The sequence below is a fragment of the Oryx dammah genome, unplaced genomic scaffold, assembly GCF_014754425.2.
Source record: "Oryx dammah isolate SB20612 unplaced genomic scaffold, SCBI_Odam_1.1 HiC_scaffold_29, whole genome shotgun sequence".
Classification (NCBI taxonomy): domain Eukaryota; kingdom Metazoa; phylum Chordata; class Mammalia; order Artiodactyla; family Bovidae; genus Oryx; species Oryx dammah.
In genome coordinates this window covers 39,445,643-39,517,731 of record NW_024070213.1, presented here as the reverse complement: position 1 = coordinate 39,517,731, position 72,089 = coordinate 39,445,643, and positions in this window count along the sequence as shown.

Sequence of the window (72,089 nt, the reverse complement as noted above, 5' to 3'; positions counted from 1 at the left end):
ATACTTAGGAATATATCTACCTAAAGAAACTAAAACCTATATATAGAAAACTATAAAACACTGATGAAAGAAATCAAAGAGGACACTAATAGATGGAGAAATATACCATGCTCATGGATCGGAAGAATCAATATAGTGAAAATGAGTATACTACCCAAAGCAATTTACAAATTCAATGCAATCCCTATCAAGCTTCCAGCGATATTTTTCACAGAACTAGAACAAATAATTTCAAGATTTGTATGGAAATACAAAAAACCACGATTAGCCAAAGCAATCTTGAGAAAGAAGACTGGAACTGGAGGAATCAACCTGCCTGACTTCAGGCTCTACTACAAAGCCACAGTCATCAAGACAGTATGGTATTGGCACAAAGACAGAAATATAGATCAATGGAACAAAATAGAAAGCCCAGAGATAAATCCACACACAAATTACTTTATTTTAATTGGAGGCTAATTACTTTACAATATTGTAGTGGTTTTTGTTATACATTGACATGAATCAGCCATGGATGTACATGTGTCCCTCATCCTGAAACCCTCTCATCTCTCTCCCCATCCCATCCCTCTGGGTTGTCCCAGTGCACTGGCTTTGAGTGCCCTGTTTCATGCATCAAACTTGTACTGGTGATCTATTTCACATATGGTAATATACATGTTTCAATGCTATTCTCTCAAATCATCCTACCCTCATCTTCTCCCACAGAGTCCAAAAGTCTTGTCTTTATATCTGTGTCTCTTTTGCCATCTCACATATATGGTCATCATTACCATCTTTCTAAATTCCATATATTTGTGTTAATATACTGTATTGGTGTTTTTCTTTCTGACTTACTTCACTCTGTATAATAGGCTCCAGTTTCATCCACCTCATCAGAACTGATTCAATTGTGTTCTTTTTAATAGCTGAGTAATATTCTATTGTGTATATGTATCACAGCTTTCTCACACATTTGTCTGCCAAATGGACATCTAGGTTGCTTCCATGTCCTAGTTATTGTAAACAGTGCTGTGATAAACATTGGGGAACATGTGTCTCTTTCAATTCTGGTTTCCTCAGTGTGTATGCCCAGCAGTGGGTTTGCTGGGTTGTATTGGCAGTTCTACTTCCAGTTTTTTCAGGAATTGCCACACTGTTCTCTATAGTGGCTGTAGTACTTTGCCTTCCCACCAACAGTGTAAGAGGGTTCACTTTTCTCCGCATCCTCTCCAGCATTTATTGCTTGTAGACTTTCTGACAGGCATGAGATGGTACCTCATTGTGGTTTTGATTTGCATTTCTCTAATAATGAGTGATGTTGAGCATCTTTTCCTGTGTTTGTTAGCCATCTGTGTGTCTTCTTTCGAGAAATGTTTGTTTAGTTCTTTGGCCCATTTTTTGATTGGATCATTTATTTTTCTGGTATTGAGCTGAATGAGCTGTCTGTATATTTTTGAGATTAATTCTTTGTCAGTTGCTTCGTTTGCTATTATTTTCTACCATTCTGAAGGCTGTCTTTTCACCTTGCTTATAGTTTCCTTTGTTGTGTAAAAGCTTTTAAGTTTATTTTTGCTTGTTATTTCCATTATTCTTGGAGGTGGGTCATAGAGGATCCTGCTGTGATTTATGTCAGAGAGTGTTTTGCCTATGTTTTCCTCTAGGAGTTTTATACTTTCTGGTCTTACATTTAGATCTTTAATCCATTTTGAATTTATTTTTATGTATGGTGTTAGAAAGTGTTCTAGTTTCGTTCTTTTACAGGTGGTTGACCAGTTTCTCCAGCACCACTTGCTAAAGAGATTGTCTTTTCCCCATTGTATATTCTTGCCTCCTTTGTCAAAGATAACATGTCCATAGGTGCATTGATTTATCTCTGGGATTTCTATTTTGTTCCATTGATCTATATTTCTGTCTTTTTGCCAGTACCATACTGTCTTTAAAAAAATTAATTGGAGGCTAATTACTTTACAATATTGTGGTGGTTTTTGCCATACATTCACACAAATCAGCCATGGGTCATACTGTCTTGATGACTGTAACTTTGTAGTAGAGTCTGAAGTCAGGCAGGTTGATCCCTCCAGTTCCATTCTTATTTCTCAAGATTGCTTTGGCTATTCAAGGTTTTTTGTGCTTCTATACAAATATTAAAATTATTTGTTCTAGTTATGTGAAAAATACTGTTGGTAGCTTGATAGGGATTGCATGGAATCTATAGATTGCTTTGGGTAATATACTCATTTTCACTATATTGATTCTTCCGATCCATGAACATGGTATATTTCTCCATCTATTTGTGTCATCTTTGATTTCTTTCATCAGTGTTTTACAGTTTTCTGTATATAGGTCTTTTGTTTCTTTAGGTAGATTTATTCCTAAGTATTTTATTCTTTTTGTTGTAATGGTGAATGGAATTGTTTCCTTAATTTCTCTTTCTGTTTTCTCATTGTTTGTGTATAAGAATGTATGGGATTTCTGTGTATTAATTTTATATCCTGCAACTTTCTTATGTTCATTAATAAGCTCTAGTAATTTTTTCTTGGTGTCTTTAGGGTTTTCTATGTAAAGGATCATGTCATCTGCAAACAGTGAGAGTTTTACTTCTTTTCCAATCTGGATTCCTTTTATTTCTTTTTTTCCTCTGACTGCTGTAGCTAAAACTTCCAAAACTACGTTGAATAGTAGTGGTGAGAGTGGGCACCCTTGTCTTGTTCCTGACTTTAGGGGAAATGCTTTCAGTTTTTCACCATTGAGGATAATGTTTGCTGTGGGTTTATCATATATAGCTTTTATTATGTTGAAGTATGTTCCTTCTATGCCTGCTTTCTGAGGGTTTTTTTTATTATCATAAATGGATGTTGAATTTTGTCAAAGGCTTTCTCTGTATCTATTGAGATAATCATATGGTTTTTATCTTTCAATTTGTTAATGTGGTGTATCACATTGATTGACTTGTGAATATTGAAGAATCCTTGCATCCCTGGGATAAAGCCCACTTGGTCATGATGTATGATCTTTTTAATATGTTGTTGGATTCTGTTTGCTAGAACTTTGTTGATGATTTTTGCATCCATGTTCATCAGTGATATTGGCCTGTAGTTTTCTTTTTTGTGGCATCTTTGTCTGGTTTTGGTATTAGGGTGATGGTGGCCTCATAGAATGAATTTGGCACCTTACCTTCCTCTGCAATTTTCTGGAAGAGTAGGATAGGTGTTAGTTCTTCTCTAAATTTTTGGTGGAATTCACCTGTGAAGCCATCTGGCCCTGGGCTTTTGTTTGTTGGATGATTTTTTTATTACAGTTTCGATTTCTATGCTTGATGGGTCTGTTACGATTTTCTATTTCTTCCTGGTTCAGTTTTGGAACATTATACTTTTCTAAGAATTCGTCCATTTCTTTGAAGTTGTCCATTTTATTGGTGTATAGTTGCTGATAGTAGTCTCTTATAATCCTTTGTATTTCTGTGTTGTCTGTTGTGATTTCTCCATTTTCATTTCTAATTTTGGTGACTTGATTCTTCTCCGAGTCTGGCTAACGTTTTGTCACTTTTATTTATCTTCTGAAAGAACCAGCTTTTAGTCTTGTTGACTTTTGCTATAGTCGCCTTTATTTCTTTTTCACTTATTTCTGCCCTAATTTTAAAGATTTCTTTCCTTCTACTAATCCTGGGGTTCTCCATTTCTTCTTTTTCTAGTTGCTTTAGGTGTAAAGTTAGGTTATTTATTTGAATCTTCTCTTATTTCTAGAGGTAAGCTTGTATTGCTATGAACCTTCCCCTTAGCACTGCTTTTACGGAATCCCATAGGTTTTCAGTTGTCATGTTTTCATTTGTTTCTATGCTTATTTTGGTTTCTTTTTTGATTTATTCTGTGATTTTCTTGGTTATTATGAAGCGTGTTGCTTAGCATCCATATGTTTGTATTTTTAACAGTTTTTTCCATGTAGTTGACATCTAATCTTACCATACTGTGATCAGAAAAGATGCTTGAAATAATTTCAAAAAATTTTTTTCAATTTATCAAGGCTAGATTTATGGCCCAGGCTGTAATCTATCCTGGATAATGTTCCATGTGCACTTGAGAAAAAGGTGAAATTCATTTTTGGCAGGTGAAATGTCCTATAGATATCAGTTAGGTCTAACTGGTCCATTGCATAATTTAAAGTTTGTGTTTCCTTGCTAATATTCTGTTTGGTTGATTTATCCATAGGTGTGAGTGGGGTATTAAAGTCTCCCACTATTATTGTGTTACTGTTAATTTCCCCTTTCATACTTGTTAGCATTTGCCTTACATATTGTGGTGCTCCTATGTTGCGTGCACATAGAATTATAATTGTTTTTTTTTTTTTTTTTGGCTCCTCCTTTTATATGTTTTTGCCTTCACCTGGGCCTGCCCTATGCAAATTGGGCTTAGCCAGGAGTGCTGTTCGTTCTACCTGAAGTCTTCACTCTGGTCCTTGGACCTTCCTTTGACCTTCCTTGTTTTTTAGCCACCACCATTTTGGACTCCATTTCCCTAAGAGATGGGAAGCCCAATTCGTTGGGAATAGGGGTGTCGAGGTCTTTCTGGCTACTTCCTGCTAAAGTGGGGCAGTGAGGGGTGTTGGGCCTCCCCCTCTTGCTAGTCTCAAGCCTCAGAGTCCTTATAGCGGTGTCCATCTAAGGGTGTGATAATTTTCGTGGTCAGCTGTAGCTTTATATCTTTGTTGAACTGGCACTGCATGTTGTAGCTTGTTGACAGGTGTATTGAGTGTCCTCTTCTGTCTTCTTCCATGGCTTGACTCATGAGTAGTGAATCTAGGAGTCATGTCCTGGTACCTTGACTGCTGGTGGCAGAGGCTTAGCCTCTATGGTCTCAAAATTGGAGACTACTGCATACCCGGCTCTTCTTTTTCCATCCAAGACAAAGCTGCTTCCATCAGTGTACCAGATTTCCTCAGGATTGGTCAGAGGATCTTCTGACAACCCCTCTCAGGGTTTTGTCCAGTGGTCCAAGGTTTCTTAACCAGAGGTCTTCTGGGATCTGAGACTGGGCCACGTGAGCTTTCTGCCGAGTTTGTTTTTCTCTGTCCCGGTTTCCAGCACGATGGGCCTTCCCCTGTGCTGGGTTTCTTCGCCTTCCGCTTCTAGCATGGGAGCTTCGCTGAGTTGGGCTCCTGCTGTGCTTGGCCTCTTCCACGTGGAGGTTGTTTCAGCCTGGTTACATCTGAGTCACGGCACCATAGATGTCACACGAGTGTGTGTTCCTCAGTTCTTTGTCTCGTCACAACAAAGATTTGGAGCAATGGACATTAGAGCCCTCGGCGCGTCACAGCTCTCGGGTCTTGGACAAACCGTGTTATAGCTCTTAGGCAAATCAGTGTTATAGCTCTGTTTTATTTAGAAGATAGCAGGAGAATCCATCCTTGAAGCGTGAGGGCATGCCAACCCAAAGATTTGAAGGGAAGAGAGTGGAGGAGCACATGGGAGGGGGGAGAGAGAGAGGGAGAGAGAGAGAAAGAGCGCACGCATGGGGGAGAGGAAGAGAGAGAGAGAGCACGCACACGGGACAGAGAGAGAGAGAGAGAGCACACTCACGCGGGAGAGAGAGAGAGAGAGCACACTCACGCGGGGGAGAGAGAGAGAGAGAGCACACTCACGCAGGAGAGAGAGAGAGAGAGCACACTCACGTGGGAGAGAAAGAGAGAGCACACGCATGTGGGAGAGAAAGAGAGAGAAAGAGAGAGAGCACACACGCAGCAGAGAGAGAGAGAGAGCACACGCATGCGGGAGAGAGAGAGAGAGAGCACACTCAACGCAGGAGAGAAAAAGAGGAGATTTATAATTGTTATATCTTCTTCTTGGATTGATCCTTTGATCATTGTGTAGTATCCTTCTTCATCTTTTTTCACAGCCTTTATTTAAAAGTCTATTTTATCTGATATGAGTATTGCTACTCCTGCTTTCTTTTGGTCTTTATTTGCATGGAATATCTTTTTTCCAGCCTTTCACTTTCAGTCTGTATGTGTCCCTTGGTTTGAGGTGGGTTTCTTGTAGACAGCATATATAGGGGTCTTGTTTTTGTATCCATTCAGCCAGTCTTTGTCTTTTGGTTGGGCCATTCAACCCATTTATTTTTAAGGTAATTATTGATTAGCGTGATCCTGTTGCCACTTACTTTGTTGTTTTGTGTTCGAGTTTATAAACCTTTTCTGTGTTTCCTGTCTAGAGAAGATATCTTAGCATTTGTTGAAGAGCTGGTTTGGTGGCACTGAATTCTCTCAGCTTTTGCTTGTCTGGAAAGCTTTTGATTTCTCCTTCATATTTGAATGAGATCTTTGCTGGGTATAGTAATCTGGGTTGTAGGTTTTTATCTTTCATCACTTTAACTGGTCCCGCCATTCCCTTCTGGCCTGAAGAGTTTCTATTGAAAGATCAGCTGTTATCCTTATGGGGACCCTCTTGTGTAGTATTTGTTGCTTTCCCCTTGCTGCTTTTAATATTTGTTCTTTGTGTTTGATCTTCATTAGTTTGAAAAACATGTATCTTGGGGTGTTTTGCCTTGGGTTTATCCTGTTTGGGACTCTCTGGGTTTCTTGGACTTGGGTGGCTATTTCCTCCTCCATTTTAGGGAAGTTTTCAACTATTATCTCCTCAAGTATTTTCTCATACCCTTTCTTTTTGTCTTCTTCTGGGACTCCTATGATTTGAATGTTGGGGCATTTAACATCATTCCAGAGGTCTATGAGGTTTTCTTCAGTTCTTTTAATTCTTTTTAATTTTTTCCTCTGCCTCATTTATTTCCACCATTCTATCTCACTTATCCTCTTCTGCCTCAGTTATTCTACTGTCGGTTCCCTCCAGAGTGGTTTTGATCTCAGTAATTGCATTATTTATTATTGATTGACTCTTTTTTATTTCTTCTAGGTTCTTGTTAAACGTTTCTTGCATCTTCTCAATCCTTGTGTCTAATCTATTTATCTATAACTCCATTTTTTCCCCCCAAGATTTTGGATCATCTTTACTATTATCATTCTGAATTCCTTTTCAAGTAGACTCCCTATCTCCTCCTCTTTTGTTTGGTTTGGTGGGCATTTATCATGTTCCTTTACCTGCTGAATATTTCTCTGCCTTTTCATTTTGTTTAGATTGCTCTGTTTGCAGTGGCCTTTCTGTAGGCTGGAAGTTTGTTGTTCCTCTTTATTGCAGAGTTTGCTCCCTGTGGGTGGGGTTGGACTAATGGCTTGTCAGGTTTCTTGGTTAGGAGAGCTTGCGTTTGTATTCTGGTGGATGGAGATGGATCTTCTCTCTGGAGTGCAATGAAGTGTTCAGTAGTGAATTTTGGGGTGTCTATGGGTTTGGCATGGCTTTGGGCAGCCTGTCTTTTAATGCCCAGGGTTGTGTTCCTGTGTTGCTGGAGGATTAGCATGTTATTTCTTGCTCTGGAACTTGTTGGTTCTTGGGTGCAGCTTGGTTTCAGTTGTAGGTATGGAGGCTTTTGGCTGAGCTCTTGTCTCTTCATGTTCCCTGGAAACAGTTCTCTGGTGTTCTCAAGTTTTGGATTTAAGCCTCCTACCTCTGACTTTCAGTCTTATTCTTACAGTAGCTCAAGACTTCTCCATCCATACAGCACAGATGATAAAACATCTAGGTTAATGGTGAAAAAATTCTCCACAGTGAGGGAGACACAGAGAGGTTCACAGAGTTACATGGAGAAGAGAGGAGGGAGGAGGGAGATAGAGGTGACCAGGGGGAAAAGAAGGGGAATCAAAAGGGGGAGAGACCAATGTAGCCAGTAATCAGTTCCCTAAGTGTTCTCCACAGTCCAGAACACCCAGAGAGATTCACAGAGTTAAGTAGAGAAGAGAAGGGAGAGGGAGGAGAGAGGTGACCTGGGGGAGAAAAGGGAGAGTCAAAAGGGAAGAGAGCAATCAAGCCAGTAATCACACCCCTAAGTGAAAATGGATACTGAATATTAGATTCTTTAAAAAATTTTTTTTAAATTTTACTTTATTTTACTTTAGAATACTGTATTGGTTTTGCCATACATCAACATGAATCCACCACAGGTGTACACGTGTTCCCAGTCCTGAACCCCCTTCCCACATCCCTCCCTATACCATCTCTCTGGGTCATCCCAGTGCACCAGCCTCAAGCATCCTGTATCCTGCATCAAACCTAGACTGGAGATTCGTTTCTTATATGATATTATACATGTTTCAATGCCATTCTCCCAAATCATCCCACCCTCTCCCTCTCCCACAGAGTCCAAAAGACTGTTCTATACATCTCTGTCTCTTGCTGTCTTGCATACAATTAAAAAGAATACATTTGAATCAGTTCTAATGAGGTGGATGAAACTGGAGCTGATTATACAGAGCGAAGTAAGCCAGAAAGAAAAACACCAATACAGTATACTAACACATATATATGGAATTTAGAAAGATGGTAACGATAACCCTGAATATTAGATTCTTAAAGGTACAAAATTGATTTAAAAAAATACCAAAAAGCAAAGATTAAAAGTCCAGAGTAGAGGTTAGACTCTCAAAAATACAGTATTAAAAATACAAAACAAAATCAATCACAAAATTATAAAATATATATATATGAAATGTGCTTTACAAATATGGTCTTTTTTTCTGCAAGGTAATAGTAGGTCATAAAAATAAAAATTAAAAGAGTAATAAAGAACTTAAAAATAAGAAAAACTTAAAAATGATAATAGTAAAAATATATCTGAGAATTTCTCTGGAGCTGTTATAGGCAGTGTGGGGTCAGCTCAGTTTTAGATAGTTCCTTGTCCCAGTTTATACTTCTTCTCAAGGTTTTTTTGAACTGTGGTGTTGGAGAAGACTCTTGAGAGTCCTTTGGACTGCATGGAGATCCAACCAGTCCATCCTAAAGGAAATCAGTCCTGAATGTTCATTGGAAGGACTGATGCTGAAGCTGAAACTCCAATACTTTGGCCACCTGATGTGAAGAACTGACTCAATGGAAAAGACCTTGATGCTGGGAAAGATTGAAGGCAGGAGGAGAAGGGAAGTACAGAGGATGAGATGGTTGGATGGCATCACCGACTTGATGGACATGAATTTGAGTAAACTCTGGGAGTTGGTGATGGACAGGGAGGCCTGGCCTGTTGCAATCCATGGGGTCACAAAGAATTGGACACGACTGAGTGACTGAACTGAACTGAACTGAAGGTTTATAGGCCCCTTCCAATGCTTAGTCAATGTTAAGTACAGGGTTTTAATCTGTTGCACCTGTCACTTTTAGAGGGGGGGGGGCCCTCTTCTTTGTTTATTTTGGCTTCTTCTGTTTCCAAGTCTCTTCAGTGTTTAATTTCCACCCTGACACAAGCGGGCAAAGGTGATCACTTAGTTAGGCTCACTTGTTTAGTTGTGTTCTGGGGAGAGAGGGACACTGCAAACAAAGATCACTGGCGTGTGTGGGGAGTGTTCGCAGTGTATGGACCACAATGGGTTCGCCCCAGCTCATGGTGGCATGTGCTTTCTGGGTCTACACTGCTCAGATTCCAGGTTTCTCTGCAGGGGTCCTGTCCAAAGTGGACCCTGCGTTTCATGCACTTCCCAGGTCTAAGCTGCTCAGGTTCAGGTTCTTGCGTACTCCGCAAGGGCACAGACTCAGTTGGGTGAGCATTTTGTGCCCTTCCCAGGCCTGAGCAGCTCAGGCAACCAGGTGTTTGGGGAGTGCACTGTCCCAGGTGGGCCCTGCATCTTAATCACCTCCCTGGTCCTGGCAGCTTGGTTTCCCAGGTGTGCTGTGAGAGCACCGTCTCAGGTGTGCTGTGTGTCTCTTCTGGGGAGCTGATTTCAGGCTACAACCCTCCTGCTAATTCACTTCAGTCGTGTCCGACTCTGTGTGACCCCATAGACGGCAGCCCACCAGGCTCCCCCATCCCAGGAAGATGTAGTTAGCAACTGGGAGCCTGTTCACAGTTTGGTGGAGGATGCTGGTCTCTGAGACCAAGATTGCCCCTTGCCTTCCAGCTCTGGCTGTTGCACACCTGCCTTTCTGCCTCTAGTTGGGGGGTGGGGGTGGGAGAGGACTGTAGGAAGCTGGCTAGCTCTTCTTTGGTATTTGCTCAATCCTTTCTTCTCTGAGCGGGCCAGGCTCCACATTACGTTAAAGCCTTTTGTAGGAAAGTTCTCTCTCTCTTTTATTTTTTCTCTCTGGCTATCCCACAGTTTCTGTTGCTATCTTACATTAGCTCCCTCAGATTGTCCTCAGGGCATTCAGGACCAGTCCTTACCCTAAGCACACAGCCCACAACTCCCTGTCCAGCCTGCACTCACTGGCCACAGACATGAGCATCTGGGCTGCTTCTCTGCTGGAAGTTGCTGTTAGGCACATATTCTCTGTTTTTTTTTTTTTTTCTTTTGCTTCAGGTTGTCTTTGAAAATAAAAATCCCCCCCCACCCCCCCCCGGGAGAGAAAGTTTTGGTTTTTTGGAAACTTTCCCCCTTCTCCACCCCCCCCCCCCCCCAGGAGGGATCACTGTCCCCAACTCTCTTGTCTCTCTTTTTGTCTTTTATATTTGTCCTACCTCCTTTTGAAGAAAATGGGCTGATTTTTTTGGTGCCTGGTGTCCTTTGCCAGCGACCAGAAATTGTTTTGTGGAAGTTACTCAGCATTCAAATGATCTTTTGATAAATATTTGGGGGAGAAAGTGGTCTCCCCATCCTATTCCTCCACGATCTTGGGACTGCCCCCATGAATGTTGAGTTTTAAGCCAGGTTTTTCACTCTCCTCTTTCACTTTCATCAAGAGGCTTTTTAGTTCTTCTTCACTTTTGCCACGTGGGTGGCATCATTTGTATATCTGAGGTTATTAATATTTCTCTTGGAAATCTGGATTCCAGCTTGTGTTTCATCCAGTTCAATATTTCTCATGATGTACTCTGCATCTAAATTAAATAAGCAGGGTGACAAAATACAGCCTTGACATACTCCTTTCCTGATTTAAAACCAGTCTGTTGTTCCATGTCCAGTTCTAACTGTTGCTTCTTGACCTGCATACAGATTTCTCAGGAGGCAGGTAAGGTGGTCTGGTATTCTCATCCCTTGAAGAATTTTCCAGTTTGTTATGATCCACACAGTCAAAGCTTTTAGTATGGTCAATGAAGCAGAAGTAGATGTTTTTCTAGAACTCTCTTGCTTTTTCAATGATCAACAGATGTTGGCAATTTGATAACTGGTTCCTGCCTTTTATAAATCCAGTTTGAACATCTGAAAGTTCACAGTTCACGTACTGATGTAACCTAGCTTGGAGAATTTTGAGCATTCCTTTGCTGGCCTGTAAGATGAGTGCAATTGTGTGGTAACTTGAAAATTCTTTGGCATTGCCTTTCTTTGGGAATTGGAATGATATTGACCATTTCTAGGCCTGTGGCCACTGCTGAATTTTCCAAATTTGCTGGCATATTGAGTGCAGCACTTTCACAGCATCATCTTTCAGGATTTGAAATAGCTCAACTGAGATTCCATCACCTCCACTCACTGTGTTTGTAGTGATGCTTCCTAAGGCCCTTGACTTCACATACCAGGATGTCTGGCTCTAGGTGGGTGATCACACCATCATGGTGATCTGGGTCATGAAGATCTTTTATGCATAGTTCTTCTATGTATTCTTGCCACCTCTTCTTAATATCTTCTGCTTCTGTTAGATCCATACCATTTCTGTACTTTCTTGTGCTCATCTTTGCATGAAATGTTCCCTTGGTATCTCTAATTTTCTTGAAGATATCTGTAGTCTTTCCCATTCTATTGTTGACCCCTATTTATTTGCATTGATCACTGAGGAAGGCCTTCTTGTCTCTCCTTGCTGTTCTTTGGAAGTCTGCATTCAGATGGGTCTATCTTTCATCATCTGAGCCACAGTCAGCTCCCAATCTTTTTTGTTGACTGTATAGAGGTTCTTCATCTTTGGCTGCAAAGAATATAGTAAATCTGATTTCGGTATTGACCATGTGGTGTTGTTCATGTGTAGAGTCTTGTGTTCTTGGAAGAGGGTGTTTGCTATGACCAGTGCATTCTCTTGGCAAAATTCTATTAGCCTTTGCCCTACTTCATTTTGTACTCCAAGGCCAAACTTGCTTGTTACTCCAGATATCTCTTGACTTCCTACTTTTGCATTCCAGTCCCCTATAATGAAAAGGACATCTTTTTTGGGTGGTAATTCTAGAAGGTCTTGTAGGACTCCATAGAACTGTTCCACTTCAGCAATACTGGTTGGGGCATAGACTTAAATTACTGTGATATTGAATGGTTTGCCTTGGAAATGAACAGAGTTTATTCTGTCGTTTTTGAGATTGCACCCAAGAACTGCATTTCTGACTGTTTTGTTGATGATGATGGTTACTCCATTGCTTCTAAGGGATTCTTGCCCACAGTAGTAGATATAATGGTCATCTGAGCTAAATTGGCCCATTTCAGTCCAATTTAGTTTACTGATTCCTAAAATGTTGATGTTCACTCTTGCCATCTCCTATTTGACCACTTCCAATTTACCTTGATTCATTACCTTAACTTTCCAGTTTCCTATGCAATATTGTTCTTACAGCATCAGACTTTACTTCCATCACCAGTCACAGCAACAACTTGGCATTGTTTTTGCTTTGGCTCTGTCTCTTCATTCATTCATCCAGGTTGGATGGCCTGCTGCATTAAATGAGCAACAAGGAGGAGAGTGTGGCTGGAGCTGAGCGAGCAGGGATGAGGTCAACAAGGTGGTGGGAAAAGTTACAGGGTGGGAAAGTTAGACCCAGACCACCTGGGGTTTTGTTTGCTTTTGTGGTTTTACTTGCATAAAAATGGGAAGCCTCTGGAAGGTTTTGATCAAAGGAGGGATGTGAACTGCTGTGTGCTTCTGGCTGCTTCTATGAGAAGACTGGCTAGAGAATGCAAGTTTAGAAGGAAGGATGTATGTTAGTAGAAAGCGTGGTGACTAGAATTGGAGTGATGCTGAGAAGTGACCAGATTTTGGATATATTTTCAAGGTAGAAAAGACAATATTTAGTGACAGATAAGATATAATATTGAGAAAAAGAGGTGTCAAACATTTTGGCCTGAGCCGATGGTTGGCTTTTTCATGACCAAGAAGGAAGGGGAACAGACTTGGTAGGGACTTCTGGAGTGCAGTTTTTATGGCTGAGATGTATCTGATAATTAGGTAGAGATGCATTTCCATTGTGACTTTATTTCCAAACACCCTAAGCCCCTTACACATACTATCTAATTCTTTCTTCTAACATTTCAGGAAAAAAGGTCAGTTCAGTGCAGTCGCTCAGTCATTTCCAACTCTTTGTGACCCCATGGACTGCAGCATGGTCAGGCTTCCCTGTCCTTCACCAATTCCTGGAGCTTGCTCAAACTTATGTCCATCGAGTCAGTGAAGCCATCCAACCATCTCATCCTCTGTCATTCCCTTCTCTGCCCACCTTCAATCTTTCCCAGCATCAGGGTCTTTTCAAATGAGTCAGTTCTTCACATCAAGTAGCCAAAGTATTGGAGTTTCAGCTTCAACATCATTCTGTCCAATGAATATTCAGGACTTATTTCCTTTAGGATTGACCAATTTGATCTCTTTGCAGTCCAAGAGACTCTCGAGTCTTCTTCATACCACAGTTCCAAAGCATCAATTCTTCTGAGCTCAGCTTTCTTTATAGTCTAAATCTCACATCCACACATGGCTACTGGTAAAACCATAGCTTTGACTAGACAGACCTTTGTTAGCAAAGTAATGTCTCTATTTTTTAATATACTGTCTAGGTTAGTCATAGCTTTTCTTCCAAGGACCAGTGTCTTTTAATTTCATGGCTGCAATCACCATTTGTAGTGATTTTGGAGCTCAAGAAAACAAAGTCTGTCACTGTTTCCATTGTCTCCCCATCTATTTGCCATGAAGTGATGGGACTGGATGACATTATCTTCTTTTTTTGAAAGTTGACCTTTAAACCAGGTTTTTCACCCTCCTCTTTCACTTTCATTAAGAGGCTCTTTAGTTCTTCACTTTCTGCCATAAGGATGGTGTCATCTGTGTATCTGAAATTATTGATAGTTCTCCCGGAAATCTTGATTCCAGCTTGTGTTTTGTCCAGCCTGGGATTTTGCATGATGTGCTCTGCATATAAATTAAATAAGTAGGTTGACAATATACAGCCTTGATGTACTCCTTTTCCAATTTGGAACCAGTCTGTTGTTCCATGTCCAGTTCTCACTGTTGCTTCTTGACCTACATACAGATTTCTCAGGAGGCAGGTAAGATGGTCTGTTTTTCCCATCTCTTGAAGAATTTCCCACAGTTTGTGGAACAAATTGGACAAAAGTTTGCAGATATTATCATCAACATTTCAAAGTGTGAAAAAATTCACAGATATAAAATCATATAATTTGTATAAAGATTCAGAAATAATGTACCAATTGCAGTTTTCCCCTATATTTCATGCAACTGAGTTTTAGCAATACTTTCTGGGGATTTGTTTTTGGTAGTATAGTTTCCCCAGGAGAGTGTGTCCATCATGTTTGCCTCACTTTTATAGGGACTTCAAGCAGCATCTTTAAGAGTAACTTGAAACACTAAGGATTTGATGATAAGTTACATCTGTCTCCAATGCAGTAAGTAAGGCATTTCCAACAGGTTTTTTACTTTAGCTGCTTTTATCCCTAAGTACACTTTCTGTGATTTTCCTAGGATAGAAAATGGTGATGATAAAATCAATTTACTGAAGAACTAGAAGCGACTTGAGCCAGCAGTTGTCCATTTCTCTCATTTTATAGCTGGGGAAATGAGAATCCTCAGAGGTGAAGTAACTTGCCCGTAGTTAGCATCCCACTGGGATGGGAAGAACAGAAGAAGCAAGGCAGGGGCCTTGCAGTAGATGGGACCCTGGTGAATGGATGTTCATTAAATCTTTGCCAAATTAAAAATAATTCTCCTATGAGTTTATAGATACTTTAAAGTTTGTAATTTGTCTCATTTTCACTTAAAAAATGAAAAAAGTTGACATAGGTGTAGCATGTTTCCTTTGTGAGATAAAGAAAGCAGATTTTACCAGGATGCATTGTTTCAGGATTTTAGCTTGTAATCTATGTGAGAAATGTATGTATACATGTGAAATATAGATATATTTTCCTAGAAGCAATGTTTTAATATTTAGTAACTCAGTGTTTGCATCAGTTTTATAGAACATAACTACCACAAATAAAGAGAACTGGCTATTACAATTTTTTAAATAAAATAAAATTTCTGAGGACTTTTCTGGTAGTTCTGGTAGTGGCTAAGACTCTGCACTCCCAATGCAGGGACCTCAGGTTCAATCCCAAATCAGGAAACTAGATCCCATATGCCACGACTAAGAGCTTGCATATTGAAAATAAGACATAACACAGCCAAACAAATAAACCTTTTTTAAAAAATAAAGTTTCTGATTAAAAAAATTTTTTTATTTTTAAGAGTGCCTTCTGGGCTCAAGTCAGACTGTGCAACTCTTTGTGATTCATACAAATTTCCCTCCCTTAAGTCATCCCCCAGGTTTGTTCACACCCCTTTCATTTCCTGAAATGTCCAATTCCAGAATTTCATCCCTTTCTTTCTTCCTTATCTTCTTCCTGTGGACTCCTGCACCTGGATCCCTGACATTGCTCTGGGTACTCTCCTCTGATCCTTCCATCCCAGGGTGACTTCAGGCTCTGAACAGTCCCCATGGGGCCAACACAGGGTCTCTTATGGAAACAACTGTAAAGTGATACCATCAAGAAATGTTTGAATTGAATGGAGGAGGAGATTTCTAGAATCTTCTTACGAATCTATACTCCAAAAAAAAAAAAAAAGGAAGAAACAAATTCCATTAAGCATTCAAATGTAGAATTTAGAAAGAGAATGGAAAAGAATGAGATTGATTTACAAGGACATTCACAGGAAAGTTGAAGCAGCCCCAAAGTTGAAGATGGCAGCAGAAATTCTGAGATAATATATATTGTGTATGATCAAACAAATCACTTAACAAAATACTAAGAGTGGAAAAACAAAAACAAAAACAAAAACGTGTCTCCTGGGGCTGGGAGTTATTGACTGGTTTGAGGCCAAGGAGAAGATTTTTTGTGTGAAGGCAATTTCCTGGGATTTTCACCCTGTCAATAAATCACTCTGCAGAGAACATAATGATCCATTGAGGGGAGGGAAGATGATGATAAATGTGTCCAGCTGCCTAGATGACTAAGGAGCGCATGTAGGAAAGTTAGTTGACACTTTGCCGAGCTCTGCATTTGAACTCCGCTCAGCACAGTGTTAGGGATAGAGTAGCCTCTGGCTTACAGGCACTCAGATTGAGTTTCTGTCGTACTCACCCTCTCACGTGACTCCTCACATTCATCCCCAAAATATCCTTTTATGTTCCTTAGGAACTGTCCCTTCCCAGTTTTCCTTCTGCCTCAATTCTATCTGCCTCTTACGTCTAAGAGAACAGATGCAGAAGCTACAGTTACCACCCAAGTGAGTACTAAGTACTAATTGAGTCCCTCTCTGAAGACTTCCTAGTGAAAAGCGGAATCCTCCCTCTCCTGAAACAACTGGGCTGTTTTGGTCATTTCAGTCTCCCCTGCACAGGGGGCTCTGCTTAAATGTCAGGAAGACTGAGATACAGTAAACTTATGGACTTCACTTCTTTTTACTCTTACTCATTTCATTCTACTGACTTTTACTAAGCACCTTCTGTGGACAAGGCTGTGTGTCAGGCAATGAAACAGCTCGGCCGTTGCCATCACAACCATAGTTTTCAATTAAAAACCTCCAAAGACTGTGGGGGCAATTTTCAGTATGGTTCATGCAAACATAAGGGGAATGCCTACTATGGATACTCATAGTGCACTAAGCTGAAGATGAATTCTCACAGGTCTTGTCTACACCTATCTGCTAAGATAAACCGAGAGTCTTGTTAATGCTAATTTGAAAGATATCTCAATTTATTTTTGCTGTATATGTGTTTGTTTACTATATTTTAAATAAAAAAGATAATCTGCAGGCAAAGTGTTCTCAGCTGCTTTCAATTTGAATGAACAAACACCTATTGAGAGTCATTCCTTCATCTATTCATTCAGCTAACATTTCCTGAGCACCTCCTAAGGTGTTGTCATTGTGCCAGGCAGTGGTGCAAAAACAAATGCCCAACCAACCTGCAGGAAAAGCACAGTTCCCAGGCTAGCGAAGGCGGTAGTTGAGTGGAGGGTCGACCTCATTTAAACTTACTCATGTATGTGACCCTCGTTTCTTATCATTTCTAATGTGATAGAGGGAATTGCAGAGATTAAAGTGTGTGCAGGATGCAACGAAAGCCTGAAGAGAGAATCTGCTTCCCTCTCAATAGGAACCTATTAGATGAGAAGTAGAGTCTCTGCCTCTTAGCCTTTTATTCATGGTCCCCACATATCTAACTCCATCATCTCTTACTTTCATATGCAAAACCCTGAATAACCAGTGGCCTCATTTTTATCCAAACATGTCACACATATTTCCAATTTCATGCCTTTGCTCACTTCCTTTTCCTTTCTGAAATGCTATTTCTCTAGTCCTGATTCATTTAAATTCTACTAGGGGCAAGCTCATATGACCTTTTAATAATAAAACCCTTCCATATCAAAACTCTCCCAGCTCAGTGCCTGGCACTGGATAAGTACAATTTCACTGATGGAGAAGATTAATTTCTAGCCTGAATCAAACAGAGTGCCTGTGTCACTCATTTGGCAATTTTCTCTGCATCCCTGCATTCTGAATTATTACTTTATTTCTATATCCTGCCTTCTAACCAGACCCAAGGCAATGTCACATCAGAGATCACATAATTTATGGCTTTATTTCCTCATGCCAGCGAAGGACTTGGCACAATTGATGTTTATTTTTGTTATTATTCTTGAAGGGCATATTCTTTCAAATGTAACATGTTACTAAATTCTTTCATTTTTCAAATAGTAATGGAGTGGCTGCTATGTTCTTGGTACTGTTTTTTCTAGGGCTGAGCATAAAGGTCTACTCTTATGGAGGCTATATTCTAGTGGAGGGAGGCAGAAATAAACACGTAAATGTATAACATGTCAGGTGCCAAGTGATACTATGCAGAAAGATAGAAAGTTAAGGAAGATGGTGGCAAGGTTGGGGAGTGCTGTTTTTTATCCATCAATCTAGGAAGGTATTTGTGATAAGGTAATATTTGAGAGGTGGCAAGAATACACAGAAGAACTGTACAAAAAAGATCTTCATGGCCCAGATAATCATGATGATGTGATCACTAATCTAGAGCCAGACATCTTGGAATGTGAAGTCAAGTGGGCCTTAGAAAGCATCACTACGAGCAAAGCTAGTGGAGGAGATGGAATTCCAGTTGAGCTGTTTCAAATCCTGAAAGAGGTTGCTGTGACAGTGCTGCACTCAATATGCCAGCAAATTTGGAAAACTCAGCAGTGGCCACAGGACTGGAAAAGGTCAGTTTTCATTCCAATCCCAAAGAAAGGCAATGCCAAAGAATGCTCAAACTACCACACAATTGCACTCATCTCACACGCTAGCAAAGTAATGCTCAAAATTCTCCAAGCCAGGCTTCAGCAATACCTGAACCGTGAACTCCCTGATGTTCAAGCTGGTTTTAGAAAAGACAGAGGAACCAGAGATCAAATTGCCAACATCCGTTGGATCATGGAAAAAGCAAGAGAGTTCCAGAAAAACATCTATTTCTGCTTTATTGACTATGCCATAGCCTTTCACTGTGTGGATCACAATAAACTGTGGAAAATTCTAAAAGTGATGGGAATACCAGACCACTTGACCTGCCTCCTGAGAAATCTGTATGCAGGTCAGGAAGTAACAGTTAGAACTGGACATGGAACAACAGACTGGTTCCAAATAGGAAAAGGAGTACGTCAAGGCTGTATATTGTCACCCTGCTTATTTAACTTATATGCAGAGTACATCATGAGAAACGCTGGACTGGAAGAAACATAAGCTGGAATCAAGATTGCCGGGAGAAATATCAATCCCCTCAGATATGCAGATGACACTACTCTTATGGCAGAAAGTGAAGAGGAACTAAAAAGCCTCTTGATGAAAGTGAAAGAGGAGAGTGAAAAAGTTGGCTTAAAGCTCAACATTCGGAAAATGAAGATCATGGCATCTGGTCCCATCACTTCATGGGAAATAGATGGGGAAACAGTAGAAACAGTGTCAGACTTTATTTTTGGGGGCTCCAAAATCATGTAGATGGTGACTGCAGCCATGAAATTAAAAGACACTTACTCCTTGGAAGAAAAGTTATGACCAACCTAGATAGCATATTCAAAAGCAGAGACATTACTTTGCCAACTAAGGTCCATCTAGTCAAGGCTATGGTTTTTCCTGTGGTCATGTATGGATGTGAGAGTTGGACTGTGAAGAAGGCTGAGCACCGAAGAATTGAAGCTTTTGAACTGTGGTGTTGGAGAAGACTCTGGAGAGTCCCTTCTACTGCAAGGAGATCCAACCAGTCCATTCTGAACGAGATCAGGCCTGGGATTTCTTTGGAAGGAATGATGCTAAAGCTGAAGCTCCAGTACTTTGGCCACCTCATGTGAAGAGTTGACTCATTGGAAAAGACTCTGATGCTGGGAGGGATTGGGGGCAGGAGGAGAAGGGGACGACCGAGGATGAGATGGCTGGATGGCATCACTGACTCTATGGACGTGAGTCTGAGTGAACTCCGGGAGATGGTGATGGACAGGGAGGCCTGGCGTGCTGCGATTCATGGGGTCGCAGAGTTGGACACGACTGAACGACTGAACTGAAAATATTTGAGAAAGGTCTCGAGTAAGTGAAGACATCACATAGCTATCTGGGGGAAGAGTGTTTTAGAAGAACCTGGAACATAATGGTAATACGTAACAGTGGCAGGATATGAGGCCTCTGGGAGGACATGACTTTTACTCTGAATGAGGTGAAGCCTTTGGAGAGACTAGAGCAGAAGAGTGACATCACTTGACTAACATTGTATAAAAGGAGGTCCCTGCTTCTGTGTGGAATGTAGGTTACCAGGGGGCAATGGTGGAAGAGCAGAGAGTAGTCAGGGGGATTTTACAATGACTTGGACCTGGATAGCAGTCTGAGAAGTGGAAAGAAGTAGTTAAGTCTCTGTATTCTGGACATATTTTAAGGTAGAGCCAATGGAATTTACTGTCAGATAGTGGGAAAGTCAATTCCTAGGCAGGTTGATAAAAAGTCCTGGGGTCCCCAAGGAGAGAGGGGTCTGGAATTCTCAAGGAAGAGAAAAGGACAAATGTTTTTTTCCCCTCTACATTCCTCAGTCTTAGTCGCATAAAGCATTTTTATCTTTAAGCCTGGAACTGATGATTATACAACAAACAACTCAGTTTAAACTCTGTGAATGAGTGAGGTCACTTGGTCGTGTCTGACTCTTTGTGACCCCATGGATTGTAGCCTACAAGGCTCCTCTGTCCATGGAATTTTCCAGGCAAGAGTACTGGAGTGGGTTGCCATTTCCTTCTCCAAGGGATCTTCCCGACCCAGGGATCAAACCCAAGTCTCCTGCATTGCAGGTAGACACTTTACTATCTGAGCCACCAGGGAAGACATTAAACTCTGTACTAAGGGTTATATAACAACAATGTATCCTGCTTAAGGACAGTTGCTCCTTCCTGAGAATCTGGCTAATCCTGTTATCTTAAAATGTAAATTATAGGAGTGGGTCTAGTAAGATCTTTATAACCTCCAGACATTCTTTTAATTCATTGTAATAACTTATTATAAGGTATATAACTCCATTGCTAACACTAGCAAGGAGGTACTCTTTCTGCCCCCTTCTGATGTCTATGTCAGAAGCTTTTTCTATCCCTTTTATACTTTAATAACTCTATTACACAAAAGCTCTGAGCCATCAAGCCTCAACTCTGGCCCTAGAGGCCAAGAATACTGGCGTCTTTCATGGTTCTGCAACAATCTTTCAATAGGATATGGGTGTAAGAGAAATAGGAGTATAGATGATGGCAAATCTTTGGCCTAAGGAACTAAAATAATGAGCTTATTATTTATGGAGTTTCCAAAAGCTTGGTTTGATGATAGTAGGAATCAGGACATTTGTTCTGGACATGTTGTGTGTGAGATGCTCTTTAGATATCCATTCAGAGATGTCAGGAAGTTATTTGGGCATATAAATGTGTAGCTCAAGGAGAAATTCAAGCCAGAGATATAATTTTGTATTTGAAAGTGTATAGATGTTATTTAAAGTCAGGAGACTGAATAGGATCAAAAGAATGTTGAAAGAGAAGGAAGAATTCCAAGGATGGGACTTGGAGTACTCCAACATTTAGAGGAAACAGAAAAGAAGAAGAGCCAATAAAGGAAACTGGAAGTGGGCCATGACGTGAGAAGACAACTAAGAGGGAGTGCAGCCAAGGAGAGAAAAAGGGGCAGCACTTCTGTCAAATATTGCATAGTGCTAGTAAGTTGAGGACTTACAGTTGACCAGTAGGTTAGAAAATGGGGACATCACTGGGCACTTTGACAAGAGCTGAAATGGGCTGAAGTGATGCAGTTGGAAGACTGACAAGAGAGGATTCAGAGAGAAGAGAGGACAGGTGTGTGAGCAAAGAGAAGAGACATGAGGTACTGGCTGTAGGAACATGTGGGAGCAAGGGAGAATTTTTAGATGGGAGATATTACAGCATGACTATGTAATGATTATGCACAAGAATAACTGAGTATTGAGTAAGAATGACTGAGAGAATAATTCAGTAGAGTGAGAAAAATGGGTGGTGCAATAGAAAGAGTGGCAAATGCTGAAATGATATTTCTGAGTAGATAATAGAGGAAAAGGTCTGGTGTAAAATGGAAAAACATGGACAGTTTGCCCACAACAAAGGGAGAGAAGGCAGAGTCTACACAGGGCAAGTTGGGAGATGTATGCATATGGTTGGTTTTCGTGTTTTCTATTTTCTCAGAGAAATAGAAAGCACAGTCATCAGCTAAGAGTAATGTGGAAGGAGGAATTGGAAGTTTGAAGTGAAAGATGGAGGTGTGAAATAATTATCTATAAAATGAGACAGTGAATTGGCAAAGAAATGAGTAGGATCACATGGCAGCTCCAAGGGCTCACTTGAAGCAGGTGGTCATAAATTTAAAGTGAGATCAAATAAAATTATAATGACAGAATATGACTCACAATTTGCATCCTATATAAAAAAGAAATAACATAAATGTATCTGAGATATAAAAATAGTTGAGATAAGACATTAACAATAGGAATGGCCCTTTAAACATATTTAATTTTAAGGTAATGTACAAATCTTAATTCTATATTTTTTAACACCATGTCAAATAAATCAGTAAGCTCATTTTTAAACACTGTTAAAATAATGTAAAAACAAATTTCAGCTTTAGAACACAACCTAAGTACCAAAGTTGGTCACAGATACAGCTCTGGAAAATGGAACTGAGAAAGTAGCAGAAAGTTATCATAAGTAAACAGGTGGCAGAGCTAGGAGTCAGTTCAGAGTTGTGACAAGAGGCTTACCCAGCTGAGAGTGTGGTAACACTGAAGCCAGGGACACAGAGTGACAATTACCATGCCCAGGGCACTCACTGGTGGTCAGAGATGGACAGACCAGGGTGGTATATGGCCAGCATGTCTTCTATCAATGATCGCTGTGGTCTCAAAGCAGAATATGCTCTCACAGGCAGTAAATGGCCAGAATGAAGAGGATTTTAATGTAATAAGGTCAGGAGGAGGATGGAGAACATGGTGTCTGGGGAGAGTAGAAAATGAAAGGTGAAATGTGATCTAGAGGAAAAAAATGATTGGCATTGGTATAGCGCCATTCACTATCCCATACAATCTTCATTCTCTAAGTTCAACTTTATTTTCTATTTTGTATACTAAGTTGTTGTTGTTGTTCAGTCACTAAGTCGTGTCCAACTCTTTGTGACCTATGAACTGCAGCACACCAGGCTTCCCTGTCCTTCATTATCTCCCAGAGTTTGCTCAAACTCATGTTCATTAAGTCAGTGATGCCATCCAATCATCTCATCCTCTGTCACCCTCTTCGCCTTTTACCTTCTAATCTTTCCCAGCATCAGGGTCTTTTCCAATAAGTTGACTGTTCACATCAGGTGGCCAAAATATCAGAGCTTCAGCTTCAGCATCCATCCTTCCAATGAGTATTCAGGGTTTCTATACTAAGACATGATGCTTATCCCCCAAAATTCCATGATTGTTCTTTCTGGGATTGGCAAATGTATTACAAAGTGTTCTATACACTGCAAAATCACTTGACCTTAGATATAGCTGAGCTAGATGCAAAATGCCTTCCGGTTTACTGCTCATCTATATCAGTGCAGTGGTCTCTACACTATACTGTATATCCATAATTTAGTCCACATCCATTTGGAATGAGATGAGATATAATGAAATAATCATTTCACAGTAGTTTGGTAGACAGGTTCTAAGGTGGCCCCATGATTCCCGTCTCTTGTGACTGATGTCTTTGTGCAATTTCCTTCCATGGCATGAGAGTTTAACTTGATTTTAGCCATTAGGTTATGACAAAGCTGAGGAACTCACTCCTGTGATTACAATGTCTCCATCTTGCTAGCTGACAGATATTAGAGACGTTCTCCCTTTCATGTTTTGAAGAAGTAAGCTGCCTGCTGTGAGAAGGCCTATGAAGAGGGCCATGTAGCAAGGACCATGAGTTACAGTTCTTCTAGGAGCTGAGAGTGACCCCTAGCTGATAGCTAGCAAGAAGCCAGGGATCCTATCCTAAAGATACAAGGAGATGAATTCTGCCAAGAACTGAATGAGTTTGGAAGTGGATCAGTCTCCAGTCAAGCCTCTAGATTAGAACCCAGCCCTGGCCAACATCTTGGTTGTAGCCTTGCAGAGGATCCAGCTAAGCCAATGCCTGGACTTGTAACCTACACAACTGTGAGGTAATAAATGTAGATTGTTGTAGCCTAGGTGTGTGGTAATTTGTTACACAGTAATAAGATGACTAATAGTGGCTCAAATTCTATTTTTATTTTTTGTTGGGATGTGGGTATGTTGAGAGAAAGAGAAAGGTTTGTTTGATAATCTCTGTTTTCTGTAAGGCATCTTTTGTGTTATTTCAGTGACTAGCTTGGTTGAGGAGTGGTATGGAAGCTAATCCAGAGCAAGTTTGAGAACAGGCATTTCATCCCTCAGATGAACATAGCCACCTCCCACAAGGAGGAGAAATATTAGCTCTCTCCCTCCCTACCCCTCCATTTTCACCAAGTTATCACTCGTCATGCTGCAGATTTCTCCCCTTGTGAACCAGAAAATTCCTCAAAAAATGAGGAGACTGATATAGGAGAAGATAGATGGATGCACGGTAGATTGGGACAGATAGTCACTTCTATTAGGAAAACAAACTCAAATCACCCTGAAACAGAGGGAGGTTCCACTGCATTCATATCAAATGCAAAGGGCATCTTGTCATTATTAGGCAAGTCAGGTCTCTCCCCCTATCAACCCCACTCAGGGTCTTCATTGTCAAATATATCACATGATTGTAAAATAAAAGTAAAATAACCCAATTCTGAAGATAATTTGTGAGAATATAATGAAAACTCATACTAAATAAATTACTCACAAATAAAATTCAGTGATATTTCTTTTTGTGCAGGGAAACCACATTAGAAGACTTTGGAAATAAAGACTATAAAAAATGGATGATGGCATTAATTCTCTTAAATAATCAGATTGTAACTGGTTATTTTCCTGATTAATGTCTCTATTTATTACAAGCCAGTATACCTAGTTCAACTTGAATCTGCAAGAATCATAAAGTAAAACCCAAGTGCATATATCCTGATATCCTACTGGGATATAAATATTAACTGAACAAAGCTAGTGGAGGTGATGGAATTCCAGTGGAGCTGTTTCAAATCCTGAAAGATGATGCTGTGAAAGTGCTGCACTCAATATGCCAGCAAGTTTGGAAAACTCAGCAGTGGCCACAGGACTGGAAAAGGTCAGTTTTCATTCCAATTCCAAAGAAAGGCAATGCCAAAGAATGCTCAAACTACCGCACAATTGCACTCATCTCACATGCTAGTAAAGTAATGCTCAAAATTCTCCAAGCCAGGCTTCAGCAATATGTGAACTGTGAAATCCCTGATGTTCAAGCTGGTTTTAGAAAATGCAGAGGAACCAGAGATCAAATTGCCAACATCCGCTGGATCATGTAAAAAGCAAGAGAGTTCCAGAAAAACATCTATTTCTGCTTTATTGACTATGCCAAAGCCTTTGACTGTGTGGATCACAATAAACTGTGGGAAATTCTGAAAGAGATGGGAATACCAGACCACCTAACCTGCCTCTTGAGAAATCTGTATGTAGGTCAGGAAGCAACAGTTAGAAATGGACATGGAACAACAGACTGGTTCCAAATAGGAAAAGGAGTACATCAAGGCTGTATACTGTCACCCTGCTTATTTAACTTCTATGCAGAGTACATCATGAGAAATGCTGAACTGGAAGAAACACAAGCTGGAATCAAGATTGCCAGGAGAAATATCAATCACTTCAGATATGCAGATGACATATGACCACCCTTATGGCAGAAAGTGAAGAGGAACTAAAAAGCCTCTTGATGAAAGTGAAAGAGGAGAGTGAAAAAGTTGGCTTAAAGCTCAACATTTGGAAAACGAAGATCATGGCATCCGTTCCCTTCACTTCATGGGAAATAGATGGGGAAACAGTAGAAACAGTGTCAGACTTTATTTTTTGGGGCTCCAAAATCACTGTAGATGGAGATTGCAGCCATGAAATTAAAAGACGCTTACTCCTTGGAAGAAAAGTTATGACCAACCTAGATAGCATATTCAAAAGCAGAGACATTACTTTGCCAACTAAGGTCCATCTAGTCAAGGCTATGGTTTTTCCTGTGGTCATGTATGGATGTGAGAGTTGGACTGTGAAGAAGGCTGAGAGCTGAAGAATTGATGCTTTTGAAGTGTGGTGTTGGAGAAGACTCTTGAGAGTCCCTTGGACTGCAAGGAGATCCAACCAGTCCATTCTGAAGCAGATCAACCCTGGGATTTCTTTGGAAGGAATGATGCTAAAGCTGAAGCTCCAGTACTTGGGCACCTCATGGGAAGAGTTGACTCATTGGAAAAGACTTTGATGCTGGGAGGGATTGGGAGCAGGAGAAGAAGGGGACGACCGAGGATGAGATGGCTGGATGGTATGTATCACTGACTCGATGGACATGAGTCTGAGTGAACTCCGGGAGATGGTGATGGACAGGGAGGCCTGGCGTGCTGTGATTCATGGGGTCGCAAAAAGTCAGACACGACTGAGCGACTGAACGAAACTGAACTGATTCATAGAAGAAAACAGAATAATTAACCTTCACTGCTTAAATATCCTTTAACTCTACTGTATACATTTGAACAGAGTGATTATCCTAATCACAGTGCTTAGAGAATATTAGTTCATTTAAAAATCATTATTGACAAAGGAATTATTTCAATGCTGAATTTCTAAATTGATCTCTCCATCATGTAAAATTAACTCAGTCTGAGTGCACAAGGTTGTGAGGAGTAGAAGGAGATAATGGAGAGGCACAGGATGGACCAAATTCTACATTAGGTAACAAGGGCCACATTTCTCTGAGATACAAACTGACATATTTTTTTCTGACAAATAATAAACTACCACTCAAGCCAAAGTTTCTTAGGCTATGAAAAAACAGACAACTACAATTTATGACTAGCTTCATCTTGTGATTATTTTCCTAGGATAACAAAACCTTGAATTCTGACTTTTGACTCTTTTTCCTCCAACTATGGAAAAAACTTTGACAAATTAAAAAAATCTATGCTCTGTCAAACAAACAAAAACAACATTTCTGTGTTTAGACCCAGATGGCAGCAATAATACGGTACTAAGATACCAGAGATGATTTTGTTTCTACATTTAGTTAAGTCACTTCTCATAGCACTACTCAGCCATGGCTAGTTTGAAGGTAGTCATACGAAATATCTGGCTGGGTCCATAAGGAAAGACCTGTAGGGTAACACTCAAGGAGATGAAGCTGTGGTGGGCATAACAGAGCTATGTCCATAGCCCCATAGCTTTTTAGTAGGGATACTACTCAATAGCCAACATCACTGGTCACTTGATGTAAACTCTACTGGACCTATTTCCTTTTAGGATTCTTATAACCATGGATTTCTAAATCCACTCCTTGTTTCATCTTTTTCTTCTTTGTGATGCAATGTTGTGATTTGAAGTGTCACATAAAAAGACATGAGCTATAGGTGTTCAACAACAACAAAAAAACTGTTGGATGAACTGAATTCATTAATTTTCTTAATGTTGCAAAAAAACCTCTTAATCTATACCCTGCATCATATATTTATACAAATCCTCCTGATGTTGAAGTGTCCTGAAATTCTCTGCAACCTGAACAGTATCTAATTCAATTTACTTCTTAAACATACAGAATTTGTGTTTGCTTTATTAACTGTAAAAATATATAAAAGCAAATATTCTGTCCTGTCATGGAAGGGTGGAATTTAGGGAAGGGGAAGATAATGCAGCAGGGATTTTATTTTAATTGGTGTTTTATTTCTTAAATGTCTTGCTCTGTAGCTTTATAATATGTGGTTTAAATATAAGTGAAGAAATGAAGCATTAAAGATAATCATAGCAGGATAGATTATTCAATCACTCACTTCCCTGACTCCTAGCAAGGTAGAAAGTCAGAACAAGATGTTTGTAAGTTGAAAAAGAGACAAGATTGCAAACATAAAAATGAACCAAAACCAACGTTAGTAAAGGAAAGATTTGCATGTCTTGTAGGCTCTTAAATGACTCAAAGTCTATTTTTCCTATCTATCCCCATCCCATCTCTGCAAACACACCCAGAAGCATCTGCAGAATCTGAATTCTTTTTCCCTGGTCTCCATCTTCCATGGCCTCTTTCCCCTTACAGAACTGCTTGACTTTCAAAAGAGAAGCCAAGTGGAAAGAAACATGGCAAGAGAGGACAGAATAAACGAAGCTTAAAAAGACAGAAGTTTGAGCAGTCTACAGTATCAATGTAATCCCTGTCAAATTATCAATGGCAATTTCTGCAGAACTAGAACAAACAATTTTAAAATTTGTATGGAAACACACAAAAACCCTGAATAGCCAAAGCAGTCTTAAGAAAGGAAAACAGCTGGAAGAATCAACCTTTCTGACTTCAGACTATACTGCAGAGCTACAGTCATCATGACAGTATGGCACTGGCACAAAAGCAGAAATATACATCAATGGAATAAGATAGAAGGCACAGAGGTAAACCAACCCAGCTATGGGCACTTTATCTTTGACAAAGGAGGCAAGGATATATAATGGAGAAAAGACAGCCTCTTCAATAAATGGTGCTGGGAAACTGGACAGCTACATGTAAAAGAATGAAATTAGGATACTTCTTAACACCATACACAAAAATAAACTCAGAATGGATGAAAGAACTAAAATGTAAGGCCAGAAACTGTAAAACTCATAGAGGAAACCATAGGCAGAACACTCTGACATAAATCATTAAGATCTTCTTTGACCCACCTCCTAGAGTAATGGAAATAAAAGAAAAAATAAATAAGTGGGGCCTAATTAAACTTAAAAGCAGAGGAAAATATAAACAAGATGAAAAGACAACCCTTAGAATGGGAGAAAATAATTGCAAGTGAAAAAATTGATGAAGGATTAATCTTCAAAATTTACAAACAGCTCATGAAGCTTGATGGGCTTCCCTTGAGACTCAGTTGGTAAAGAATCTGCCTGCAATGCAGAAGACCTGGGTTCAATCACCAGGTTTGGAAGATCCCCTGAAGGGAACAGCTACCCACTCCAGTATTCTGGCCTGGAGAATTCCATGGACAAGTATCATCCATGGGGTGGCAAACAGTCAGACATGACTGAGTGACTTTCACTTTTACTCCATGAAGCTCGATACGAGAAAAACAAACAGCTCAATCAAAAAATGGGTGGAAGACCTAAACAGACATTTCTCTAAAGAAGATATACAGATGGCCAAAAAACATATTGAAAAATTTTTTTTGTGGCAAATGAGTCATCTCTTTGCTATGTCATTAAGAGGGGTTGATCAACCACGGATCAGATGCACGGGGTCATATTATCACTGCTATAAAGATGACTGTAGTTATATATTATGTACAGTTGTGCAGAGTAAATAATAATCATTGAAAAATGCCCAAGGCTTCATTAATAAAACTCAATGAAACAAAAAGGACAGGGGTTTGATCTTATACACACACATACACAGATACACACACGTGGACAAATGCTCCCTCACCTCTGATATTATTTTAAATGGCTCTACTTTTGCCCTACCCTGTTCTAGCCAAGTCAGCCTCCTTGCTGTTCTGTGTACACTTTCCTCAGGGCTCTGCCACTTGTTTTTCGTCTGAGATGTTCTTCCCCAGGTAGCCACATGGCTCATTCCCTTACTTCCTTCATATCATTGCTCGAATATTACCTTATATTCATGGTCTTTCCTAACTACTTCACAGTATGAATCAACACCTGACACACATTATGTAAATATACATAAAGAATATTTATGTTAATATTTATATAAATATTAGCAGTTCATATTTATATAAATTACTATTATATATTATTTTAACATAATATACTTATATAAATAAATGCTTAAAATTTATATAAATATTAAGTTAATATTTATATAAGCATTAATATTTATATAAGTAAATGCTTCACATATATTATATATATATGCTGCTGTGCTAAGTCACTTCAGTTGTGCCTGAAGCAGTACATGTGCAACCCCATGAACTGTAGCCAACCAGGTTCCTCAGTCCCTGGGGTTATCCAGGTAGAATACTGGAGTGGGTTACCATTCACTCTTCATTATATATATGAAATAAAAGAAAGGTGAAAGTGAAAGTCACTCAGTCACGTCCAACTCTTTGTGACCCCATGGACCATATAGTCCATTGAATTTCCCAGGCCAGAATACTGGAGTGGTAGCTGTTCCCTTCTCCTGAGGATCTTCCCAACCCAGGGATTGAACCCAGGTCTCCTGGGTTGCAAGCAGATTCTTTACCAACTGAGCTACAAGGGAAACCCAAGAATACTGAAATGGGTAGCCTATCCCACTTCAAGCGATCTTACCAACTCAGGAATTGAACTGGGGTCTTCTGCACTGCAGGCAGATTCTTTACCAACTGAACTCTAAGGGAAGAACCTATTACAAATATAAGATCATCTGAAGAAGGGAATGACTACCCACTCCAGTATTCTTGCCTGAGAATTCAATGGATAGAGGAGCCTGGTGGGCTACAGACAATGGGGTCACAAAGAGTGAAACACAGCTGAGCAACTAACACTTTAACTTTTTCAATACAACTATACATATTTACTGGCAAATTTGGCCTTGAGTACAAAATGAAGTAGGGCAAAGGAAAACATGGTTTTGCCAGGAAAGCACACTGGTCATAGCAAACACTCTCTCCCCAAAACATAAGAGAAGACTCTACACATGGATATCACAAGATAGTCACTGAAATCAGATTGATTATATTCTTTGCAGCCAAGATGGAGAAGCTCTATACAGTCCAGAAAAACAAGACCAGGAGCTGACTGTGGCTCCGATCATGAACTCCTTAAATTCAGACTTGAACTGAAGAAAGTTAAATTCAGACTTAAATTGAGGAAAGTAGGGAAAACCACTAGACCATTCAGGTATGACCTAAATCAAATCTCTTATGATTATACACTGGAAGTGACAAATAGATTCAAAGACTAGATCTGATAGACTGCCTGAGGAAGTATGGACGGAGGCTTGTGACATTGTACAGGAGGCAGTGATCGAGACCATCCCCAAGAAAAATAAATGTAAAAAGGCAAGCAAAGTGGTTGTCTGAGTAGGCCTTACAAACAACTGAGAAAAGAAGAGAAGCAAAAGGCAAATGAAAAAAGGAAAGATATACCCATTTGAATCCAGAGTTCCAAAAAATAGCAGGGAGAAGTAAGAAAGACTTCCTCAGTGATCAATGCAAAATTTTTTCCCTTATTTAAGGGAAAAAAAATAGGCTCAGAAAAACTAGAAATCTTTTCAAGAAAATTAGAGATACTAAGGAAACATTGTATGCAAAGACAGGCACAAGAAAGGACAGAAATGGTATGGAACTAACAGAAGCAGAAAGTTTTAAGAAGAGGTGGCAAGAATACACAGAGAACTACACAAAAAAGATCTTCATGACCCAGATCACCACCACGGTGTGATCACTCTCTTAGAGCCAGACATCCTGGAATGCGAAGTAAAGTGGGCCTTAGGAAGGATCACTGTGAACAAAGCTAGTGCAGGTGATCGAATCCTGGTTGAGCTATTTCAAATCCTAAAAGATGGTGCTGTGAAAGCACTGCACACGATATACCAGCAAATATGGCAAACTCAGCAGTGGCCACAGGACTGGAAAACGTCAGTTTTCATTCCAATCCCAAAGAAAGGCAATGCCAAAGAATGTTCAAACTATCGCACAATTGCACTCATTTCACACACTAGCTAAGGAATGCTCAAAATTCTCCAAGCCAGGCTTCAACAGTAAGTAAAATGTGAACTTCCAGATGTTCAAATTGGATTTAGAAAAGACAGAGGAACCAGACAGCAAATTGCCAACATCCGTTGAATAATTGAAAAAGCAAGAGAGTTTCAGAAAAACATCTACTTCTTTATTGACTACACCAAAGCCTTTGACTGTGTGGATCACAAAAAACTCAGAAATTCTTAAAGAGATGGGAATACCATACCACCCAACCTGCGTTCTGAGAAATCTGTATGCAATTCAAGAAGCAATAGTTAGAACTGGACATGGAACAACAGACTGGTTTTAAACTGTGAAAGGAGTACATCAAGGTTGTATATTCACCCTGCTTATTTAACTTATATGCAGAGCACATCATGTGAAATGCTGGGATGTGCGAAGCAGAAGCTGGAATCAATATTTCCAGGAGAAATAACAATAACCTCAGATAAGCAGATGACACCATCCTTATGGCAGAGAGCGAAGAGGAATTAAAGAGCCTCTTGATGAAAGTGAAAGAGAAGAAAAACCTGGCTTGAAACTCAACATTCAGAAAACTAAGATCATGTCATCTGGTCCCATTACTTCATGGCAAGTATTGTTTTCCCACTTCATGGGGAAACAACGGAAATAGTTAGAGACTTTTTTGGGGGGTGCTCCAATATCACCACAGTTGGTGATTGCAGCCATGAAATTAAGACACTTGCTCCTTTGAAGAAAAGCTATGACCAACCTAGACAGCATATTAAAAAGCAGAGCCATTACTTTGCCAACAAAGGTCCATCTTGTCAAAGCTATGGTTTTTCCAGTAGTCATGTATGGACGTGAGAGTTGGACTATAAAGAAAGCTGAGTGCCGAACTGTGGTACTTTTGAACTGTGGTATTGGAGAAGACTCTTGAGAGTCCCTTGGACTGCAAGGAGATGTCAATTCTAAAGGAAATCAGTCCTGAATATTCATTTGAAGGACTGATGATGAAACTGAAGCTCCAATACATTGGCCACCTGATGTGAAGAACTTACTCTTTGGAAAAGATCCTGATGCTGTGTAAGATTGAATGTGGGAGGAGAAGGAGATGACAGAGGACTATATGGTTGGATGGCATTACTGACTCAATGGACATGAGTTTGAGGAGGCTCCAGGAGTTGGTGATGGACAGGGAAGCCTGGCGTGCTGCAGTCCATGGGGTCGCAAAGAGTCGGACAAGACTGAGATACTGAACTGAAGTGATACATATAGACTTATTCCAGATGCACTTTACACATTGTCATGGAGGATTCCCAGGTGGCACTATTGGCAACAACCTGCTTGCCTATGCAGATGTGAGACCCCGGTTTGATTCCTAGGTGAGGAAGACCCCCTACGAAAGAGATAGACTACCCACTCCAGTATTCTTGCCTGGAAAATCCTCATGGACAGAGTAGCCTGGTTGGCTATTGTCCATGTTGTCGCAAAAAGTTGAGCAGGACTGAGCAACTAAGCACACACATACTCATCCCGCCTCTCCCTGCTCTGATTTGGGGAAGGGTTCTTCCTGCCTGCCAGGGGTCTGGCAATTGGGGAGTGCATGCATGGTGTGCATGGTGAACCCCGTGGTGAGCCCAGGAGGGGGATCCCCAGCCCCAGTTCCCTAGTCCTGCAGCCTGAAAGATGATGCTGTTAAAGTGTTCAATCCAATATGCCAGTAAATTTGGAAAACTCAGGAATGGCCACAGGACTGGAAATGGTCAGTTTTCACTCTAGTACCAAAGAAGGGCAATGCCAAATCATGCTCAAACTACCACATGATTGCACTCATTTCACATGCTAGCAAGGTAATGTTCAAAATTCTTCAAGCTAGTCTTCAAAAGTATGTGAAGCAAGAACTTCCAGATGTGCTAGCTGGATTTAGAAAAGGCAGAGAGGAATCAGAGATCAAACTGCCAATATCCATTGGATCATAGTAAAAGCAAGAAAGTTTCAGAAAAACATTTACTTCTGACTCATTGACCTTGATAAAGCCTTTGATGGTGTGGATTACAATAAACTGTGGAAAATTCTTAAAGAGGTGGGAATACCAGACCACCTTACCTGTCTTCTGAGAAACCTGTATGCAGATCAAGAAGCAACAGTTAGAACTGGACATGGAACAATGGACTAGTTCAAAACTGGGAAGGGAGTACATCAAGGCTGTATATTATTACACTGCTCATTTAAATTATATGTAGGGTACTTCATGTCTTCCCAACCCAGGGATTGAACCCAGGTCTCCAGCATTGCAGGTGGATTCTTTACCATCTTAGCCACCAGGGAAACCCAAAAATACTGGACTGGGTAGCCTATCCCTTCTACAGGGGATCTTCCTGACCTGGGAATTTAGAACGAGGGTCTCTTGCATTGCAAGTGGATTTTTATTTATTTTTATTTATTTATTTTTACCAGCTGAGCTACCAGGGAAGCCCTGTGAAATGCCCAGCTGGATGAATTACAAGCTGGAATCAAGATTGCCAGGAGAAATATCAACAATCTCAGATATGCAGATGATACCATCCTAATGACAGAAAGTGAAGAACTAAAGAGCTTTTTGATGAAGGTGAAAGAAGAGTGAAAAAATCCTGGCTTAAAACTCAACATTCAGAAAACTAAGATCATGGCATCCAGTTCCATCACTTCATGGCAAAGAGATGGGGAAAAGATGGAAACAGTGGCAGATCTAATTTTATTGCGCTCCCAAATATCTGTAGATGGTAACTGCAGTTAAAAAATTAAAAGACACTTGCTCCTTGGAAGAAAAGCTATGACAAACCTAGACAGTATATTTCTCAGGAGGCAGGTATGCTGCTGCTGTGTCCCTTCAGTAGTGTCCAACTCTGTGCGACCCCATAGATGGCAGCCCACCAGGCTCCCCCGTCCCTGAGATTCTCCAGGCAAGAACACTGGAGTGGGGTGCCATTGCCTTCTCCAATGCATGAAAGTGAAAAGCGAAAGTGAAGTCACTCAGTTGTGTCCGACTCTTAGCGACCCCATGGACTGCAGCCCGCCAGGCTCCTCCGCCCATGGGATTTTATGGTATTCCCATTTCTTTAAGAATTTCTCACAGTTTTTTTGTGATCCACACAGTCAAAGGCTCTGGCGTAGTCAATAAAGTACAAGTTGATGCTTTTCTGGAACGCATTGATTTTTCAATGATCCAACGGATGTTGGCAATTTGGTGTCTGGGTCCTCTGCCTTTCCTAAATCCAGTTTGAACATTTGGAAGTTCATGGTTCACATACTGTTGAAGCCAGACTTGGAGAATTTTGACAATTCCTTTGCTAGTGTGTGAGATGAGTGCAATTGTGCGGTAGCTAGAACATTCTTTGGCATTGCCTTTCTTTGGGATTGGAATGAAAACTGACGTTTTCCAGTCCTGTGGCCACTGCTGAGTTTTCCAAATTTGCTGGCATATGGAGTGCAGTGCTTTCACAGCATCATCTTTCAGGATTTGAAATAGCTCAACCAGGATTCGATCACCTGCACTAGCTTTGTTCACAGTGATCCTTCCTAAGGCCCACTTGACTTCACATTCCAGGATGTCTGCAGGTCAAGAAGCAACAGTTAGAACTGGACATGGAACAACAAACTGTTTCCAAATTGGGAAAGGAGTATGTCAAGGCTGTATGTGGTCACCTTGTTTATTTAACTTATATGCAGAGTGCATCATGCAGAATGCTGGGCTGGGTGAAGCACAAGCAGGAATCGACATTGTTTAGAGAATGGGGCTGGTGCACTGGAATGACCCAGAAGGATGGTATGGGGAAGGAGGTGGGAGGGGGGGTGCAGGATGGGGAACATGTGTACAGCCGTGGTGGATTCACGTTGATATATGGCAAAACCAATACAATATTGTAAAGTAATTAGCCTCCAATTAAAATAAATAAATTTATATTAAAAAAAGATTGCTTAGAGAAATATCAGTAACCTCAGATATGCGGATGAAACCACCCTATGGTAGAAAGTGAAGAAAAATGAAAGAGCTTCTTGATGAAAGTGAAAGAGGATAGTGAAAAACTTAGCTTAAACTTCAACATTCAGAAAACTAAGATCAGTCTTATCATTTCGTGACAAATATATGGAAAAGCAATGGAAACAGTGAGACTTTATTTTCTTGGGCTCAAAAATCACTGCAGATTGTGACTGCAGACATGAAGTTAAAAGACATTTGCTCCTTGGAAGACAAGCTATGACCAAACTCAGTTCAGTTCAGTCTCTTAGTCGTGTCTGGCTCTTTGCAGCCCCATGGACTGCAGCATGCCAGGCTTCCCTATCCATCACCAACTCCCGGGGCTTACTCAAACTTATATCCATTGAGTTGGTGATACCATCCAACCATCTCATCCTCTGTCATCCCCTTCTTCTCCTGTTTTCAATCTTTCCTGGCATCAGGGTCTTTTCAAATGAGTTAGTTCTTAGAATCAGGTGGCCAAAGTATTGGAGTTTCAGCGTCAGCATCAGTCCTTCCAATGAATACTCAGGACTGATTTCCCTTAGGATGGACTGGTTGGATCTCCTTACAGTCCAAAGGACTCTCAAGAGTCTTCTCCAACACCACAGTTCAAAAGCCTCAATTCTTTTTTGCTCAATTTTCTTGATAGTCCAACTCTTACATCCATTCATGACTACTGGAAAAACCATAGCTTTGACTAGACAGACCTTTTTTGGCAAAGTAATGTCTCTGTTTTTTAATATGCTGTGTAGGTTGGTCGTTCCTTTGCCAACAAAGTCTGTCTAGTGAAAGCTATTGTTTTTCCAGTAGTCAGGTATGGATGTGAGAGTTGGACTATAAAGAAAGCTGAGTACAAAATAATTGAGGCTGTTTAACTGTAGTGTTGGAGAAGACTCTTGAGAGTCCCTTGGACTGCAAGGAGATCCAGCCAATCTGTCCTAAGGGAAATCAGTCCTGAGTATTCACTGGAAGGACTGATGCTGACGCTGAATCTCCAATACTTTGGCCACCTGATGGAAAGAACTGACTCATTGGAAAAGACCTGGATGCTGGGAAAGATTTAAGGTGGGAGAAGGGGAGACAGAGGATGAGATGGTTGGATGGCATCACTGACTCAATGGACCTGAGTTCGAGTAATCTCTGGGATTTGGTGATGGACAGGGAAGCCTGGCATGCTGCAGTTTATGGGGCTGCAAAGAGCTGGACACAATTGAGCGACTGAACTGAACTGAGCTGAGACAGTGTATTAAAAAGCAGAGACATTATTTTCCCTTTAGAGGTCCCTATAGTCAAAGCCACGGTTTTTTCAGTAGTCATGTACGAATGTGAGAGGTGGATCATAAAGAAGGCTGAGCACCGAATAATTGCTTTTTTCTAATTGTGGTGCTGGAGAAGAGTCTTGAGAATCCCTTGGACAGCCCGGAGATCAAATCAGTCAATCTAAAGGAAATAAACCCCACATAGTCCTTGGAAGTGCTGATGCTGAAGCTGAAGCGCCAATGCTTTGGCCACCTAATGTGAAGAGCTGATTCACTGGAAAAGACCCTGATGCTGGGAAAGATTGAAGGCAGGAAGAGAATGGGTTGACAGAGGGTGGATGGCCTTACTGACTCAATGGACATGAGTTTGAGCAAAGTCCTGGAGATAGTGAAGAACAGGAAAGACTGGCATGACATAGTCCATGAGGACTCCACAAAGAGTCGAACATGAACTAGCAACTGAACAACAATCAGCAGTATTTACCTACTCTTTCAAAATCTGAGGACATAGCTGGGGTTATAAAATCTCTTGAAGGAAAATCTCTTTGATATATCATGATGTCACCTGCAAAACATTCTAGGTCAACAGAGTTATAGTTACTGTATTGACATTTTTGCATCTATCTCATCCATTGTGCATCTTTATTAGGAAAAATGCCCATAAATCAGGATTTTTATTTTCACAAGCATTTACTTTTACTGTTTGTTATAACAGAATTAGAGCACTTAAATTCATGTCTTTAGTAATTAATCTTTACACAGAAAAATGGTTGTCCCTCCCTTGAGAAATTACTAAGTAGCAGGAGACTCTGACTTCTAAAGCCTTCTGATGTATAAAGAGAACTGGGAAAGAGAGAAATCAGGGCACAAAAACATGAAACGGAAGCTAAATCTCTTTTTGAACTCTTAAAAAATCAAATGCAGCTGCATGTTGGCCTCCCTTTTAGCAAAGAATTTTAAAAATGAAATACAGTATCAGTTCAGTTCAGTTCAGTTCAGTCACTATCGTGTCCGACTCTTTGTGACCCCATGAACCGCACCATGCCAGGCTTCCCTGTCCATCACCAACTACCAGAGTTCACTCAAACTCGTGTCCATAGAGTTGGTGATGCCATCCAGGCATCTCATCCTCTGTCGTCCCCTTTTCCACCTGTCCCCAATTCCTCCCAACATCAGAGTCTTTTCCAATGAGTCAACTCTTGGCATGAGGGGGCCAAAGTATTGGAGTTTCAGCTTTAGCATCAGTCCTTCCAATGAACACCCAGAACTGATCTCCTTTAGAATGGACAGGTTGGATCTCCTTACAGTCCAAGGGACACTCAAGAGTCTTCTTCAACACCACAGTTCAAAAGCATCAATTCTTTGTCGCTCAGCTTTCTTCACAGTCCAACTCTCACATCCATACATGACCACTGGAAATCACAGTCCAACTCTCACATCCATACATGACCACTGGAAAAACCATAGCCTTGACTAGACGGACCTTTGTTGGCAAAGTAATGTCTCTGCTTTTTAACATGCTGTCTAGGTTGGTCATAACTTTCCTTCCAAGGAGTAAGTGTCTTTTTATTTCCTGGCTGCAATCAGTATACTAACACATACATATGGAATCTAGAAAGATGGTAACAATAACCCCTTATGCGAGACAGCAAAAGTGACACAGATGTATAGAACAGTTTTTGGACTCTGTGGGAGAGGAGGAGGGTGGCATGATTTGGGAGAATGACATTGAAACATGTATATTATCATATGTGAAACGAACCACCAGTCCAAGTTCGATGCATGATACAGGGTGGTCGGGGCTGGTGCACTGGGATAACCCAGGGGGATGGGAGGCAGAGGGAGGTGGGAGGGGGGTTCAGGATGGGGAACACATGTACACCAGTGGTGGATTCATGCCAATGTATGGCAAACCCAATACAATATTGGAAAGTAATTAGCCTCCAATTAAAATAAATAAATTTATATTTAAAAAAAGCCACCTCAGAAGAGCTAAATCTTTCTATTAATCCAGTTGAAATTATTTCTTGCTTTTTTCATGCTGCATTAATCTTTGGCACAAATTGCACACACACACAGACAATCTTTCACAGAAGACATTTTCATTCATCTATCACATTATTAAAATCACTCTGGGAATCAACAGGGCTTGCCGGTGTGGAGTCTATGGTCATCATGAAGTTCCTGTTTAACATATCTGGTCAACACAACAATCTCTAGAGGATCAGCACTTTCCTTCACTAGTTGAGAGGGAGTCAAAGAAAACCCTTACTGACATTCCAGTATAGTGCTCCATTACATTTGCTCCTATAGATCAATTATAATGTAGCAGGCATGTTAAACCATGAGTTAAGGCCAGATTCTAAAGAATTCATATTCATCCCAAACATTTCATAAGGCTATTAAGTTTGATTCATTCACAGATTATACAAAATTTAGTTTAAAAAATGTGATGACTAAAATCCAATTGAATGGTAGGTAGCCAAAGCTATTGGTCTGGAATTGCCCTTCCCATCTCTTTCCAGCTGATTTTGGCCTTTCACCCCTATTCCTTCAGGGTGGGAAAATGAAAGTCATCAACAGTGATCAGGTTGAGGGTCAAGGAGTGGGATTATTCTTTCCCACTACTCTCAAGCCTCAATGGATAAATGGGCTGAAAGCAAAGATAGGTATATTTCAGTGGTGTTTCTCTATTTTTTCCCCTACAAATGTTATTGTTAAAAATTACAATTAGTACAGCATGTGCTGAAGGCTTGACCATTGCTTTTTCCACTTTAGGTCTGGGTCATCCTTGCATCCTCTCACAGTAAGTCTTGCATTTGTACAGTGTCCTGGCCAACGCTGTGTGCTTACTAACTTAGTGAAGACTCCTGTGATGATCAGACTTTACAGGGAGATGTTACAGTTTTGTCACAATCATACCCACAGCTTGCCTCTTACAAATGTATTTTAAAAGTTGCATTTCTTCTTCTTTTGAAATAATGGTTCTAGGGCAAAGATTCACAATGGCTGCTAAAATTTTCAAAGGCTGATTAAGATGGATCAGCCTGATAACACCAGAACCAATTTTGGTGCCACACAGCAGAAAAGCAGACATTCTCCTGATGGAAGTACAATAAACCTTTTACAAAGCACTCAAGCCAGGCGGGGGGTGGGGTGGGAGGGTGGGGAATCAGAGGCTGATCTGACCAAGCCTAGCCTCTTAGTTCAGTTAGCCTCTTAGTCTAGCCTCTCAGTTCAGTTCAGTTCAGTTCAGTTCAGTCACTCAGTCGTGTTCAACTCCTCGCGACTCCATGAATTGCAGCACGCCAGGCCTCACTGTCCATTACCAACTCCCAGAGTTCAATCAAACTCACGTCCATTGAGTCTGTGATGCTAAACAACCGTCTCATCCTCTGTCGTCCCCTTCTTCTCCTGCCCCCAATCCCTCCCAGCATCAGAGTCTTTTCCAGTGAGTCAACTCTTCGCATGAGGTGGCCAAAGTACTGGAGTTTCAGCTTTACCATCATTCCTTCCAAAGAACACCCAGGACTGATCTCCTTCAGAATGGACTGGGTGGATCTCCTTGCAGTCCAAGGGACTCTCAAGAGTCTTCTCCAACACCACAGTTCAAAAGCATCAATTCTTTGGCACTCAGCTTTCTTCACAGTCCAACTCTCACATCCATACATGACCACAGGAAAAAACCATAGCCTTGACTAGATGGACCTTAGTCGGCAAAGTAATGTCTCTGCTTTTGAATATGCTATCTAGGTTGGTTATAACTTTCCTTCCAAGGAGTAAGTGTCTTTTAATTTCATGGCTGCAATCACCATCTGCAATGATTTTGTAGCCCCCCAAAAATAAAGTCTGACACTTTATAGTAAATACAGGAAACAAAAATACAAGTCAACTGATAACATGGGTATGACAATCAACAAAATCCAGAATATAGGAAACTCTGAATAAAATGACCTAGTTATGTCAATAAATATACTGCAAGGAAAAAACAAGAGGAAGAGGAACTATAAATCTAAAATGACTTAAGAGATTTCTCAAGCAAATTAAATGTGTTGATTTGGTTTAATTTCTGATTTGAGCAAAACAAATGTTAAAAAATATTTGTAAGATAATTATTAGAGAAATTTAATCATTGACTGGATATACGGTGATATTTAAAAATCATTAATATTTTAGAGTAATAACTTTAGATTATACTTTTTAAGAGTTGTCTTTTAGCAATTCATACTAATGCATGTACTGATAAGATGATAAGTTGTCTGAGATTTGCTGCAAAATAATCCTGTGGGATTGAGGTGGGAGAGTGGAAACAGAGATGAAATGAGCCTGGACAGGTGTTGATGATTTGTGAAGCTGGGTGCTGAGCATGTAGGTTCATTATGCTGTTCTCTCTACCTCTGTAAATATTGTACATTTTCTATAATAAACACTTTTAAAAAAGAAAATTAGGGGCATGGAAAACAATTGAAATAGAAACATTTTCAATTTCATATCTAGCTGCAGCTAGAACTATGGAATGTTTGCAGCTGTGTGTGATATTATTCATTTTGGCTTTAAGCTCTCTTTTTGGTTTTGCTATGTGTGTTGTCTTCAGTCTCTTTTTGCATTCTAAAATTTCACTGTTGTATTAAAAAGGCAAACAGAAAGAATATTTTTTAAAGTTATATTCACAATGAAATTTTTTAGATCGGTATTTTAAGTATATTCATCATGAGTTTAAAAAAGCAGCTTCTGAAACAAAAATAGTTTTAAAATGAAAAGAGAACTAAAATGAATCCTTTAATACTATAGAGTTATGGTTATTTACCCCAAATGGTAAATAACCCCTTTTAAAATACATTCATCCTAAGTGGAAACTGGTAGATACCCTCTCTTTTGTAGTTCATTTTAATTCAGATCAATATTGCTAATAAATTGTTTAAATTTGGAAAGCTGGCATAGCATTGCAATTATTTTAACCTTAAAGGAAGTCATTTGGAATCACTCCAAAACTAATTACATTTGGCAGGCAGGTGCTAGTAGAACCAGCTATAATCATTACCAAAAATATTTATTTTTAACTCATTGACTTGTGTATTACTTTCCAAACAATCATCTTGTTTAATTCTAATTAAATTTCAGAAGCTCAGTAATCTATTGAAAATCTGCCTTGCCAGGTCTCTGTCTCTTTTAAAAAACAAGTGTGAAACAAATTATTCACAAATATCCTATGAATTCTGTTAAAGGGAAGAAATGACTTGCTAACAAAATGGAATATATAGCATTGGACTCCAGAAATTCAACTTAAGCAGTTTTGTCATATATTTTCATTGGTTAGCCTAACAAGATAAATTAAAGAGGCTTTCTAACAGAAAAAGGAAGGGGAAGATAAGCTCACAGAAGAATTGACATTCATCAACTGGAATTTAATGAAATTGCAAGGCTATATAATTTAAACTCTTCTGTTTATCAAGTGCAGAGAAGGCAATGGCACCCCACTCCAGTACTCTTGCTTGGAAAATCCCATGGACCAAGGAGCCTGGTGGGCTACAGTCCATGGGGTCGCTAAGAGTCAGACACGACTGAGCAACTTCACTTTCACTTTTCACTTTCATGCATTGGAGAAGGAAATGGCAACCCATTCCAGTATTCTTGCCTGGAGAATCTCAGGGACGGGGGAGCCTGGCGGGCTGCCATCTAAGGGGTCGCACAGAGTCGGACACGACTGAAGCAACTTAGCAGCAGCAGCAGCAGCAGCAGCAGCAGCAGCAGCAGTTTATCAAGTGAGTGACTTAAAGATAATGCAGAATTCTTTATGTGCAAAAAGATACTCATAACTCTGCTTTTCACCTAAGGAATAACAGACAATGAATGTATTTCCTTGTCCCAGAAATAAGCTTGTGATTGTGCATATGAAAATGAATGCTGTGTAAACAAATTAGGAGCACTTGCTTGTTTTATGCTTCTTTCAATAACAAAACACTTTCCTTCTATATAGATATAGTAGTTGGGTCTGTTCTGTAATTGGCACCCTTCTTGAGGAAGGTCATATTACACTGAATGAGTCTGCACCACCTCTAACTAAGTTCCACTGTTGCCTTCCCACTCACTAATATATCAAAAATTATACTATTCATACTGAATATCACTTTCTTATTCAATTCTGCTTTTGCAAGAAAGACAAATGTACTAACAGCATTTTGTAGATCTGGAAATTGTCTTCTGATTATTCCACCTAACATACTAGAGCTCAAATGGAAATATTCCATTCACGTCACTGTGGAGACACTGTAAAGATCATCCAATCCCCTTCCTTAGTGGGCAGACAAGTCAAAGAAAATTGGTGAATGACATCACAAGAACTTATCCATATAAAGAAACATACCTAGAACAGCTATATAATATGCAGTGCAAAATAAAAATATGGGCATTTGTATTCAAAGGGTACCCACTCTCATCACTACTATTCAACATAGTTTTGGAAGTCTTAGCCATAGCAATCAGAGAAGAAAAAGAAATAAAAGAAATCCAGATTGGAAAAGAAAAAGTAAAACTCTCACTTTTGCAGATGACATGATCCTCCATATAGAAAACTCTAAAGATATTACCAGAGCTAATCAATGAATACAGTAAAGTTGCAGGATATAAAATTAACACACGGAAATCACTTGCATTCTTATAGAGTAACAATGAAAAGAACAGAAAGAAAAATTGAGGAAACAATCCCATTCACCACTGCAACAAAAAGAATAAAATACTTAGGAATAAATTTATCTAAAGAAACAAAAGACCTATATATAGAAAACGTTGATGAAAGAAATCAAAGATGACACAAATAGATGGAGAAATATACCATGTTCTTGGATTGTAAGAATCAATATAGTGAAAATGAGTATACGACCCAAAGCAATCTATAGATTCAATGTAATCCCTATCAAGCTACCAATGGTATTTTTCACAGAACTAGAACAAATAATTTCACAATTTGTATGGAAACAAAAAAACCTTGAATAGCCAAAGCAGTCTCAAGAAAGCAGAATGGAACTGGAGGAATCAATCTTCATGACTTCAGACTATAACTACAAAGCTACAGTCATAAAGAGAGTATGATACTGAAAGAAAGACAGAAATATTGAACAATGGAACAAAATAGAAAGCACAGAGTTAAATTCATGGACCTATGGACACCTTATTTTTGACAAAATGAGGCAAAAATATACAATGGAGAAAAGACAATCTCTTTAGACAATCTCTGGGAAAACAAGACAATCACCTGTAAAAGAAGGAAACTAGAACACTTTCTAACACCTTACAGAAAAATAAACTCAAAGTGGATTACAGATATAAATCTAAGACCAGAAACTATAAAACTCTTAGAGGAAAACATAGGCAAAACACTCTCTGACATAAATCACAGCAAGATCCTCTATGACCCACCACCCTGAGTAATGGAGATAAAAACAAAAATAAACAAATGGGACCTAATTAAACTTAAAAGTTTTTGCACAATGAAGGAAACTGTAAACAAGATGAAAAGGCAGCCTTCATAATGTGAGAAAATGATAGCAAATGGAACAACTGATAAAGAATTAATCTCCAAAATATATAAGCAGCTCATGCAGCTCAATAACAGAAAAATGAACAACCCAATCAAACAGTGGGCCAAAGAACTAAAGAGACATTTCTCCAAAAGACATACAGGTGGCTAATGAACACCTCGAAAAATGCTCAACATCACTTATATTAGAGAAATGCAAATCAAAGCCACAAAGAAATATCACATATCAGTCAGAATGGCCAGCATCAAGAAGTCTTCAAACAATAAACACTGGAGCAGGTGTGGAGAAAAGGGAACCCTCCTACACTGTTGGTGGGAATGCAAACTGGTACAGTCACTATGGAAAACAGTGCGGAGATTCCTTAAAAATCTGGAAATAGAACTGACATATGACCCAGCAATCCCACTGCTGAGTATACACACCAGGCAAGCCAGAATTGAAAGAGACATGTGTGTACCCCATTTTTCACGGCAGCACTGTTTACAATAGCTGGGACATGGAAGCAACTTAGATGTCCATTGGTAGATGAATGGATAAGGAATTTGTGGTACATATACACAATGGAATATCACTCAGCTATGAAAAAGAACACATTTGAGTCAGTTCTAATGAGGTGGATGAAACTGGAGCCTATTATACGGAGGAAGTTCAGTCACTCACTCATGTCTGACTCTTTGTGACCCGATGGACTGCACCACGCCTGGCTTCCCTGTCCATCACCAATTCCCAGAGCTTACTCAAACTCATGTCCATCGAGTCGGTGATGGCATCAAAATCCCATCCTCCATTGTCCCCATCTGCTCCCGCTTTCAATCTTTCCCAGCATCAAGGTCTTTTCCAATGAGTCAGTTCTTCACATCAGGTGGCCAAAATATTGGAGTCTCAGCATCAGCATCAGTTCTTCCAATGAACATGCAGGACTGATTTCCTTTATGATTGATTGGTTGGATGTTTTAGCAGTTCAAGGGACACTCAAGAGTCTTCTCCAACACTACAGTTCAAAAGCATCAATTCCTTGGTGCTCAGCTTTCTTTACAGTTCAACTATCACATCCATACACGACTACTGGAAAAATCATAGCTTTGACAAGACAGACCTTTTTTGGCAAAATATTATCTCTTTAATATACTGTCTACGTTTGTCATAGCTTTTCTTCCAAGAAGCAAGAATCTTTTAATTTCATGGCTGCAGTCACCATCTGTAGTAATTTTTGGAGCCCAAGAAAAAGTCTGTCACTGTTTCCATTGTTTCCCCATCTATTTGCCATGAAGTGATGAAACTGAATGCCATGATCTTAGTTTTCTGAATGTTGAGTTTTAAGTGAACATTTTTAGGCTCACCCTCATCAAGAGTCTCATCAAGAGACTCTTCAGTTCTTCTTCACTTTCTGCAATAAGAGTGGTGTCATCTGCATATTAGAGGTTATTGATATTTCTATGGTTTTTCCAGTGGTCATGTATGGATGTGAGAGTTGGACTGTGAAGAAAGCTGAGCACCAAAGAATTGATGCTTTTGAACTGTGGTGTTGGAGAAGACTCTTGAGAGTCCCTTGGACTGCAAGGAGATCCAACCAGTTCATCCTAAAGGAGATCAGTCCTGGGTGTTCATTGGAAGGAATGATGCTAAAGCTGAAACTCCAGTACTTTGGCCACCTCATGGTAAGAGTTGACTCATTGGAAAAGACCCTGATACTGGGGAAGATTGAAGGCAGGAGGAGAAGGGGACAACAGGATGAGATGGCTTGATGGCATCACCGACTTGATGCACATGAGTTTGAGTGAACTCTGGGAGTTGGTGATGGACAGGGAAGCCTGGCATGCTGTGCTTCATGGGGTTGAAAGAGTTGGACACGACTGAGCAAATGAACTGAACTGAACTGAACCTTGGATATATTGTGGGTTAGGTACAAGACCACAGCAAAAAAAAAAAAAAAAAGTAGACATTTGTGTTCAAAATGAAGGAAATATTTAATTAAAGATATTAAAGTTAATGGTATTTTCTTTAAAAATATTTTTATTAGTTATAAAATGTATGGGCAGTTGTGATACAAAATAACAAAATAATTTAACAAGTATTTTATAGTATTATAATTCTCTTCATACAAAGAATACTTTAATAATGGGAAATCTGATCAACTATAAGAGTTTTCTTATGACTTGATCTTCTGCAAATTCATTTATTAGAACATTATACTCTCAATGATTTTATTTTTTAAAATTTAGATATAACTGAATAGAATGCTGTATTAGTATTAGGTGTACAAATATGATTCAGTATTTGTGTACTTTTCAAAATGAACTTGACAATAAGTCTAGTTAACATGCATCATCATACATAGTTATAATTATTTTCTTGTAATGAAAACAACTTCATTTTGAATTGATATAATTGAAAATGGTGTCAGACTCTTGGAAAATTCAAGATCACAATGTTTTAAATCAACATATAATTATTTTACAATATTATATTAGTTTCTGTTGTACAAAATAGTGATTTGATATTTCTATAGATTATGCATCATACACAAATAATATTATTGGCTACATTTCTGTGCTATACATACATCCTTGTGAGTTATTTGTTTTTCCATTATGTTTTTTTCTCACAGTTCTGTTGAGATATAATTTACATACAGTACTATATAACATTAAGGAGGATAGCATAATGATTTGACTTAAATACATTATGAAATGATTACCACAGTTTTATTGAACATCCATCATCTCATATAGATACCAAATATAAGAAATAGAAGAAATTATTTTCCCTGTGATGAGAATTCTCAGGATATTCTCTCTTAACAACTGTACATGTAAATACACCAGTGTTAATTATATTTATCACATTGTACATTATTTTCCTAATAATTGTTTGTCTTATAACTGGAAGTTTGTACCTCCTGATTCTCTTTGTCCAATTCCAATTCCCCAACTCTGGTAACCACAGATCACATATCTTTTCCTATGAGCTTGTTTATATAATTTTAGAGTAATTGACCTAGGATATTGTGTTAGTCCCTGTTACACAGCATAGTGATTTGATATTTCTATACATTTCAAAATAATCATCATAAGTCTGGTTACCATTTGTTACTCTACAAAGACATTACATAATTATTTACTACAATCCCCACATTGTATGTTTTATACTTGTAACTCATTTATTTTGCTACTGGAAATTTGGACACTTTTAACCTCCTGAACCTATTTCCCTTCTCTCCCCACAATGCACCCCTCTAGCAATCAATCACATATTTATACTCTGTATCTATAACTCTGTTTCTGTTTGGTTATACTGTTTTTTTTTTAACATCCCACATGCAAGTAAAATAACACAGTATTTGTCTTTCTCTGTCTGACTCATTTTACTTCATATAATACTCTGTATGTCCATCCATTTTGTCACAAGTGGCAAGATTTCATTCTTTTCTTATGACTGAGTAATATTCCATTATATACACACACACACACACACACACATATATACACACTATATCTTCTTTATCCATTTATCTGTTGATAGACACTTAGATTACTTTCATACCTTGGCTATTGTAAATAACATTGCAATGAGCACATAGGTACATATATCTTTTTGAAGTACTGTTTTCAATTTTTTCACATAAATACCCAGAGGTTATATTGCTAGATGGTGCAGTAGCTCTAGTTTTAATTTTTTGAGGAATATCTATAATCTTTTCCATAGTGACTGCACCAATTTGTATTCTCCCTGAGTGCAATAGGGTTCTCTTTTCTTCACATTCTTGCTGCTATCACTTATTTGCTGTTTAATAATAGCCATTCCAACAGATATGAAGTGATATCTCATTGTAGCTTTGATTGATTTGCATTTACCAGGTGATTAGTGATGTTGAATACCTTTTCACATGCCTGTTGGCCATCTGTATGTTTTCTTTGGAAAAATATCTATTCAAGTCTTCTGCCCATTTTTAAAAATTGGGTTGTTTGTCTTTTTGATGTTGAGCTATATGAGTTTGATGCAGTTTGAATATTAGTTTCTTATCAGATATATCATTTGCAAAACTCTTCTCCTGTTTAAGAGAGGGCCTTTTTGCTTTACTGGTAGTCTCCTTTGCTATGCAAAACCTTCTTAGTTTAATGTAGTCTCATTTGTTTACATTTGATTTTGTTTCTCTTGTTTATGGAGAAACATATTTGTATATATATAAAATAGAATATATATAATAGAATCTTGTATATATATATATAATAGAATACTGCTAAGACCAATGTCAAAGTGTGTACTGCCGATGTTTTTTTCTAGAAATTTTATAGTTTCAGGTCTTACATTTAAGTCTTTAATCTGTTTTGAGTTTATCTTTCTATATTGTGTGAGAGTAGTTCAATTAAATTCTTTTGCCCAGTTTTCCCAACAACATTTATTAAAGTGGTTTTCTTATCTCCCATGTATATATTAGTTGTCCATTTAAGTGTAGTTCATTTCTGGGCTCTCTATTCTGTTCCATTTATCTATATGTCTGTTTTTGTGCCAGTAACATACTGTTTTGACTACTGTAGCTATAGTATAGTTTAAAGTCAGTATGTGCTTTGTCAGTCATGTCCAACTCTTTATGACCCCATGGACTATAGACTGTGAGGCTCCTCTGTCCATGGGGATTCTCTAGGCAAGAATACTGGAGTGCATTGACATGCCCTCCTCCAGGGGATCTTCCAAACCTAGGGATCAAACCCAGGTCTCTTGCATTGCAGGGGGATTCTTTACCAACTGAGCTACCAGGGAACCCAAAAGACAGTATAGTTTTATTTATTTATTTATTTGGATGCTCTGTCTCTCTCTTTCTTTTTTTTCTTTTTTCTTCATGAGTCTGGCCTAAATATTTATTGCTTTTGTTTATCTTTCCACAGAAACATCTCTTAGTTTCATTAGCTTTTTCTATTGATTTTTAAATCTTTGTTTCATGTAATTCTGCTCTGATTTTTACAGCTTTCCTTCTACTAACTTTTTTTAGCTGATATTACATTTATTAAAATTTTTATCAATGTTATTTTCTTGAATTTGATCATTGTGCTGCCTTTGATTTTTAAGAAATTCATTGTGACATGTTTAGGGCCAAAAGGCATCATGTTTTGCACCTTATACTCAAATGGTTCAGAAAGAACATATGTATATATACATTAAAAGGGGAATGATTAAGCAAACATTGTTGAATGTTAACATTCAGAAAATCTTGGCAAAGAATCTACTAGTTTTTTTTTTAATATGCTTGAAACTTTTTTGTAAGTCCAAAATTATGTTAAAATTAGAGGGTTTTAGACACCATTATTTGCAGATGTTATGACAGTATGTGTAAAAACAAAAACCTAAAATGCTTTGTTGATAGACTATTCAAATTGAATACTGGATCAATTTTTTTTAAAGAAAGAATTATACCAGGTAAAAACAAACAGAAGTGAAAAACTTATAATTGCACTATTTACAATAGCATACATTTTATCATATGCCTAGAGATAGAGTTAATGAAAAGATGTAAAAGCCGTCTACAACAAAAATGACAAAACATTGTGGAGATAAACTAGAGGCTGAAATAAATAGTGGAATATCCCATAATAAAGACATCACTTTTCTCGACATTGATCTAAATATTCAACACAGTTTCAATAAAATTCCTTGAAAGCTATTTTTTGTCTTGGAACATGACAAGTTGGTCCTAAACTTTATATGGAAATATAAAAAGCCAAATATATCCAAGAAAATATTGAAGAAGAGAGGTGGAGAACTAATACTATCAGATACAGAGACCTATTATAAGGTTATAATCGATTCAGTTCAGTTCAGTTCAGTTCAGTAAGACTGAACTGAACAGTTCAGTTCAGTCGGACTCAGTTGCGTCCGACTCTTTGTGACTCCATGGACTGAAACGCCAGGCCTCCCTGTCAATCACCACCTCCCGGAGTTTACTCAAACTCATGTCCGTTGAGCCGGCCATGCCATCCAACCATCTCATCCTTTGTCGTTCCCTTCTCTTCCTGCCTTCAATCTTTACCAGCATCAGGGTCTTTTCAGTGAGTCAGTTCTTCACATCAGGTGGCCAAAGCATTGGAGTTTCAGCATCAACATCAATCCTTCCAATGAATATTCAGGACTGATTTCCTTTAGGATGGACTGGTTGTATCTCCTTGCAGTCCAAGGGACTCTCAAGAGTCTTCTCCAACACCATAGTTCAAAAGCTTCAATTCTTCGGTGCTCAGCTTTCTTTATAGTTCAACTCTCACATCCATACATGACTGCTGGAAAAACCATAGCTTTGACCAAATGGACCTTTGTTGGCAAAGTAATGTCTCTGCTTTTTAATATGCTCTCTAGTTTGGTCATAACTTTTCTCCCAAGGAGTAAGCATCTTTTAATTTCATGGCTGCAGTCACCATCTGCAGTGATTTTGTGGGCTTCCCTGGTGGCTCAGGCGGTAAAAGGTCTACCTGCAGTGTGGGAGACCAGGGTTCCATCCCTGGGTTGGGAAGATCCCCTGGGGAAGGAAATGGCAACCCACTCCAGTATTCTTGCCTGGAAAATCCCATGGATGGAAGAGCTACAATCCATGGGGTCACAAAGAGTCAGACACGACTCTTTTCAGTATGATATAAATGTAAGCATAGAGACATATATCAAACAGAGAGAGTAAGAATCCATAAACAGAGCCAAATACATTTGCTCATTTAGTCTATGACAAAAAATGACCACAAATGTAAAGGGGAAGAGTAGACTTTTTGAAAAGTAATGCTGAGTCAATTTGCATTACATACAGGGGAAAAAAAATAAATCTTGATTCATATCTGTACCTAACACGAGTAACAATTCTAAATGTACTGCAGATGTAAATGTAAGACAAGGTAATTTTCCTTTAAAATTCAGTTTAAATCCAGAAATTTTGACCCCCATATTTAGTATTCTTTTTAATAATAGTACTTCCTATGAGCCTTGAGAGATATGCAGAAAAAGAAGTCAAAGAAAATTCAAAAATAAACTAATAGGAAGCACAGGCAAAAAATAATTCAAAAGAGAGTAAGTATGGTGAAATTTAAAGCTTAAAAAACAAAACAAAACAAAAACGTGATTTGTCCTAGCTGAACAGATAATTCTTTGAAACAATGTTTTTTTTTCTAGCTGGTTACAATGAATATTTTCAACATGAATCATCTGTTATTCACATTTCCTCTAGATTCTGGTTGTGAAAACTCCTTTCCCCCTCCTTTTAAATACCTTCCTTTTGGTTCTAAGTATTAAAAATAAAGTGAAAAGATTGGCCTGAACTGTTTTCATTATGAAAATGAAATTGGAGAACATAGGGAAAACTTAGGCTTAAACAGTATATTGAGGGGGGTTCAGGTTTGGGAATGCATGTACACCCGTGGTGGATTCACGTCAATGTATGGCAAAACCAATACAGAATTGTAAAGTAAAATAAAAAATAAATAAATTAAAAAAAAATGTTTCATAAACTATCAGGTGAAATATTCTAAAATTTAAAACAATGAATCTAAGTCCTAACCTGGAAAAAGAAGTATTATAAAAAAGAAAATCTTATTTATTATATTTTTTTAAGATTAACAATTAGACCTATTGTTTTAAATTTTAAGGTACTTCTCTTGAAAAGTTATTAGGATAATGAAGAAACATATATTGAGCATAATATTTAACAAAGTAACCAAGTTTGACATATTTATTTATTCAGGAATGGCAGTGCTATTTTAAAAATTTTGTATTGACCAATAACTCTTGGAAATAAATTTATTCCATGCTTCTTGACTTTGTGACACCTTGGGTTGGGCACGACTGAGTGGCTTCACTTTCACTTTTCACTTTCTTGCATTGGAGAAGGAAATGGCAACCCACTCCAGTGTTCTTGCCTGGAGAATCCCAGGGAAGGGGGAGCCTGGTGGGCTGCTGTCTCTCGGGTCACACAGAGTCGGACATGACTGAAGTGACTTAGCAGCATACCATGTAACATAGTTTCCAAAATTAATTTACACTTTTCTATCTCACTTAAGGAGCAACATTCAAATGATTTAGGATTGCATTGATCTATATTAGGTGCCTCTCTTATTTGATGGTTTTCTTTGCTCTTTTTTAGTGAGGCACACTATAGTGAGCATTAAACATTGAAAAGACATTTTTGAGATTTTAATACAAAATGTGAGTAGAACAAATTGTATTCTAATGTCATCCTATTTTAAAAAGTGGAATATAATAAAATTATGAGACAATAAAATGGCCTATATAAATCTTGTTGTTCATTGGCACAAAATTCAATTTGTAATTTTCTTAAAAATGACAAAAATAACCTTTTTCATTGGTTATAATATAACTGGCACATCAAAGAAAATGCTTGAAACAGATTTTCTCAACACTTGTTTTCTAAGAAATTGATATAAATCATTGACTGCATGTTAATTTATGGGCTTTATTTTATTGTTTAACAAAACATGTTCAAGCAATATAAATGATACTGTGGTTTTGATAACTCAATTAGAGAGAGAGAAGACATGGTGAGTTAGTAGTGTACTTTAGACTAGATCTCACTTTGAGGAGCTCTGGCCCCACATTCTGAAGACCCAGGAAATGTGTAATAAACAACACAAGAAATGCCCAGCTTTTTGTTCTGGCTCATCATCTGTAAAATAGGTTTGGTCTAGAGATCTCAGGCAAAACCAGATCAAGTGACCCATCATATTTGTGCTTGTAATTTTTACTTTCTAACCCATTTTCTTATTACAATGCTGTGTTTTTGTGTTTCATCTTTTTTTTTTAATGTCATAATTTTTTTAGTCATAATTTTTTTAAAGTCATAATTTTATAATATATATATATATATTATACATACTGCTGCTGCTAAGTTGCTTCAGTCGTGTCAACTCTGTGCAACCCCATAGACAGCAGCCCACCAGGCTCCCCCATCCCTGGGATTCTCCAGGCAAGAACATTGGAGTGGGTTGCCATTTCCTTCTCCAGCGCACGAAAGTGAAAAGTGAAATGAGGTCGCTCAGTCGTATCCGACTCTTCGAGACCCCGTGGACTGCAGCCTACCAGCCTCCTCCGCCCATGATATTTTCCAGGCAAGAGTACTGGAGTGGGTTGCCATTGCCTTCTCCATACTGGAACCCTAAGGGTTTCAAGTTTCTGGAGGAGTCAGATAGAGAGAAAATATAATTGTTTTGTTTATAACATATAATTTTACCAAATTATTTTCATAATTAGTTTGAGAAGAAGGTTTTCCCTACTCCCAGAAAACACAAGATTCAAACCTGTAAGTTTTCAGATAGAAACCATAAAAGTTACAAGCATATTTGCTGGTTCATTCAGTCCTTGGTTAACTTTTGTGAAGTCATCAGGTTTTTCATTAGAATACCAGGACATATCAAAATGTTAAGAATTCCATATAATTTCTAGGATATCTGTATTAGTAATTTTACCATACATTATAACATGAGTGGATTTATTACTCATTTGATAATCTTTTTCATGTAATTTAACCAAACAAATAAACACAGTTTAATATCTCTCTTTGGGATGTTTCAGGGGCCCTCTGAAGCACCCAAAGTTAGCTAGAAGTCAAAAGAACGTCAACAGAATTCTATTTAGGAAGTTTTATTGAAAAGATCAATTAAAGGGATTTAGAACATTTGGTCAGATTTAGTCAATGTTGAGGGTGTATCATTTAGCTTGTTGATACCTCACAATAGGCATAAATACCAAGGCTCCAGGTCTAGTGAAAGTCAGCTCCGCCATCTTGGACCTAGTTGACTCTAACCAGTTTTCTTATGGCTGTGTCATTTTAAACAAAATCCATTTATCTAAATAGTTGTAATCCAATTGTAGAAAATCCTGATCATGCATAACTCTTTTTAGTATTTTTTCATACCTTTTTCTTTCCTTCCTTCTTTTTTCTTTTTTACCTGAAAACACACTTCTTACTTTCCTTTAGCAACCGAGAACTAACTTTTATATTAGCATTTTAGATCGGTGAGCATATATACCAGTGACAATTTCTAAAACCCTTGCTTTCTTAGAACATTTTAGGATGGCACCAAACATTATTCATTTATAGTCCCAAATCTCTTTAGTTTCTCTGTAAAAGGAAATTAGTGTTTAGTAGTAAATGTTTCAAGATCTTATTTTATTTGGAAATGACCTAACTATTCAATAGACTTCCAACATTTAGCACACTTGGCACATCCTTTAGAAATTTAAGTTACACCAATCTGAAGAGACTATTTTAGACAGATGTTTCTAAAGAATAAATATTCTTAATAGAGTTTTTATAAAAGCTCATATCTCATTTATATTTTTTTTAGAAGTTTCTTCCCTCGAGGTTGACAAACTTGTAGCAGATATAATATTTAACTTATATTAAACCTAGGTACAATGAAAATATTCCACTTAATGTTAATTACTCTAAGACATGTCTATATTAGACAGGTCAACAAACAAGCATTAATATCAGGTATTTAATACTGAATATTTCCCAGTTCACATGAACCTGGAATTTATTGTTTAATTTAGAATCATTTGATTTGTAAGCACTTACCTTTTTAAAGCCAAGTAAATAAAGCTCATTTACCAGTTAACCTCAAAAATATTACCCAGAGACAAAGAATATCAAGACATATTTAGACAGACACAGTGCAAGATCGAGCTTAATTTTCTAAGTGTAGTCATGAATTAGACATTACAATATAAAATTTACTAGTTTATCAAAAAATAGTTGAAATAAATAAAAATTTTAAAGTCTTTTTCCCCTTTTCCCTCAGTCTTAGGAGTTAGAGATGGTCCAGATAAGTGTTCTTGAGAGCCCTGGTCTCAAGGCACAAGGAAAGAAAATCAAGTTCTAACAAATGGTGGCAAGTCTAAATCAAATCAAAGCAAAATGGCCATCAAAAATCACAACACAGAGCACAGAATTGAAAACGCACATGTGAACCTGGCAGTCCTCATCAGACACTCCCTTAGATACAAGAATACACTCTCTCAGAAAATCTCCTATAGAGACACAGAACTTCAGATCCAAGTACTAAGAGAGTAAAGGAAAATATCTCAGGTCTACAAAGATTTCAAAGGGAGGGAGCCAGGTTGAAAGAAGAAGGGGGAGGAGGCAGGAGAGGGGGGCAAAAGCGGTGGCCTTACGGACGTCTCCTGCCGCCTGCAGATACCCAGGCATTATGGGACTTTACCCTGGGCCTCCAGAGAAGGGAGGACTGTGCTCGGCCCTACCAGAAACCAGACCAGAACAGAACCAGAATTCGAGTTCCCTGCCAAGAGGAGGTGATCAGACTCCGATCCTCAGCTCAGACTGAGGCCCTTTGACCAGATTCCTGCATCCAGCACCAGGGGACTAGAAAAACGGGGAAGGATAGGAACGGTTAAGGAGAGGAGAGAGAGAGGGAAGGGGAGAGAGATCAATGTGTATATATATATATATATATACACGCCTTTGTATATATACAGAAGATTTTCTGCTACACATAATAAGGCTTGAGAAAGAACATTAAAAAAAATGAGATGGAGACTTGGAGAACATAAACTAAGTGAAGTGGGAACACTGAATATGATATAGAAAAAGTGAAACAAACTAGATAAAGGTAAAAGATCATCATATAGTCCAGTTCAGTTCAGTCACTCAGTCATGTCCAATTCTTTGCGACCCCATGAATTGCAGCACCCCAGATTTCCCTGTCCATCACCAACTCCCAGAGTTCACTCAAACTCATGTCCATCGAGTCGGTGATGCTATCCAGCCATCTCATCCTCTGTCATCCCCTTCTCCTGCCCCCAATCCCTTCCAGCATAAAAGTCCTTTCCAATGAGTCAACTCTTACCATGAGGTGGTCAAAGTACTGGAGTTTCAGCTTCAGCATCATTCCTTCCAAAGAACACCCAGGACTGATCTCCTTTAGAATAGACTGGTAGGATCTATTTGGAGACCCAGGGACTCTCAAGAGTCTTCTCCAACATTGCAGTTCAAAAGCATCAATTCTTTGGCGCTCAGCTTTCTTCACAGTTCAACTCTCACATCCATACATGACCACTGGAGAAACCATAGCCTTGACTAGACAGACCTTTGTTGGCAAAGTAAACTCTCTGCTTTTGAATATCCTATCTATGTTGGTCATAACTTTCCTTCCAAGGAGTAAGCGTCTTTTAATTTCATGGCTGCAATCTCCACCTACAGTGATTTTGGAGGCCCTCCCTCCCACCCCGAGAAAAAGTCTGACACTGTTTCCAATGTTTCCCCATTTATTTCCCATGAAGTGATGCGGCCAGATGCCATGATCTTCGTTTTCTGAATGTTGAGCTTTAAGCCAACTTTTTCACTCTCCACTTTCACTTTCATCAAGAGGCTTTTTTGTTCCACTTCATTTTCTGCCATAAGGGTGGTGTCATCTGCATAACTGAGGTTATTGATATTTCTCCCAGCAATCTTGATTCCAGCTTGTGCTTCATCCAGCCCATCCAGACTCATGATGTACTCTGCATAGAAGTTAAATAAGCAGGGTGACAATATACAGCCTTGACGTACTCCTTTTCCTGTTTGGAACCAGTCTGTTGTTCCATGTCCAGTTCTAACTGTTGCTTCCTGACTTGAATATAGGTTTCTCAAGAGGCAGGTCAGGTGGTCTGGTATTCCCATCTCTTTCAGAATTTTCCAGTTTATTCAGATTCACACAGTCAAAGGTTTTGGCATAGTCAATAACGCAGAAATAGATGTTTTTCTGGAACTCTCTTGCTTTTTCCATGATCCAGCGGATGTTGGCAATTTGATCTCTGGTTCCTCTGCCTTTTCTAAACCCAGCTGGAACATCTGGAAGTTCACAGTTCACATATTGCTGAAGCCTGGCTTGGAGAATTTTGAGCATTATTTTACTAGCGTGTGAGATGAGTGCAATCGTGCGGTAGTTTGAGCATTCTTTGGCATTGCCTTTCTTTGGAATTGGAATAAAAACTGACCTTTTCCATTCCTGTGGCCACTGCTGAGTTTTTCAAATTTGCTGGCATATTGAGTGCAGCACTTTCACAGCGTCATCTTCCAGGATTTGAAATAGCTCAACTAGAATTCCATCACCTCCACTAGCTTTGTTCGTAGTGATGCTTTCTAAGGCCCACTTGACTTCACATTCATGGATGTCTGGCTCTAGGTGAGTGATCACACCATCGTGATTATCTTGGTTGTTAAGCTCTTTTTTGTACAGCTCTTCTGTATATTCTTGCCACCTCTTGTTAGTATCTTCTGCTTTTGTTAGGTCCATACCATTTCTGTACTTTATCAGGCCCATCTTTGCTCGGAATATTCCCTTGGTATCTCTAATTTTCTTGAAGAGATCTCTAGTCTTTCCCATTCTGTTGTTTTCTTCTATTTCTTTGCATTGATCACTGAGGAAGGCTTTCTTATCTCTCCTTGCTATTCTTTGCAACTCTGCATTCAGATTCTTATATCTTTCCTTTTCTTCTTTGCTTTTTCCCTCTCTTCTTTTCACAGCTATTTGTAAGGCCTCCTCAGACAGCCAGTTTGCTTTTTTTGCATTTCTTTTCCATGGGGATGGTCTTGTTCCCTGTCTCTGGTACAATGTCACAAACCTCCGTCCATAGTTCATCAGGCACTCTGTCTATCAGGTCTAGTCCCTTAAATCTATTTCTCACTTCCACTGTAGAATCATAAGGGATTTGATTTAGGTCATACCTGAATGGTCTAGTGAGTTTCCCTACTTTCTTCAATTTAAGTCTGAGATTGGCAACAAGGACTTCATGATCAGAGCCACAGTCAGCTCCCAGTCTTGTTTTTGCTGACTGTACACAGCTTCTCCATCTTTGGCTGCAAAGAATTCATCAGTCTGATTTTGGTGTTGACCATCTGGTGATGCCCATGTGTAGAGTCTTCTCTTGTATTGTGGGAGGAAGGTGTTTGCTGTGACCAGTGCATTCTCTTTGAAAACTCTGGTAGCCTTTGCCCTGCTTCATTCCATATTCCAAGGCCAAATTTGCCTTTTACCCCAGGTGTTTCTTGACTTCCTACTTTTGCATTCCAGTCCCCTATAATGAAAAAGACATCTTTTTGGTGTATTAGTTCTAAAAGGTCTTGGAGGTCATCATAGATGACTCCAGCTTCTTCAGCATTACTCGTTGGGGCATAGACTTGGATTACTGTGATATTGAATGGTTTGCCTTGGAGATGAACAGAGATCATTCTGTCGTTTTTGAGACTGCATCCAAGTACTGCATTTCAGACTCTTTTGTTGACCATGATGGCTAGTCCATTTCTTTTGAGGGATTCCTGCCCGCAGTAGTAGATATAATGGTCATCTGAGTTAAATTCACCCATTCCAGTCCATTTTAGTTTGCTGATTCCTAGAATGTTGACGTTCACTATTGCCATCTCTCGTTTGACCCCTTCCAATTTGCCTTGATTCATGGACCTGACATTCCAGGTTCCTATGCAATATTGCTCTTTACAGCATCTGATCTTGATTCTATCACTAGTCACATCCACAGCTGGGTATTGTTTTTGCTTTGGCTCCTTCCCTTCATTCTTTCTGGAGTCATTGTTCAACTGATCTCCAGTAGCATATTGGGCACCTACCGACCTGGGGAGTTCCTCTTTCAGTATCCTATCATTTTGCCTTTTCATACTGTTCATGGGGTTCTCAAGGCAAGACTACTGAAGTGGCTTGCCATTGCCTTCTCCAGTGGACCGCATTCTGTCAGACCTCTCCACCATGACCCGCCTGTCTTGGGTTGCCTCACATGGCATGGCTTAGTTTCATTGAGTTAGACAAGGCTGTGGTCCTAGTGTGATTAGACTGACTAGTTTTCTGTGGGTATGGTTTCAGTGTGTCTGCCCTCTGATGCCCTCTTGCAACACCTACCATCTTACTTGGGTTTCTCTTACCTTGGGTGTGGATATTTACAATTGTTAGCCATAATGAGAACATGATTAATTTAACAATATAAAATAACTACATGCAACATGGCCGGGTCAGGTAGAGTGATGTGGTAAGTGGAAGTGCATACATGCATATGTTTTCAGCCACCCAGCCAGTCTATGTCTTTTGGTTGGTGCATGTAATGCATTTCATTTATGATAATTATTGATATTGTATGATCCTATATTGTATAAGCCCATCTTTGCATGATATGTTCCCTTGGTATCTCTAATTTTCTTGAAGAGATCTCTAGTCTTTCCCATTCTGTTGTTTTCCTCTATTTCTTTGCATTGATCACTGAGGAAGGCTTTCTTATCTCTTCTTGCTATTCTTTGCAAATATGCATTCAGATGCTTATATCTTTCCTTTTCTTCTTTGCTTTCCATTTCTCTTCTTTTCACAGCTACTTGTAAGGCCTCCCCAGACAGCCATTTCCCCTTTTTGCATTTCTTTTCCATGGAGATGGTCTTGATCTCTGTCACCTGTACAATGTCACGAACCTCGGTCAATAATTCATCAGGCACTCTATCAGATCTAGTCCCTTAAATCTATTTCTCACTTCCACTGTAGAATCATAAGGGATTTGATTTAGGTCATACCTGAATGGTCTACCGGTTTTCCTTACTTTATTCAGTTTAAGTCTGAATTTGGCAATGAGGAGTTCATGATCTGAGCCACAGTCAGCTCCCAGTCTTGTTTTTGCTGACTGTATAGAGCTTCTCCATCTTTGGCTGCAAAGAATATAATCAATCTGATTTTGGTGCTGAACATCTGGTGATGCCCATGTGTAGAGTCTTCTCTTGTATTGTGGGAGGAAGGTGTTTGCTATGACCACTGCATTCTCTTGGCAAAACTCTGGTAGCCTTTGCTGTGGTTCATTCCATATTCCAAGGCCAAATTTGCCTTTTACCCCAGGTATTTCTTGACTTTCTAGTTTTGCATTCCAGCCCCTTATAATGAAAACGACATCTTTTTTGGGTGTTAGTTCTAAAAGGTCTTGGAGGTCTTAATAGAACCGTTCAACTTCCGCTTCTTCAGCATTACCTGTTGGGGCATAGACTTGGATTACTGTGATATTGAGCGGTTTGCCTTGGAAATGAACAGAGATCATTCTGTCGTTTTTGAGATTCCATCCAAGTTCTGCATTTTTGGACTCTTTTGTTGACCATGATATCTACTCCATTTCTTCTAAGGGATTCCTGTCCACAGTAGTAGATATAATGGTCATTTGTGTTAAATTCACCCATTCCAGTCCATTTTAGTTTGCTGATTCCTAGATGTTCACTCTTGCCATCTCCTGTTTGAGTACTTCCAATTTGCATTGATTCATGGACCTAACATTCCAGGTTCCTATGCAATATTGCTCTTTAGAGCATCGGAACTTGCTTCTATCACTAGTCACACCCACAACTGGGTATTGTTTTTGCTTTGGCTCCATCCCTTCATTCTTTGGAGTTATTGTTCCACTGATCTCCAGTAGCATATTGGACACCTACTCACCTGGGGAGTTCCTCTTTCAGTATCCTATCATTTTGCCTTTTCATATTTTTCATAAAGGACAGAAATGTTATGGACTTAACAGAAGCAGAAGTTATTAAGAAGAGGTGGCAAGAATACACAGAAGAGCTGTACGAAAAAGAGCTTCACGACCCTGATAATCATGATGGTGTGATCATTTTTATTCCTTGAACATTGTTCTAATATGCAGTTAAAACCCAAAAGGAGAAAACTATTTGAAGTAATTTCCTTTTATGATTTGTTAGGCAGATCTGCAACTAGGTCTGTCTCAGTTCAGTTCAGTTCAGTTCAGTCGCTCAGTCATGTCCGACTATTTGCGACCCCATGAATTGCAGCACGCCAGGCCTCCCTGTCCATCACCAACTCCCAGAGTTCACTCAGACTCACGTCCATTGAGTCAGTGATGCCATCCAACCATCTCATCCTCTGTCGTCCTTTTCTCCTCCTGCCCCCAATCTCTCCCAGCATCAGAGTCTTTTCCAATGAGTCAGCTCTTCACATGAGGTGACCAAAGTACTGGAGTTTCAGCTTTAGTATCATTCCTTCCAAAGAAATGCCAGGGTTGATCTTCAGAATGGACTGGTTGGATCTCCTTGCAGTCCAAGGGACTCTCAAGAGTCTTCTCCAACACCAAACTTCAAAAGCATCAATTCTTCGGTGCTCAGCCTTCTTCACAGTCCAACTTTCACATCCATACATGGAAAAACCATAGCCTTGACTAGACTGACCTTTGTTGGCAAAGTAATGTCTCTGCTTTTCAACATGCTATCTAGGTTGGTCATAACTTTTCTTCCAAGGAGTAAGCGTCTTTGAATTTCATGGCTGCAGTCACCATCTGCAGTGATTTTGGAGCCCCCCAAAATAAAGTCTGACAATGTTTACACTGTTTCCCCATCTATTCACCATGAAGTGATGGGGCCAGATGCCATGATCTTCATGCATACCTCTGTATGAACAGGCCACTGATACCCAGAGGAAGAACATCTGAATCGGAGTATAGTTTGCCCAGGGAGAGACAATTCCACTCTGAGATCTCAGCTTCTAACAAGTCCCAGAAAGCCTTCACAAGCATATGTGCCTAGCCCAAGTGTACCACAGCTTGACGAGTTACCACATGACTAAGTCTACCAAAAGGAAAAGAAAAGCCATAGACAGTATTTTGTTCATCTAACACGGGCTTAAAAAAAAGAGTGCAGTCTTAGGGGACACCAACCAATGCCACAAGCCTGGAAAAGCTGCCAGTACTTCAGGGAGACTAGGTTATGAGTGAGTAGAGTATAGGAGGTAGTTCTGGAAAGAAGAAGCAATCTGTCTCATAAAAGCACCCAGATTTCTGGCATTAATGGCTCACGTGTCTATTGTAAGTGAATCCATAAACTGCTTTTTAAGAATCAGCACGTTCTGTCTTTGTCAGTGCTCAGCTTTTGTTATTATATCTATAGCAGTCGAAGGCAAATTATGCAGAGAACAGAGTTTAATCAATTTTTGCCTTTATTTTAGTTAATACATTTATCTTGTTTCAAAGACATACAGATGGAAACAGTTATTCAGATTATAGTGAAAGAAAAGAACAAAAGCTCATTTGCAAGCTTCTTTCCATAGTTTCTTTAACCATCATGAGAATTTCTTTCATTATTGTGTCTAATTTAGTTGAATTGAATATCAGCGTCAAACTGTTACTTTCTTTATTCAACCCAAGAGCTCAAGTAATGTGTCTGCTCAGGAAAGGAGACCTTCTCAATGTCCAGCTCTGCATACAACCTCCAATTATGCACATGCCATTGAAACACAAGTGTGTAAAAAAGGAGAAAATGGCAGTTCAGCTCTGCAGAATTTGGTGGATAGAATAGACTTGGAAAAGTATTGAAAAATCTTGACCCACTTACCAGTTGAGAAAAACAGAGATCAAGAAGTTTTAATAACTGGTTCAAAGTCACACAGGAAACCGGGATCAGATTGCAACTGTGTTGAACCCAGGTTTTCTGACCATAAATCCATGGTCTTGCCCTTCCCTCTGTATTGCCTTTTTCTTTGCCTTTTGTATTACTTGGAAATATCTATTCTCCATCTCACTAGCTTTCAAAAGAACAAAACAAATCAGTAGTTTGACAACATACAGATTTATCAGAATAGAAATGAGATACATTGGCATGTGCTTTAAGTAAGACATTATATTCTTTTAGTTGTTAACTATGATCACACCTGCATTTTTCTTCTGAAATAAGGACTCTGCTCTTTGACGTGTTTGCCTGCCTTCTAGAGCAGGGAATCCCCAACCTCTTGGATCTTATGCCTGATGGTCTGAGATGGAGCTGATGTAAAAACAACAGAAATAAAATGCACAATAAATGTAATGCACTTGAATCATTGGTAAAACATTCCCCACTCCCCGGTCTGTAGAATAGTTATTTCGATGAAAATTGTCCCTGGTGACAAAAAATTGGGGAATGTTGTTCTAGAGCTGTAAATGATGTGTTTTGATGAAGTATAATTGGGTAGAAAAACCTTCATTAGGGAAAAATATACAGTATCTCATTGACTTTAATGAAAGCCAAAATTACGGCTTATTAAGCCAGGTCAAGAAGCAAGAGTTAAAACCGGACAACGGACTGGTTCCAGATGGGAAAGGAGTATGTCAAAGCTGTGTATTGTCACCCTGCTTATTTAACTTATATGCAGAATACATCATGGGAAGTGCTGGTCTAGATGATGCACAAGCTAGAGTCAAGATTGCTGGAGGAAATATCAATAACCTCAGATATGCAGATGATACCACCCTTATGGCAGAAGGCGAAGAGGAACTAAAGAGCTTCTTGATGAAAGTGAAAGAGGAGAGTGAAAAAGCTGGCTTAACACTCAACATTCAAAAACAATGTTTGGTGGCATTGATGTGATGGCATCTGGTCCCATCACTTCATGGCAAATAGATGGGGAAACGATGGAAACAGTAACAGACTTTATTTTCTGGGGATCCAAAATCACTTCACATGGTGACTACAGTCATGAAATTAAAGATGCTTGCTCCTTGGAAGAAAAGATATGACTAACCTAGACAGCATATTGAAAACCAGAAACATTACTTTGCTAACAAAGGTCCATCTAGTCAAAGCTATGGTTTTTCTAATAATTATATATGGATGTGAGAATTGGATCATAAAGAAAGCTGAGCCCTGAAGAACTGATGCCTTGAATTGTGGTGTTGAATACTCTTGAGAGTCCCTTGCACTGCAAGGAGATCAAATCAGTCAATCCTAAAGGAAATTAAAGAGTCAGACATGACTGAGCAACTGAACACCAACAACCAAGTCAAAAACATTTTTTCAATCAAACATATTTATCCATCATATTTTTAATTTAGTTTATAATTGCCTTAACAGACACAATGAAAAATGATCAAAGATAGTAAAATGCAAAGTACAAAAAATACAAATCTATGATACAGACATAACTCTCAACTATTTGATACTCTACTGATCAATAACTTGAAGATATTTGCAATTCGTTCAGTACAAATTATGTGTGCAGGCTTTAAGTTCAGTTCAGTCACTCAGTCATGTCTGTCTCTTTGTGACCCAATGGACTGCTGCACTCCAGGCTTTCCTGTCCTTCACCAACTCCCGGAACTTTCTCAAACTCACATCCACTGAGTCGGGGATGCCATCCAACCATCTCATCCTCTGTCATCCCCTTTTCCTCCTGTGTTCAATCTTTTTCAGCATCAGGGTCTTTTCCAATGAGTCAGTTCTTCACATCAGGTGGCCAAAATATTGGAGCTTCAACTTCAGCATCAGTCTTCCAATGAATATTGAGGATGATTTCCTTTAGGATTGACTGGTTTGATCTCCTAGCAGTCCAAGGGACTCTCAAGAGTCTTCTCCAACACCACAGTTCAAAAGCATCAGTTCTTCGATCTGCATACAGATTTCTCAGGAGTCAGGTAAGGTGGTCTGGTATTCTTATCACTTTAAAAATTTTCCACAGTTTGTTGTGATCCACACAGTCCAAGGCTTTGGCATAGTCAATAAAGCAAAAATAGATGTTCTTCTAGAACTCTCTTGCTTTTTCGATGATCCAATGGATGTTGGCCTTTTGTTCTCTGGTTCCTCCACCTTTTCTAAACCCAGCTTGAGCATCAGGAAGCTCATTGTTCACATACTGTTGAAGCCTGGCTTGGAGAATTTTGAGCATTCCTTTGCTAGCATGTGAGATGAGTGCAATCATGTGGTAGGTTGACCATTCTCTGGAATTGTTTTCCTTTGGGGTTGGAATGAAAACTGAGCTTTTCCAGTCCTGTGACCATTGCTGAATTTTCCAAATTTGCTGGCATATTGAGTGCAGCACTTTAAGAGCATATTCTTTAAGGATTTGAATTCAATTGGAGTTAGGTTTCTGACATTGTACAGGAGACAGGGATCAAAATCATCCCCAAGGAAAAGAAGTGCAAAAAAGCAAAACGGCTGTCTGAGGAAGCCTTACAAATAGCTGTGAAAAGAAGAGAAGCGAAAAGCAAAGGAGAAAAGGAAAGATATAAGCATCTGAATGCAGAGTTGCAAGAATAGCAAGGAGAGATAAGAAAGCCTTCCTCAGCTATCAGTGCAAAGAAATAGAGGAAAACAAGAGAATGGGAAAGACTAGAGATCTCTCCAAGAAAATTAGAGATACTAAGGGAACATTTCATGCAAAGATGGGCTTGAAAAAGGACAGAAATGGTATGGACCCAACAGAAGCAGAAGATATTAAGAGGTGGCAAGAATACACAGAAGAGCTGTACAAAAAAGAGCTTCACGACCCAGATAATCACGATGGTGTGATCACTCATCTAGAGCCAGACATCCTAAAATGTGAAGTCAAGTGGGCCTTAGAAAGCATCACTATGGACAAAGCTAGTGGAAGTGATGGAATACCAGTTGAGCTATTTTAAATCCTGAAAGATGATGCTGTGAAAGTGCTGCATTCAATATGCCAGCAAATTTGGAAAACTCAGCAGTGGCCATAGGACTGGAAAAGGTCAGTTTTCATTCCAATCCCAAAGAAAGGCAATGCCAAAGAATGTTCAAACTACCACACAATTGCACTCATCTCACACGCTAGTAAAGTGATGCTCAAAATTCTCCAAGCCATGCTTCAGCAATACATGAACTGTGAACATCCAGATGTTCAAGCTGGTTTTAGAAAAGGCAGCGGAACCAGAGATCAAATTGCCAACATCTGCTGGATCATCAAAAAAGCAAGAGAGTTCCAGAAAAACATCTATTTATGCTTTATTAACTTGCCAAAGTCTTTGACTGTGTGGTTCACAATGAACTGTGGAAAATTCTGAAAGAGATGGGAATCCCAGACCACCTGACCTGCTTCTTGAGAAACCTATATGCAGGTCAGGAAGCAACAGTTAGAACTGGACATGGAACAACAGACTGGTTCCAAATAGGAAAAGGAGTGTGTCAAGGCTGTATACTGTCACCCTGCTTATTTAACTTATATGCAGAGTACATCATGAGAAACGCTGGGCTGGAAGAAGCACAAGCTGGAGTCGAGATTGCCAGGAGAAATGTCAATAACTTCAGATATGCTGATGACACCACCCTTATGGCAGAAAGTGAAGAGGAACTAAAAAGCCTCTCGATGAAAGTGAAAGAGGAGAGTGTAAAAGTTGGCTTAAAGCTCAGCATTCAGAAAACGAAGATCATGGCATCTGGTCCCATCACTTCATGGCAAATAGATGGGGAAACAGTGGAAACAGTGTCAGACTTTATTTTGGGGGGCTCCAAAATCACTGCAGATGGTGATTTCAGCCATGAAAAAGAAGACGCTTACTCCTTGGAAGGAAAATTATGACCAACCTAGATAGCATATTGAAAAGCAGAGATATTACAAGGGTATGGTTTTTCCAGTGGTCATGTATGGATGTGAGAGTTGGACTGTGAGGAAAGCTGAGTACCAAAGATCCTTTTGAACTGTAGTGTTGGAGATGACTCTTGAGAATCCCTTGGACTGCAAGGAGATCCAACCAGTCCATCCTAAAGGAGATCAGTCCTGGGTGTTCATTGGAAGAACTGATGCTGAAGCTCCAATACCTTGGCCACCTCATGTGAAAAGTTGACTCATTGGAAAAGTCCCTAATGCTGGGAGGGATTAGGGTAGGAGGAGAAGGGGACGACAGAGGATGAGATGCCTGGATGGCATCACCAACTCGATGGACAAGAGTTTGAGTAAACTCCTGGAGTTGGTGATGCCAGGGAGGCCTGGCGTACTGTGATTCATGGGGTCGCAAAGATTCAGACATGACTGAGCAACTGAACTAAACTGAACTGAACTGGAGTTATATCACCTACTTTAACTGTGTTCCTAGTGATGCTTCCTAAGGCCCACTTGAGTTCACATTCCAGGATGTCTGGCTCTAGGTGAGTGATCAATATTAGTCCCTCCAATGAATATTCAGGTTTGATTTCCTTCAGGATTGACTGGTTTGATCTTCTTGCTGTCCAAGAGACTCTTGAGGTCTTTTTCAGCACCACAGTTCTTTGGTGTTCAGCCTTCTTTATGGTCCAACTCTCAAATCTATACATTGCTACTGGAAAGACCATCGGTTTGACTATACAGACCTTGGTCAGCAAGTTGAAGTCACTGCTTTTTAATATGCTGTGTAGGTTTGTCATAGCTTTTCTTCCAAGGAGCAAGCATCTTTTAATTTCATGGCTGCAGTCACTGTCTGCAGTGATTTTGGAGCCCAAGAAAATAAAATCTGTCACTGTTTCCACTTTACCCCCATCTATTTGCCTTGAAATGATGAGACCAGATGCATGATCTGAGTTTTTTGAATGTTGTGTTTCAAGTCACCTTTTCACTCTCTTCTTTCACCCTCACCAAGAGGCTCTTTATTTCCTCTTCACTTTCTGCCATTAGGGTGGTATTATCTGCATACCCAAGGTTGTTGATATTTCTCCTGGTAATCTTGATTCTAGTTTGTAATTCATCCAGCCCAGCCTTGGGATGCTCATGGTGTAGGTATAAATTTTCCAAAATTCTCATTTTCCCTTGAAAATGAGAGTAAAATTTTTACCTTTCCCAACAACCACCCTCAGATATTTTTCTTCTAGTTATGGCTCACTTCATTCATTTTCAAGAAAATATCTCTCAGATACCCAAATCTGAAAAGACAGAGTTTGTGAAACTAGATATTCCCTGATAAATGTGCCAGTCAGCTTGTTATGCTGGTGATTTATGCAAGCACTTTTCTTTAAGACAACGATGTTTCTTTGGAATGCAGCAGAAGTGCTTCATGTGTACATCCCATTTTATCACACAAAATGTTAAGAAGTTTACACAAGGCATGAAGATGTGTTAAATCAATAATTTCTCTGCTTTATCAGGGACTGAAGTAGCTGGCAGTGAAGAAATACAGTGACTACTAGGCAGTTTTGTGCCATTGCCTTGATTTGAGCTAAGGTACCACCATTATCTTTGCACAATTAGTGTAAATGCAATATAGTGATAAAGGCAAGTGGGTTCACTGGGAGCATGATGGAGATCTCTAGGATCTGATGGACTGCAATTTGTTAAGCACTGCTGTTTTTTAGAAAAGAAAGATCTTAAAATGCACAATTGAATTTCACAAAGGGGAGTGAATATTGCAAGCACTGGTTCTCAATTGATATTAAGCAAAATGATCCAGGGTTATCATCTCGGAACTCCACCAACTGCTATCCATAAGTTAAAATTAAAAATTTACTTTCTTAGCACATGATTTATTTGGAAGAAGCTTTTAGTGCTAAGTTCTGAAAGAAGCCAAGAAACATCTTATTGTAATGAGCAACATTTTAGTGTTGAGCTCAGCACCTAAGTAGTTTTCAATGAAATTCAGATGAACACATTAATTTTTCTTTTACTGTATACTCTGGGTCTGGCTCAGCAAAAAATAGCAATGTTCTCCACTAATGGCTAGGAAATACTAATAATGATTTAAGAATAAGGCCAAAAAAACCTTGCTCAAGCTCTTAATTTTTTTGTAATCTTTGTATTTGTATGAAGTCACTATACAGGAAATTGAGAATCCAACTTGAGTAAGTTAATTACCTAAAGAACACAAAAATGAGAAGAACTGTGTAGGACAAAGCCCCTGATCCCCAATGGCATTCCCCCCAGGAACACAGACCATAATTAAGGAAATTAGCAACAGCAAACTAAATGAAATTTTTTTTAAAGTTTTCCCATTTCTGTCTCTCCTATCACACAAGGCCACTGGGCCACCCTTCTCAGTTGGCCTCAGGTATTTCCTTCATTCACCTCCCTCTGCAGGGCCTTAACCTGTGCTGTGTATGCCTGCAGTCCAGTAACATCTAGGGGTATTAAGTGTTAGCAGAAACAATTTTCATTTCAATATACTTACAAAATATGTATTTTTTAAAAGATGTAAAAACTTTGGATGCTTATGGAATAGAAAATCAAAAAGGGCATGAAGAAATTGGGAGCATTAATATATTCAGATGATATCATTGGTTTAAACAGATATGAAGTTGTTTTAATAGTAAATGGCTTTATAATAATTATGGTAGCTGATTTAGTACCAAACACTTCTTGGAAGCTACTGCTCCCTTAGGTCCCAGCACCATGGCTTTCCTGACACCGCCAATTCATTCTGCAGTGGTCTTACTGTGTCATCCTCAGTGCAAGACCCAAGTACTCCTAACACCAGAGAGGAGGAATTCCACGCCAGAAAATTCATGTGAGAAAGAATGGAAGAAAATGTGATGAAAAGCAGAGGAACTATTATGATAATTTTAAAAGGAAGTAACTTTTAAAATAAAATATTAAATTACATCTGCTTTCATGAAGTGTGGCCTGAGTTAAGAAAAGTATGTAAACAACTGGCCAACTTCTCCTTTGGTATCTATCTATTCTTTAAGCTTAAATTTTCATGAAGATATTTAGAATGATGGGGTGTGGAGGTTTAAAAACATTTCCATAAATTCTTTGACATGCCTTCCATTGAAAGACAGAGTCTCTGTCTCCTTCCCTGGAACCTCAGCTGAGCATGTGGTAGCTTCAGCTACTGTAGCATAGCTGATGTGATGGTAGTGGCTTCTGAGGCTGTAGCTTTCACTCTGTTCACTGGGAACACTTGCTGATGGAGTCCTGAGGCACTGAGGGAGGCCTAACCTTAAATGCAATGCCAGGGAGATCATGTTGGCATTAAGCTTGGCAGTCCAGCTGAGCCGATACTTTGGCATCCTGGCCACAGTGCTGTTCATTGGGTGAAGAAGTCATCTTGGAAGTGAGTCCTCCAGCCCCAGACTCTTGGGCTGCCTATAGCCATAGACATCATACCAGTTGAGGCTTTGTGAAACAATGGAGCAGAGAGGAGCCATCCCCACTGTGCCCTTTCTGAACTCCCAACCCACAGAACCCATGTGGGCTGTTGCTTTATATCACTGAGTTCTGAGATGGCTCGTAACGTAGCAATAGGTGGTTGAAATGGGGGTGTGGGTACCTATTAGACAAATGTGAAGCCACACACTTCACTTGAAATGAATGGATCCACCTTACATGGTTCATTTGGTCACTTCATCAAAGATAGAAGCTGAATGACGTGAGAACAGCCTGAGATCAATTGACAAGAAAGCTGTGCAGAAAGCTCAGTGAGTTTCAAAATTGATTTGTTCATAATGATGATTTGATCTATTCATGTCACCATGTATATGTAACACAAAGCTTTGAAATACATCTTAGGATATCAAGCAAGACAGGGAAAATTCTTAGCTTGTGAGATGAGAGTGCAGTGCAAGGTCTGTGAAAGTGAAATATCAAAATGACACTTCAACAACATTTCAACCACTCTAACAGTGAAGATCATAATATTTATATGTCTTCTTAAATCCCCTGAATTTTAAATACACCATGATTTTAATATAGTGTCAAATATGAAACTATCCTCTACTCCCAATCCTATTTTAATTTCTTGATTTACTTGCCTATGTAAAGGCAATAACAAGAAAGACCTTTAAGATCTACTTAGTGTAAATCTAAGCCTTGATTCATCCACAAAAGGTAGAAAACTGAGCAAAAGCATCATAATCAGTGAGGTCCAATGAGGATAGGTTTTGTTTTATGGTCTGCTAACACCCTCACCCTGCTCCTGGGCTTCCCTGGTAGCTCAGCTGGTAAAGAATCCACTTGCAATGCAGGAGACCCCAGTTCAAGTCCTGGGCCAGGAAGATCCCCTGGAGCAAGGATAGGCTACTTACTCCAGTATTCTTGGGCTTCCATGATGGCTCAAATGGTATAGCATCTGCCTGCAATGTGGGAAATGTGCATTAGATCCCTGAGTTGGGAAGATCCTTTGGAGGTGGGCATGAAAACCCACTCCAGTATTCTTGCCTGGAGAATCCCCATGGAGAGAGGAGCCTGGCAGGTTACAGTGCATGGGGTTGAAAAAAGTTGGAAACGACTGAGCGACTAAGCACAGCAACTCCCCTCCCAGCACTTAGAATAGTGCTTAGCATACAGTGGGTGTTATTCATTATTCATGTATTCAATAAATGAATAAATGATTAAACATGACAGACCCTGCAGGCTAGGCTACTGCGGAAAAGAGAAGAAAGGAAATGTTGATGAATTCCCTGAGTCAAAAACTATCTTTGGTGCATATTTCAGTTACTATCAAAGATATATATATATATATATATATACACCATAATATATATATTATATATATAATATATATAACATGATATATAATATAATATGCATGCTCAATAGCTCAGTCATGTCTGACTCTAGCCTCCCAGGCTTCTCTGTCCATAGGATTTTCCAGGCAAGAATACTGGTTTGGGTTGCCATTTTCTACTCAAGGGGATATTCCTGACCCAGGGATTAAACCTACACTTCCTGGGTCTCCTGCATTGGCAGGAAGATCTTTATCAATGAACCACCTAGGAAGCCCCATAATATAGTATATGTAACATGTATATGTGTAATATCTATTTCTGCTTTATTGACTATGCCAAAGCTTTTGACTGTGTGGATCACAATAAACTGTGGAAAATTCTGAAAGAGATGGGAATACCAGACCACCTGACCTGCCTCTTGAAAAATCTGTATGCAGGTCAGGAAGCAACAGTTAGAACTGGACATGGACCAACAGACTGGTTCCAAATAGGAAAAGGAGTATGCCAAGGCTGTATACTGTCACCCTGCTTATTTAACTTCTATGCAGAGTACATCATGAGAAACACTGGACTGGAAGAAACACAAGCTGGAATCAAG